Here is a 53,185-nt window from a genome sequence, read left to right as displayed (position 1 = left end):
TTCCAAAGGCCACCTTCGAGTGGGCAACATCTGTGCGGGTAAATGTTCTGCAGGATGCCAGACAGAACCTGTATGACTGCATGCCCATGTCATATATTCTCATTATATTCTCACACACAGTTTGTCAATTTTAACAATTCCTTCATACACACACACACACACACACACATAGTACATGTATGTAATGCAATATGTATGATATATAACCCTTTTCCTATGACATATTGTTCAATATACTGTATGTTATGTTTGTATATATTGATCTATAACTAAAATATGTGCCATATTTGAAAATTGCTTATTTCAAATAATTTGGCATATATATGCCTATACTAAATGTATGCTGGATGTAAGTGAATTCCATCAGATGTGTATGGGAGGTGTGAACCCTCAGTGCTCAGAACAGTAGAATACTGTTAACAGTCTGTATGAGGACCAGAGCAAAACTCTGGGGTTGGTAACTTTTCCCCACTGGTCTGAAAAAACTTTTCACAATGCAGAGATCTGCTCGAACCTTTATGTCTATAATATTTTTTATTTCTGATGCAATAATCTTTGTGTTCCCTTTGGTGTTTTTATATACAAGATTTAGTCAAACAAATGTGTCAATTTATTTATTTGAATACAAAAGTTACAGGTTGGCGTGTTGTATATCTGAATGAGCCACTGTTGGGTTTAGATTTTATTGCAGCACACAAGTGAACACTACGGTGGTTTGCATTGCATACATACAATACAAGAGACAGCAAGATCACACACATTGCACAAAAGACCAGGAGAACATCATTCACGAACTTTGCTCTTAAATAAACACAGAGATTTGGAGCACACGCTTCAAACTGGATCGAGACCAGATTTTTCCATACAGGAGCCTTAAGAGAAACTCCAAAGAGCATAATCCCCCATACATTTCCTCTGCATGACTTGGGTTCAGTCTCTCCGTGCTCGCTCTGCTGGAGCAGGCTTTGGAGGTGGTTGTTTATCTGGGTGGGTAAATGGATTCTGGCTGGATATATAGTTCGTAGATGGATAGAGAAGTCCATCACAGCTTTAAGATCAGGCTAGGGCCAAAATGTCAAGTTTATGTCCGTTAACAGTGAACGTAGCTTATGATGGTCACGACACATCAGAAATAAATAGGGGAATGTTGTTCAGTAGCAGAGGGTCTGTCAGGGTTGCTCAGCAGACTAGTGACACACCAGACAGGAAGATTTATCACAGGTATTCAGAACAGATTAACAAAGCCCTGCACCCACAGGTTACTTCAAGCCTATGCCCGTCACGTGACCACCTGGGGTCGATTATTGGGAGTGATTCAGCAGTAATGATGCCATGTTAAAAGTCAGCAGCTGTGTTTGCTCTGTGCAGCTTCCGGCGGCCTTTTGTGCTTATCCAAATGTGCTGCTGTGAACGGCCTCGGCCTGTGTGTGGGTCTGGACTTTGATGATAATAATACAACTGAGCATGATATACAGTGAAAGGCCGACACGCAAGCTTAATGTAATGCTCTGAAACCGACCACACGCTTTCCCCATATATGGTTAAATATGACTGAACAGAAATCCGATTTTTTTTCCTGTAGTGGGAAAATACTGGGGAAATTGTCTCAATTCAGGGCCTGATGGGCAGAAACAAAAGTGTCTTGTGCAACATCTGCATCATTTTGTGGTTCGATGGAATGGTTTGATGATTTCCAGCAGTGATGAGGTCCTGCTTGTAATGTAGAAAAAATAATTCATCTCTAATAAATCCTAAAAATACAAAATAAAAATAAGATCCTCTACAATCCTAAATCCCAATACTCAGTGGTTTTGTTCTGTTCTCTTTTCACCCATAGTAGCATTCGCATCGCTGCTGTTTTACAATGTTTTTATTTGAAATAAAATACTCAGAATAGGTTAAAAGTAAAATACAGAGTAAGTAAGGTGACCTTGACTATGCACATTGTTAGTTTACATAATAAAAGACTATTAAGAGAGAGTTGTGTGTATTCCAGAATTGGTAAGTCTATCATTAATTGGTCAGTATTGTCCATGGAAATCCCACTCTGCTTATGTTTCACTGGATTTTATTCCTTGCCTTGTTTAACAAAGGAACGATTAGGGCCTTCATCCAAACAGTACACGTCTAAACTCTTGACTAGAAGGCATACTTGATCTTACAACCTATTTTCGTGATGTTGCTGGTTAAAAGAACCCCCCTATTTCATAAAAAGTGTAAGATTCCTTTGAAACCACTGAATGTCACTACAACAACAGTGAGGCCTGAGCTGGAATTTCAGCATTACAGGTGTTTTGGACTGAAACGCAGCCGTGCTATGGCAGTGTAACTACAGCTGGACACACAGTGTTTCATTGCTCCAGTCTTACTGTTATGTGCTGGTTTTAACGGACATTTTAATGAAGCAGAATGCTCAATCAATCATAATTATCCCTGTCCCATGGGTGAAAAGAGGTTTGATGCTCTTGGGCTAAACGGATCTATAATGTTTAATAAAAACTAATGCAACCAATCTTTCAGGAATAAAATACACAACCACAAGGATTTTTATTGTAAAAACAGTTCTAGGGAATTTTAGAATAAATAATTGGTCATAAATCCAACCTCTTAGTCCACTCAGCACCCCCCCCCCCTCCCCCTCCCCCCAACCCCCACCATGTCCGTTGCCTTTTCCAGTGTATATCTTTGCCTCAATGCTGGAATGTATGTTGTGTACACTTTACACACAAGAAAGGTGTTGGTGTTTGCACTGGGGTAAGACGGCCACCTGTAACCCCCTGAATCTGTTCTGAACTGTGAACCTAAAATGAAAGAAAATCTAATAAAATAACACACAGTAAAAATTAGAGCCATCCTTGCAATTAAAAATGGACATTTCAGGCTAAGGTGAGGTGAACTGTGGTCACTGTAATGAAGAGAACCTGGGACCTGTGAGAAGTCCTGAGTGGTTTGTAATTGAGTCCTGTGGCCAGCAGAGGGCCAGTGGGGAACACTTGGGGAGACAGGTTTCCACCACCAGAAACCAAGGCCTACCATTTGGTGTACAAGCTGTAAAGTGAAACTGCTCGAGTTTGCATTGCATTTCCAGAAGCACAAGAGGAGAAATGGATACATCATCTGTAACATGTGCATCAGAAACTCTGCAGAAGGTTACAGTTTTACATGTCACTGGCAATGATAAGCTAGTTTGATAGATACTGCAGGAAGATCACTGGACTGCGTTTGATGGCTTTGATGGAAACCACACCCCACTCTCCTGACTGAGTATTTGGTGTTTGTTGGCAATGAGGTGTACACGGCTCTCACTGGGAGGAGGGGGCAGGGATCAGAGGCAGACTCTTCTGTGCATCTCTATTTGCGTCTTCCGTGATGGTGATGGTGGTTGTGCATGTCCTCCATGGTTACCCTGCCCCACACGCCAATCACGAAGGCCTCGATCTCGCATTCGTTTTCTCCTCGTGCGATGCGGAAGTAACCGTCCTCTCCCCAGTTCTTGCCCCATGAGTTGGCAGCGATCTGCAAGAAGAGCAGTGGAGTGTTTGTCAGACATGGTTTGACCGTGATTGACTGGCAAATATGATTTCAGAGGGCATGAGGTTTCTTACCCAGTACTTCTGTGTTCTCCCGCTGTAATCTCTTTCTTCTCCCCATCTGAAGAAGGTCAAAGCCGTGTATCAGTATTTGAATACCGCTGACATGGCATTATTAAACCAATCGAGCACAATGTTATTTCAGCACAACATTCACCATGTACATGAAAGATTTATCCAAATGTTTCCATTTTATGTTTGTGGACACAAATGCACCATATAATCCCTCTAATAAAAGCATTCAGCTACTTTAAGTTACTCCCATTGCTGACACAGATGTTCAAATGCACACATATACACACGCACACGGCTTGTCTTGTCCCTGTAGAGAAGTACTGCCATAAGAATAAGACTCATTGGAGCAGATATCCATGAACCTATTGGCAGAATTCCTAATGCCAGGAAAGGGCTAGAGGGGTACTGGGGTATTGAGCTGTGGAGCAGTGGAACTGCGTTCTCTGGAATGATGGACACAAAGAATGGGCAGGTGTCCCAATACTTTTGTCCATATAGTGTAGATTGTTGCTGTCACAAAAAATGTGAATCTGCCAGTTGTTCTTTACATTGTGTCAATATTTCATGATGAATGGATCAATAGAAATGGTATTGAATATTTGACAACAATTTCCATTTCCTTCCTCTGTAAAGTTTTTTTGTGTGACAGTGATGAAATATATATGTTGTCCCTGCCTGACCAGAACCTCGTGTTTCAAAATCTTGAAGGGAACGGCAGTTAATAAAGTTGATCCCAAAATTTAAATATTGATCCCAACACACAATGTAAAGGTGGCCAGAGCTTTTAATTAAGTAATAAAAATGCACTGTAAGCTATATTGTATTTTCTGAAATTTACAGAAGAAATTTACAGAACTGATTTAGGGCCTTTGTACCCAACTGACCCGGTATCGGACCTAGAGAAAAAGAAAGACTCGCTTAAATCTATCATGCGATGGCACCACATGCACGTCTATATTGACTAGTGCTTTTTTCCCTACAGATTGTAAGCGGTCCTGTGTTTTCTATGACTACATAACAGATAAAGCAGGATAACTCATATGTTTGCTGAGTGCGGATTCTGTATGAGAGCTTATTATTGATATTATTTAAGTAATAATGCAGCACCACTGATGTGTAAAGCACATTTCTGGCCATGTGTTTTATAGCAGCTGTTCGTGAAACAATCACTATAACAATCACTGAATTTTGGGCTTTGTTTGATTCTATTCATAACATTTCAAAATAATAAGAACCACAGCACTATAAAATAAGCTTATTAATGGTATTAATGGCAACGCAATGCCATTTACTTCAATCTCACATCATTGTGCGATTATCTGTGTAAACCGTTCATAACTCCAGTATTGCTTTACGCTTGTTTAGCATTATTTGTTATTCAGTGCTTATGCATGGGTTATAAAGTCCTAAAGTAGGAAGCCTTCAAATGAAGTGCTAACAGACATTGCAACGGAACGCCGCTAATGATAATATCTACACCCTTTGAGTGCCCTTGACCTTTCTGTTTGCAAATATAAAAAGCCCCCGACGAACAAAACCTTTCAGCCGATGAAAGACGCCAACATTCCAGGAGGAGCAAGCTAGCACTGCTTCGGATGAGGTGGAATTCCCCGCATGCCAACCTGAGAAGGAGGAAGGATGCGAGCGCCGGGAAGCAGCACACGCCTGCCTCATGCCTTCTCCTGAGTACGTCAACAACAACATTTCTGAGTAGTGAGTTTGGCCAGGCCTATGACCCAGCTGAGGGTACCCTCTGTTCTGGTGCAGCGCCAGGCCTTGTTCCATTCCTTAAATGTTCAAGTATGACTGCTGCCCCGCGTGTCTCTGAGTGTTCTCAAAGATCAGACTAAAATGTCCCTCACTTTATTTCCATTCCTGGATCAGAACATTCAGTCAGTCTGTTACGATGTGCCTCTATGGAACAACTGCATTATCTTTGTGTGAGAGCAGAACGCTGGGGAAGAGGCAGAAGCAGGGCTTCAGATTAACATATAAAAACATCTAAAAGCAAAACATTCTAAAACGTTAGGGACTTTAGGGACTTATGGCTCTGTTTTTGGCAACAGTGGGAGCACTGCCATGGACTTCTCACCCAGTTTGGTGGCCTTGGCTTTGGACAATGACAGACATACCATGGCTCCTGGTCCACCCCTGAACTGCTGTGGGTTTAGGCCCACTGTCCGCCCAGTGGAGTCAGGATCAGCCTATCAGACAATGCCTTTCCACTACAGTGGACACCAATGAGCTTTCCATAAACTTTCCCAGGCCCTTGGCTTAACGGAATACACTGTGGTGGATTTTCTCCATAAAAACACTGTTGCTGCCCCCCCTATCCCAAATCCATAGCCCCAGCGCTCCCCCCTGGGTCTCCAGAGCTGCGAAAGAACCGCAGCGTCAGCGAGGGACACAGGCAGGAGAAAAGCCAGGGTTCAGACAGCCACTCACCCACCATCATCATCACCACTGAAGCATGTCACACACATACAGACACCGGGAGCAAGTCAGTCCTTACACACACACACACACACACAAAACACAAAACACAGATACCACCAGCCCAGGTTATCAAGGACCAGTGCCCATGCCATCAACCTGAGTGACTTGGTTTGACTGATGAAAACTTGCCATAGCTGTGTACTCTGTGTACTCACATTCTGGCGATCAGCTATTTCTGACATTTTAAAATGATATTTTTAACTGATATTTTTTTGATGATGTACACTATATGGACAAAAATATTGGGACACATTCTCATTCATTGTTTCTTCTGAAATCTTCTATCTTGTGAATGCTTTCTACTAGACTTTGGAGCTGTGAGGATTTGATTGCATTCTGCAACAAAAACATTAGTCAGGTCAGAATGTTAGATGATTACTACCCCACCTCATCCCAAACATACTGGATGAAGCACCATTCCAGAGAACCCAGTTTTACTGCTCTGCAGTTAAATGCTGAGGGGCTTCATACCCCTCTATCCCATGCCTGGCATTAGGCACGGTGCTAATTGGTTTGTGTTCATCTGCTCCAGAGAGTCCTTATTTTTTTGGCAGTATTTCTTTACAGGGACTAGATAAGCTGTACTTAAGTTGCACCACATTCATTAGAAGGGGTTTCCACAAATATTTGCACATATAGTGTATTTAATAAGTGAACAGCAGAAGGTTTAGCTGATGTTGGTCTGCTGCTCTAAATATTAGAATATTCACTGCATTTGTAAACCAACACAAATATCTCCATAACTCCATTTCTCTAAAACACAGATCAGATTTTGTCTCAATTTCTACATTTAATAAATGTTTGACCAGCAGATATGTGCATAATGCTGGATATTTATCATCAGCCCAAATCAGTGCATCTCTGCTTGAAAAGCTGCACATTCACTGGCCATCGGCTATTTTAGGTTTGAAATCAGCACAGAAACCAAATCGGGTTTCTCCGCTCAGATACTGACGGTGCTGAAAACTGGGTGATGATGGGATGATGGGTGTTGCAGAGTAAGTGTGTTAATTACCAAGCTAAAGAGAAAACAGCAAATTAAAGGTATTTTCAAATCCACTTGGATAGAGCTCATGACTGTTTTCAGTTGCTTAAGAAAGCGGCCATAATGGCATGTTATCATATAATGGAATTAAAGTAATCTGAACTCTCCCAGTCTGGGTGAAGTCGGTTCCACCTGCTAAGGCCAATCAGTTCTCCAGGCAGCCCTCAGTCTCTAGTCTGTTCCAGTAACTCAACAAAAGACTGCTGCAGTATCTGCTCTTTGCTGAATTCTAGCGAGGCAGACAGAGGGCAGAGTGCTATGTGAAGGTGGTGCAGGCAGTCAGAGGGGGCAGGGACATGGCTGGAAGGGCGGGGCTGACCAGCCAGACATCCAGGTGTTGTGTCTGCATATTTGTGGTGGTCATGGTAACAAGGAGCTTTTCTGGAAGTTGTACAGAGGTGTACTCTGAAGGCCCAATGTTAGTCTTTGCCTTGTATGAGCACTCAAAGGGTCTCATGATCACTTCATATCAATACATGATCAGGACAAAAGTATTGGGACACCTGCTCATTTATGGTTTCTTCTTAATTCAAAAAAAGTTTATCCTGCTTTTGTAAGAGTAACTGTCTCTACTGTCCAGGGAAGGCTTTCTACTGGATTTTGGAGCACTGCTGTGAGGAATCAAATCCCCAAAATTCAGGATGGATGGATGGAGCATCAACCATAATTCCAGAGAGCACAGTTTCACTGCTGAACAACTCAATCCTGGGGGGCTTTCTACTACTCTGACCCATGCCTGGCATTAGGCATGGTGCCAAAAGGTTCATGTTTATCTGCTCCAGAGAGTCCTATTCTACTGGCAATATTTCTTTGCAGGACCTAGACAAGCTGTATGTGTGCATTTGCACATCTGTGTCAGCAATGGATGCAACTTAAAGTAGCTGAATGCATTCATTAGAAGGGGTTTCTACAAACATTTGGACATAACATGTATATATAATGAATATAAAATAATCTGCATTATTTTATAGCTAACTCAGAGAACTCTTTCTTAACTGGTTTGTGCTTCTATGAGTGAACGGCTACAAGCCTTGCTATCTCCTTTTCTAGCGAGAACATGGCTATCTACTGTATCTACTGTAACAACTGTTCAAAGTTCAAAGTCTTTGCTGCTAATATATGGATTGAGGACTAGGTTGGCATTTTCAATTTTACATGAACAAAAACATATATATATATATATATATATATATATATATATATATATATATATATATATATATATATATACACTATAACATATTTATCGTTTTTGCACCCTGGCCAGCTGTACACATGAAAACAGACTCATTAATCCCTGTGCTGGGCATTTCTTCAAAGCAAGAGTCCACTAGAAGCAGCTAGACATCAAAATAGATACTTTGATCCAAACTTGGTGAAACTCGTGAGACCTTTGTTTTCGCTTCACTTCAGTCCATTCACATCCTCCTGACCACTTCCACTGCAGGAGGGAAAAGGTTACCCTGCTGGTTAGTGCTGTGGGAAAGAGCAGCTCTTACCCTGTGATCCTCACTGAGTGGGTCCCATGCTTGCGGTACTGCGGCGCTTTGTTGAAGTTGACATTTGTGTATCGATAGATTCCACTCTTGTACGTAAAGAAGTCCTCGTGGACATTCAGGATGGCTAAAGAGGGGACACGAACAATCAGACACACCCATTACATACAGCTCAGTCACATCCTTGTTTGTTCTTTAAGAACAAAGCTTTTGAAGGCAAGGCTATTCATAGCATTCTACCAGTGTGTTGCTAAAATGCCAATAGTCCACCTACAGTTGACCTTTGAGGCTAGAAGCAAAATGTTCTGGTCCAGGTACACACTACACACGGTTCAGGAGCTTTGTAACTAACTTTATAACTCTGAACTTTCCAACCTCTCTCACATATTCACCACTTACATAAAACCTGGCAGTGTCCAGCTCTTATCAGTGTGCAGTACACAGCACTGAAAGTATGGCTGCTTTAAAAGCTTGATTATTTAACATCCAGCAAAGCCCACCCAGGCATCTCTTTCCCCTGCCTGATCACAAACAGATGAAAGTGATAGCAGACTGAGGGCAGACTGATGGAGGTCCTAAACTTTGTTGTTGTGATTGTTTAAGAGTTCAATCAAGCTGCAGCTATTGTGACAGTCCTAAACTTTGTTGTTGTGATTGTTTAAGATTTCAATCAAGCTGTAGCCATTGTGACATTCAAAGTGAAGCCGGTTAGAAGAGCTTCCCGGAAATCGCACACACTATCAAAACTCTGTCAGGGAACCTTTTAGCCTCTGTTCGGCCAACGACAACAAAACACAGACGCACCAGTCCGTGCAGCGCTGAACAAAAATCATCTTACTCAAATACTCAGATGTTATTTTTTTAATGTTTTTTCCTAATTTATCACCAATTTAGAAAGTTTCTATTTAGTTAGGACCTACTCACACAACTACAACTACATTACATCAAAAAAGCATTTTTGTCTTTACCTATAAAAGTTTTACTTTTACTTATTAGTATTATCTCTTTCTTTCTTTCTTTCCTTCTTTATATAATATGAAATAATAATAATTTATATTGTATTATATTGTATATTAATTTATAATATATATTATTAGAAATTATTTCTTTCACCTCTTGTTTGTTGTTTCTTTGAGGAAAAGTACACAATTCAAGCACTTCTGGCCTTTTTTTTAATTTTGAACATTCTTTTCTATTATACTATTACACTATTACACTACTATGCTGTAGGGTTACAGCGGTATACCGGTTTTAGGTTTACCTTGGTATGAACATACCATTTCCTTAATACTGCTGTTGGCTCTGGTGATCACCTTTTTAAAGTAGCCATTAGTTGGATTTTTCAAATATTTTGCCACTTATCAAGCTTAATAGAAATAATGTATAGTGATCTGTATTGTGCATTGATGAAATGTCATCAAATAATATATACATAATATTTAATTTATGCCTCATCACCCACCCCTACTGTACTGAATTTCTGACATTCTTACTCCCAGGTCAACTCAACGTTCAAACCCAGGAATCACTGCATCAGCACTGCATTAGCAGATAAACAGCTGAGCTCTAAATGCTACATGCTGTGTTCTCTGTTATATCATTCTCACACACCCTCTCAGCTCCACCCCATACCTTGCACAGGTCCATTATCCATGATCTCCTTCATTATCTCCTTCTCCTGTGAGGAAAATAGAGAACAGAGGTAAGAAATAATTGATGTGAGATGAATCTACACATTAAGATCATAAACCTCTTTTACTTTGACAGACGCTTGCGCTTGATGTGATAAACTGCATTCTGGTGTTAGTTCAATGAGCTGTGTTTGATTGTGCCCATAAACCTGAAGGCAAGCAGGTGATTGTGAATATGGCCTGGAGTGAAAGCACACAGTAATTATGAAACCATGTTTGGTTTCAAGGTTTCTAATGGAATTTTCACTTCCAAAATCCAAACTTTCACTTCCAAACTTTTGCATACTGCTGTAAGTTGACCTGTTGGCCTATTGAGAGAATGGGACTCTATGTTTCCACCGGTGTTCAATTCTCTCCTTTAGAAGACTAAACTCAGGGTAAAACAAATACAAAGACTAAACTCAATACATCATCAAAGTTCTTATCTGTGGACCAGAGTGTAAGCTTGCTAATTGTCAGTGCATTCCTGCTATTTCCACACGAAAACTCTGCAAGCTGTATTGAGAACCCTGAGCAGACTGAGGGAGATTAGGATGCCATTCAACTTGCAGTGAGGTATTTTGTCAAATGTGTACTAAAGCCGTGTAAGCAGCGTATTATGTAAGATTAGGGAGTGTGTTTGAGTGGGCTTGTCTGCAGTAGTGTTTGAAGTGCACTTGAAAGACTTGTGAGGGTATTGCCCTGACTGGGAGGATGTTGTTGTCCCTCGCTGAGGGTTTCTTACGTTGGAGGAGAGTCTGTAGGGTGGGGTGGACTGGTAGATGTTGTTGTGGTAGGTGTGGCTGTTGGGGCAGCGCGCCGTGGCCTGTCTCTTCCCTCGGCCCACCGAGCGGCTCTGCATCATACAGCGGCTGACCTCAGCAGGGGTCTGCTGGGGCGGCGCGAACGGATAGCAATCCTCTGTCACCACACTGAGAACAGGAGGAAGAGTGGAATGCTAATGAGACATTAGGCGGGAGGCCTGGCACAACAGGGGTATTGCGATGCCAGGCATGGAGGTTCAGGCTATTCCTGTGATAGTGATATGAAGTGGTAGTGTAAAGAGAACCCACCCTCTTCTCCTCAGGAACCACCAGGCCCCATCAATGCGCCCCCCAGCACAACCTCCTTGGTTCCGTGTATCACAGGAAATCAAATTCTGGGGCGACAACTGAGGAGTCATGTGACCCATAGACTGAATGGAAATTCGGTCTGATGCTACAGCTGGAGGGATGAAAGGAGATGAAGTGAAACAGCAGGAAAAATGGGGGAAGTTTATGGTTTAATAAACCATGGTTTAATAATCTGTATTCTTTTGTAATTGATATTCTTACACATTTTATTATCTGTCTTGTTGTGCAGTAATTAACATGGACTAAACTTAACTGCATTTTGTGCTTGGTTATGTCTTGGTCATTTGTATTGTGTGGCCCTTAAACACAGGCTGTGTGTGTGTGTGTGTGTGTACGCACAGAGGCCCTGGAAGAACTCTGTGCCATTCCACTGTCACTAGTACACAGTCTTCAGAATATCATTAGCACCCCTGCTTTGGAATGAACTCGGCACATGATATCAGCTCCACTTACCAAATACAAGCACTGTAGTCACTGATGAAGGACTAGAGGATGACCTACACAAACTGTACAGCAACAGATGAGCCTCTATCTCTGACTTGATGTCTACAAGGTGGATCGGCTAGGTAGGCATGTCTAATAGAGTGATCAGAGGACGTCACCACCCAAATAATAATAATACCTGCTCTGTGGTGGTCCTGTGGGGTCCCGACCACTGAAGATGAAGGTGAAGGGAGGCTAATAAAGTATGCAGAGAAACAGATGGATCTGTAATTATAGAACTACAGACTGCTCCTATATGGAGCTATAGTGTATATATGTATAGATGTATAGTAGCTCCTATCAGTGGAGCTGAGAACATGAGTTCATTCCAGACCAGGGTGGTCCTAATATTGTCATTTGACTGTAAATATGGATGGGTTTATCTCGAGTGTGTAAGCCAGGCAAGTAGCCACGGGTGTGCCTGGGTAGGACTAGGTCTACTCTGATTGATCACATGTTTACTTAATGAAACAGACATGATGTTTTTCTATTATGAACAATTCATGTTATTTTTCTATGTTGTTTGTCCTCAACTCTGTTGAATCCAATTAAAACACTGTTAGTCGTCCTCACTGGGCAAGAGTAGTGCATACGGTGATCTGATGCCTGCTTCTGGTGAAGGCTGTTGCTTGGATTTATACTAATGTACACAGCTCTTCACAGTCTTGCTGTTGTTTGGTGTCACCACAGGACGGAAGTGTTGGGTTTGGTGGGATGTGACATTGTGAGGCATATTGTGTATTTGAAAAATGCATCCCCACAAACAATCTACTCACCCACTTTTTGACAGGCCCATGTACGGTATGATGTACAGTATGTCCTCACCTGCTGTAGAGAAGGCCCAAGAGGCTGCACAGTTGCCCTGGTCAAGTGGCTCATGGATCTTTCCTGGCCATTTCTCAGCAGCATTGAAGTAACTGGGTAGATGCTCATTGCTATCCATATTCATCTATGAGTTAGGGAGGGGAATAATTAGTCATTTCTTCTCTCAGATAAACAGTCAGACACTTGAGCAATATATCAGTGAGTGTATAGTAGGTGTTGGAGGGTCTTATCTACTGCAGAAGAAAATACACATGTAGAAAAGTAAAGTGCAGGATAGTGCTTTAATATGAATCACTGGAGAGACGAAAACAGTCTGCCCTACTTGTGTGAAGACAATCATTTAATAAGCCAGAGTAAATCTCAACACTTCATTTTCAGTGAGTAGAGTAGAGTCAATCATTAAATGTGATCTTAGGCAATGCAGCGCTTCTCTAATCTGAAACAGGAAAGTCTGGACTACCTCAGCTGTCAAAGTTCACCTTACAGAAAGTTCAGGAGACTGGGATATGACACATCTGTGCGGTTCACCTTTGAGGCTTCTGTGCTGCCTTCCTTCTTGGGATACTTCCAGTTACACACACCACATTCCTACAGTTAATATCTTAATGATTTACATTGCTGACCAATAGATGCAAAACTCTGGAATGTGAGTGTAAACTCACACAGTAAACTGTAACAGTCTCAAGTCCAGGTCAGTAAGAGCTCATACTTCACTGCGGAAGGTGGGCACTCTTTTGCGATGAGAACTTAAAGTCTAAAAAACATCTAAATTTGCTGCTGAAAGCTACCTAAGAATAGTCTGGGAGTGGCCTATCACTGGAATGGTGTATGCTTCATTGACTTCATTCCCTCCTTTCATGACTCCCGGCCTGCTGTGTCACTCAAGCAGAACTACACACAGAGGTGTAAATTCACAGGATCAGAACTGTTCAGTCCTACGTGGATGAGCCTACTGATGATGATTTTGATAATCAGATAGACGCCCCACCACTAGAGGTGTTTTTTTTTTTTTTACCTGAACCTGCCAGTTGTTCTTAACTCTTAATGATGGACGCACCAATAGACATGCTCCAAATGACCTGGAATAAAAGACTGACGTCCATTGAAAGTTAAGATGTTTTTTCCTTGTCCTGTAAAGTTGCCATTTTGCAGATATGAGGTTTGCATAACAGTGACGATATATTGTACATGTCAATATCCGCTTGCAACTCTACGGGTGAAGTTAGTGGTGATGTACATTCATGTTCCCACAAAAAGCTATGTGAGTGACTTGTACAACATCTGCCTTGTATACTGAGCTTTACTCAAGGTTAGGACAGATGCCAATTCCCTTAGACAGTAGATACATTTTTGTAAAGTACATGAAGACCTTCACCAAAAATTCAGGACATACTTTTGTAGATGCATACTGTGGTCCCACTAGACCAACATTAAGCTAATTAGAAAGCAATGATGGATTCTGGTTCCCTACACTCTTGATGACATGAAGGCGCTTCTTCCATAAGGAACCATGTTTGTAATAGAGATGTGTGCGTGTGAAGAACCTTTACATCAAATAAGAGTTCTTCTATGGCATCACTCAAAGAACCATTTGAAGCACCTTAAGAGTTTCTTTTTAAGAGTGTGGAGCTTTAAGGGTTTATGAGTAACAAGCTTCCCCTGAAGTGGTAGAACTAGTCTGTTTGTTTGTGTGGTATTTGCTTAATTAGCCCATTGTGGCGTGAGTACTGAGTGTCTTTTCGCTGGGAGCAGATAAACAGACTCCGTTCTGGCCCCAGCAGCAGGTGGAGACATGTTGGAGGAGAATGTGGGGGGATACGGGCGTAGGGAAATACTTGTGGCATCTGGGCTAGATATCTCCCCTTCCCTCACATCTCTCTTCACTTCCCCCTCCTCTTCGCAGGACTGGAGGGCTCTCGGTTATGTGTGCTTTATGTAATATGCGCTCGTGAAGAATAAGCAGCCTGATGAAGAGGAAGACTAGGAAGGCCTCACTGAGTCTGATCAAAACAGTCAGAGGCAGCCGGATACGTACAGGATACAGGAGCACCCAACCACACCATTACAGCCCTTTCACCTTCTCTACCAGACCGGCTGACTCACTGTATCAGAGATCAAACAGCAGTCACGTTCAGACGGATGTTGTTTTTAGATGGATGAATTTAGAGGTTATGCTAGATTACACTGGCTGGGTGTAACAGCCTAAACTGTGATGTCTGAGGCTAATTCGGACTATGTGAAAAACTGTTGTGGAGCTGATAGAAGTAAGACCTGATCAAGAGAATGTCTCAGTCAACTGGGATTTAGCTAGGTCAGAGGCCCCACAATGCTTAGATCATTGTGAAATGGTAAAGAGGGTAAAGAGGTACTATTAATAATATGGTCCTAAAAGTATATGTGGTCAAAACTAATTATTTAGCCAAATTGGGCTACTTTAAAAAGCTGTCCTGGAATAAAATAATAAGATTTAAGTTTCTAATGAGTGGCTTTTAAGCAAACCTTGGGCTGGAGGTTTTTCCTGGACCTGGCAACCCTGCCAGCCCAATGATAAGGTAAGTGGGACATGTCAAAGGAACATGCATATAAACCATCACACTGCCTCTACTGTCTTGTCATCTTCCAAAATGCAAGTTCTAATGTTTACAGGTCCATTGTAGGTGCTTTCGGTTGTGGAGACGGGTCAGTTTGGGCACTCATATAGGTTTGCAGCTTCCCAGGCTCACGCACAGCAAGGTGTGATGAACTGTGTATTCTGACACCTCTCTGTCATAGGCAGCACCAACATTTTCAGCAATTTGTGCTATGTTAGCTCTCGTGTAGGCTAGCTTTCATTCCCCACATGCATTAATAAGACTTAGGTGCCCATGACTCTGTCACCAGTTCACCAGTTGCCCTTCCTCTGACCACTTTTGGTAGGTGCTAGCCACAAGATCTGTCTGATGTTTTGGAGATGTTCTGACCAAGTCATCTAGCCAGTCATAATGCCAATTTGGCTCTTGTCAAAGTGTCTCCGATTCCAATTTGGCCTGCTTTTAACACATCACCTTCAAGAACTGACCACTGTTCACCTGCTGACTAATAAATCCCACCCAAGAAAAAAACTAATATAGCCATTATCAGGCTCCGAACGGCTCAGTCATCAGGCGTCTGAGGCTGAGAGCAGCCTTGTAGCTTCAGTCTAAAGCTAAAGACGTAAAGACAAAGAGCAACCAGTTGACCAATCGTGTGACACAGTTGGAATTTGGCCTCTGCCTTTAACACATATGTGCAGTAAACACACACACACACACACACTAGTGAGCAAACACACTGAGTGACATAGTGAACACACGTGCCCGGAGTGGTGGCCTTACTCAAGAGCCCGACAGCAACAGCTTGCCGAACCCAGGTATCAAACCCACAACCCTGTCATCAATAACCTGGTGCTCCACCTAAAGCCATAGATGCCCATTCCTAAGCCACTGCTGCCGCTTGCTTGTCTAGGCCGTTTGAGTAGATTTTTCTATGATGAGGGGGCTGGTACAAAGCTCGGTATGTTCTGTCCTCAGCTACTCACCTGAATCTCGTTCATGCTCATGATGGCTCGAGAGGGCTTCTCAGTGCCGAGACGGTAGCGCAACCCCTCATCCAGAGTCATCCCCCAAAACTGACTGTAGTTACCTGCCCTCCACCTGAAAAGACAGACGATAAATAGAGATTTATTTTTTGTTCACACGTAGACTGCTTTTACAACCAGAATAAACCTTGGTCTTGACTTGAAAAAAGGCATGTGCATGGCTCTTACCCATAGTTTCCTCTGTTCACTGCCTGGATCATGTCAGGTTCCATTAAACAGACAAACTGCTCACAGTTCCACTGCCCATTTGGCCCGCACGTACTGCAGGAAAGAGGAATCAACAGTTAGCACTGCAGTTAGCGCCACAGATGTTAGCTGTACATGCTCTATTTACACTCTATTGCTCTACCAGTTAAGCTGCAGGAATACTGAATTAGATACTACCCAGACAGAATGACTTCATTACTCAGCATCCCTATAAAATAATCTGGGACAGGAAAACATACACCTACATATTTCATTTACACCAATCAGCCATAACATTAGTACCACTGACAGGTAAAGGAAAAACATTGTTCTTATCTATATCTACAGTGCAGCGGGATGTGTTAGGCAGCAAGTGTACAGCCAGGTTTTGAAGTTGATGTGTTAAAAGCAGGGGAAATGGGCAAGCGTAAGAATCTGAGCCACTTTGGTCAGGGCCATATTGTGATGGATAGATGATTGGGTTGGAATCTCTTCAAAAACGGCAGACGGGTCTTGTGGGGTTTTTCTGGTTTGCAGTGGTCAGTATCTACAAAATGTGGTCCAAGTAAGGACAAGCAGTGAACTGGGCACATAAGGTTATTTGATGCAATCCATGGAGGCCTCACCTCACAACTTACAGGACTTAAAGGATAAGGGATCTGCTGCTAACGCCTTGGTGTCAGATACTACAGGACACCTTTAGAGGTCTTGTGGAGATCATGCCTTGAATGGCCAGATCTGTTGCGATTTGTTGAGGGGGGGACCTACTCAATATATTAGGTTGATTGGTATATGTTATGGTTGATTGCTGAATACTATTCAATATTTCAGGTTTGGTATTGTAGTCCCCAGAACTGCTCAGACATAGAAGTCTGGCAACATGTCGGCAAACAGTAGAAAAAAAAAAATCCTAATAAAAGCCACTCTGTGGAATTCCCCAGAGAGACACCAGTAAGAAGGAAGGAGAGCACTTGGCTGTGTCTGAAAGAGGGAGGAGAAAAGACTGGGATTGTCAACCTTTTATGGCTTTTATGGCTGCAGTGCTCAAAGAAATAACCATTTTTAGGCAGCATGTGTGAGAGGAGGGGGGCATGTCTGCTACTTGAAGGGATTTTTAAATGTGAGAGGATTCGAGGAGGAATACTCGGAATGTCCAGCATGTTTTCATCTGTTAGAGTCTCTACTGTGTGATGAGTCATGAGGAGACTGTACTCTCAAATAATGAAAATGAAAAGTAAATAGAGGCTTGAAGAGAAGACTTGGACTCTCGTGCTTAAATGATTCATGGTTCTACTCAAATCTGAGACATAAGACTCTGGAAATGTCAGCCAATAAATGGCCTAAACAACAAATTTAATATGTCAAATCATAATGCAGTACAGGGGTGGAATATTGGTGAAATATTATATCATGACAGATTCTTAAAAACGACTACTGTCTTCTACCAGTTTGGAAGGCCAATTAAGGCCACCACCTCTTTTCCAACTGCCGCCGATGCAGCATCGCTAGGTAGCCAATGCGCTTGGAAGAAAAGCACTGCTCCCCAGCTCCGATACAGCAGCTGACAGATGCCTGTGATGACCAACAGCACACTTGTCATATGCACAGTATCTTGCATTATGGGAACCTATGGTTGTCCTGCATACTGCTGTGCTGGTTGTGCAAATGTTTTGTACTCAGATGTGCAAATGCACACGCACAGCTTGTCTAGTCTCTGTAGAGAAGTATTGCCAAAAGAATAGGACTCTCTGGAGCAGATAAACATGAACGTTTTGACATCATGCCGAATGCCAGACATGGGCTAGAGGTGGATGAAGCCCCTAGCACTGAGCTGTTGAGCAGTGGAATTGTGCTCTCTGGAATGATGGTTGGTGCTTCATCCAAAATGTTGGGGATGAGTTGGAGATTTGAGGATGAGGTGGGGTGGTCATCATCCAACATCCTGATCTCACTTACACTCTTGTTGCTGAATGCCATCAAATTCTCACAGAAAGCTTTCCCTGGACAGTTGAGATGGTTACTATATAAATTCTTTGTCAAAACCTTTGATTTCAGAAGAAACAATGAATGAGGTAAAAACACGCTCAATAAAGGCAGTCTGAGACAATCTTGATCTGGGAGGAGGGGGACTTGGTCTCCTAAATAAGTAGACGAATCTGGCTCTGCCTATGATCTCTACTGTGCAGACTCCAGTGGCAAATTTGAGAACATGGCCGTTTCAGTAGAACGGAAGTGAATGGAACCACTGCGTCCATGCTTTCTTCAGCTATTAGGATACAGGTACATCAGTATTGGAGTTGAAGCTAAAGCCATGTCTACTCTCACACATAGAGGGGCCAGAACACTCACTCATAGAGGGGCCAGGTGTTTCTTTGGAGTAACAGAAACCACTTTTCCTTTCCGAATGAATATTTCAATAAATAGTTGTTTAGCAAGAGAAGTGCTTTCTAAAAGAGGTGTTAGAGGCTAACGACACCTTCTACATATATTCATATATATACACATGCACACACTTTTGCGACACCCCTTATGACTGTAGAAGGTATTTGTGTGTTCTCCTCGTGTTTACACACCACAGTAAGCTGGGAAGATGACAGCAGGATAGATGAAGGGGGCTCTAGATCTCAGACGGTGGGCCACTCCATCTCCCTCCCCCCACAAGGCTCACAGATAGGGGCCCATAGATTAGCAATGGAAAACAGATTTCTGTGGATAAGACTCATGCAGGCCTTGGCTTACATTCATAAAGCAGTTATTTAGTTGAGGCCAACTACATAACTGTTTTTCCTTCATGCCTGTCTAAATAAAGTGAATAGTGAGTGTACAAGTGACGAGAGGGGTACAAGGTTGGCGGGTGTCCAGCTGATTGTGGTGGGCAAGCTCATTTTTGATCCCGGACCATCTATAGCACACACTGTAAATGAACATTGTGCTTATAAGGAGTGCAGTGTTCTCAGATCTGTTGTTCTAGACTACCTAAAAATAAAAGCATGCTAAATTCTCAGCCCAAGCCTGATTATAGTGCAGTGTTCTTGCAGTCTTGCAGGACCACTCACTGACCCTTAGTCAGAGGGATCAATGTTTATTTGTTACACATTCAATTAGTACTATTTATTTAGTATTACTTTATATGCAGCTTAAATGATCCCTGCTAGACTGTTGTTATGTGGTTGCTATGGTATTCCAAGTGGTTTCTGTGGTGTTCTGGACCCCCTATCTAAAGAATGCATTCAGTTGCGCCCATTGCTAATGAATGTATTCTAAGGTGGCTATGTTGCTGGTAAGTAGTTGCTAGCTTGATGTTACTTTGGCGTTGGTTAGTGTTTGCTAGGTGGGTGCTACAGTCTTCCAAGATGATTGCAATGGTATTTCAGGCAGTTTCTATAGTGTTGTTTATCGGTTATTTAGTAGGGTATTGGTAGGCGGTTGCTAGGCAGTTGCTATGATATCCCGGATGGTTGATATGGTCTCAGGTGGATGTCATGTGGTTGGTTAGGTGTTACTAGTGTTTTTGTAACATTATGAAATGTACCAAAAGGGTTGCACCCCATTTTTTCCTATATGGGAAAATCTGTTGCTATGTGGAATAGAAAAGCTGTGTTCAACCCCACATCACACAATCAGACCAAACGATCTGGAGTTGGAACGATGTGAATATCTTGAAAACTACGGGGCGAGTTGAGCCATGAAATTCCGGCAGAAGAAGATGAAGAACTTTTTGTTTATGGAAATTTTTCTTCCATTAAATAAGAGCTTCCACTTAACATCAAATCACAACAAACGATCTCCCTTTCTAGCTATGAATGTGAATGAGGCAAGGATTCAACAGCATCTCTGCATTAAACTGAACATCAGAAGATATATTTTCTCTGTATACACTGTGGAGGACCTCAGAGGGATAATAACTCTAGATCCCCAGCTTTCGGCCTGGGGGAGAGGCTCTTCATGTCAACGCGTTTGGGCCATCCCACACAGCCCAGCCAGGCTTGAGCTCAGGAAATCTCTGGATTACAGAGGTGAACAATATGCTCCACAGGAAACAATACCATTGGGATGAAGGCCAGTATTTTCGCAGCCTCCTTGGTCACAAACATCTGTGATGAACAGGCGAGCTTCCGGAGGAAATGTGCCAGATGAAGGGAGTGAAGATGGCCCTGAGTTGGTGGGATGCACTGATACAGATACAGAGAGCGGTATGATCCAGGAAAACACTGGATCATACAGCTCCAGCTCGTAATCTTCTTCCACCAGGTAGAAGATCTCCCTCACATAACAAGTGCTTATCACACACAAAACAACACATTTAGCACACAGGCAGTGAAAGTGGAAACACTATGCAAGCAATCAGCAAGCAAAAGCAATCAGGAAACAGAACAAATACAGGTAAACCCAGTTTGCATTTCAAGAATGTCATTTCCAGGCCTGTCTTAGAGGATGCCTATCTGGACCGCTTTTATCATATTCAACTCAATCAGCGTTTCACAACTTCCCACATAAAGATGTGATGATGTGATCTCCACATTTTCTCATGGAGATATTATCAATGTTGTAAGAGAACCCAGTGAGTACCTTTAAAAAACTGGATTCTTGACTTATTTTCTTACATTACTTGAAAACGTTACAATAAACATGTTCCCTGTGATAGCTTAGAGGGTTAAAGGCCTTGTTCAGCTGCCCAAAAATGTCAGCTTAGCAGATGGACATGGAACCTGCAACCCCATGATCAATAGCCCAGCTTTCTAATACTGGAACACTGGAGCATCTAAATCACCAGACCTCAATCCCATTTCTTATTCTGGAAATAGCCACTCTTGAACTCTTTGACATTTGTGCACACAGTTGGTAGAGAAGTGAGCTATAAGGACAGGATTGACTCTGTGGTTAAGGCAGGGGAATACATAACCAAGCACGTCAAAAGAAAAAAGCTCGAACACAGCTTATATCATATACATTCTTAAAAAATATTATAAGGTGTTATAAGTGGGGTATAAAGTGTTATAAGGGGTCTTTTAAGTGATGTCATAGACAAAAAATTTTTGGTTCCTTAAACAACTGTTTTGTTAAAGAGCTGTGAGTGGGAAAAACACCTGAAATTGGTCAGTAACCTTAATGACTTCTTTAGCCTTTAAAATGTTCTTCACACAGACATTATATGTCCAAATGTTTGTGGACACCCCTTCTAATGAATGCATTCAGCTACTTTAACTTGCACGCATTGCTGACACAGCATCGTCTAGTCCCCGCAGAGAAGTACTGCCAATAGAAATGGAGTCTCTGGAGCACATAAGCATGCTAAACACGTAAACTAGTGTGGGCTAGAGGGGTATAAAGCCCCCAGCATTGAGCTGTGGAGCAGTGGAACTGTGTTCTCTAGAACGAAGGAGCTCAATCCAACACTTTTGGGATACCTTTGATTTCGGAAGAAACTGTGAATGAGCACGTGTCCCAATACTTTTGTCCATAGAGTTGCTATTGTAGGTTCTTGCTATTTTCTTGCTATTGTAGGTTCTTGCTGTGTTCTTGCTATTGTAGGTTCTTGTCCAGGTTTGAAGGGTCACACTAGGCAAATGCATCATTAAAAGTGGCATTAAAAGGTCGGCAGCTACAAATACATCACATTAACCTGCCTTCTAAAAATAGACCTAGCTGCGATCAACAAGCCTGATTAGCTCTTGAAAGGATGCCATAGTCCAGGCCTCTGTGCCCGTAGGTCACTGTTTGCAGGCAGCTGCTGTTTGTAGGCCATGGTGTTAATAAGGAGGAGAAAGGAGTGAAATGAGAGCGGGAGTATGGACGGATGAGATAAGAACAGTGGAATAGAGTCATGGGCCAGCTTCTCTGAGTGAATGAAGAAGAGATAGAGCAGAGAGAGCAGGCCAAGCTTGGCCGGAAGTCCTGCCCTCCGCACGCAGCTCAGTGTTGGAGTGCAGGGGTGCTGGACAGAGGAGGATGTGTATACTGGAACAATGCAGTTTAAATAAACCCTGCTTATGGCTACGAGCAGAGTAATGGTTTACCATGTGATGAGGGTGTGCTGTGTATTGTACATGGGTGTGTGTGTGCGGGTGTACTGCATGTCCTAAGGCCATGTTGTTTATACTCAGAAAAGAAAATTAACTAAAGCAGAGTGTAAAACTTTTCGGGCTTCGTTACTTGTGTACATTTTGCTATGCTTAGTTTATAACACACAGTAACCACATCCTGACTGGCCACTCTTATCCCTCTTAGTGCCAGCTGACCTCACAGGCACCAGCATGCAAACAGCCCTGCTGTGCCCCTTCCGGCTGGAGAAACGGGCACATAAACTACAGGCAACAAACCTGTTGTTTTTAAAAAGGCTTTAATAGATGAGCATATGGGGAGTGTTTTCTTTGTCAGTTTGCCACAGCTCAACAGTCCAATATAATATAATTCAGCCTTGACTTGTTTTGCTTGAGGAAAGCTACAAAAACCGCTATTTACTCCGGTACTTTAGGGGAGCCAAGGCAAATCCTTCAGCTTGCACTTTTTGAGGAAGTCGGATATGTCGAATTTTAAGTGTGTTAACTTTTTTTTAGGGAATGGGATGCTTGTCTCCGGGATTTGCTGGAATTTTAACGCATCTGTTCTTCTCTCTACCAGCAAAATGTTCTCAGTGCCACTAGCTGCAACACAACCCTAAAGCATGATCGATCTAGCCACATGGTTAACAGCTGTAGAAGTGTTATTTTCATGAAAATCATGTACCTTTTTTCTCTAAATATACCTTACTGACCCAAAATGTTCTATTTTATCTTCATTAGTTGACAGGAGGTGTTTCCACAGTTTAGCTGTTTTATTATATTTTTGGTGGCAACATCCCAGCTACAGTCAGCAGAAACCTGTGTGCTTAACAGTTCTCCAAAGAGAGAGGCTGTTTTTGCCCTCAGTGGCACTGATTCTGTGGGTCTTTTCAGCATTATGTAGCAGTGTATAGGACCCTAATACAGCAAACTGTTACTTACATGTTTTTGCCTTTGCACCAAGCTAATGCCACCAGCATAGAGCTTCCTATAGCCTTCTCCTGTTTTGTGGGCATCGCTTATTTGCATTGTCAGAGTACTAGGCAGCTGCTTAGAAAAAAACATGGCATACTAATCGTTGGGATTTGAGGAAGGTTTGAGGAGCTTTGAAATGTGCATCACCTGGCCTTTACAATCCATGGCCCCAACAAGCTAATTAAGGTCTGAGACCTTGGTAAGGTGTATGCCTTTTGGAGATTGGCAAGGGTGACAAGGGTGCTCAAACTTTATGGATCTGAGTAGTGTAGGTGGTTAAAGAAGCTGTCCCCAATGTTTGTCTGCTCAAGCTCATTTAAGCACAAACAAGAGTTGTGTAAGAACACACATAACAACCCAGGCAGGCACAGACAGCCGCCACACTGGCCTGCTGGTTCCTGTTGGCTCCTGCCACTTAGGTGTGAAATAGCTCTGGCACATGAGAAAGGAATTCTGCCCAGGAACCCATCAGCTCTCCGCTCCCACTCCTTACATACATCCACTATACGTATTGCACATAAAGAGCAAAGATCGCGTTAAGGCAGATAAGACCGCCTACCCCACCCTGTACACTCGTCTGAAAAGAAACCGAGAATTATGGGTAATGACCACAGCAATAACACACCTCAGTGAGCGAGTGTGAGTCAGAAGACGAGAGGTTGATGGAGATGGAGAGTACTTCTTGCGAAGTGATGAGTAAGCTTGTGTGCAGTAAAGATCAAAGCACAGAGTTGAAAACAGTTTTGCTGGAAAGAGGTGAAGAACTCTGGACCAATTATCTTCCATTTACGCTCTGCTGCTCGGCGGGAGGCTTACAGAGGGAGCCGGGCATTTACCAGAGCTTCAGAATGTACACAGAACCAGCAGTAGCCCCTCATTCACACTCTACAACTGACCACACTGTCCAGTAAAAGATAAAGTGAAACATGGAAATTTCAAATAACTGAGAAATAAGACTCTTAGCTGCCTAAATCACAAAACAGGGCATTCATCACGGCCTTCAGATTATACCAGTAGCTTCACCTACTGCCTTTGTGAAGTTTTAAAAGGTAGCTGTGGCACAACTGTCAGGTCGTGTGGTGTGTTCTTTTCCTTTTTTTTTTAATGTCTTAAATTTCTATAAAATGAACCACATTAAGAGCGTACATTAATCCTGATGCGAGTAGCTGGAAACTTAAGGTCTTGGAGAGAGAGAGAGAGAGAGAGAGAGAGAGAGAGAGAGAGAGAGAGAAAGACAGAAGAGAGAGTGTATGTAGAACCAGTGAGCGAGCATGTACGAGAGAGAATGAGAATGAACTTTGAAGTAAACTTTAAAAATTAGTGTAGCAGAAGGGGATTAATTGAAACCTGTGTGTGTGTGTGTGGGGGGGGGGGAGCAGTGAGATGTAGGAGTGCAAAGAGCTTTTGTAAAGTTGAAAGAACATATTTGAAGTTTTTTTTTTTTCTCAAAAATAAATGCAGGCTATATTTCTTATCAGCCAAACTATGTAAAATACCACAGGTTCTACAGAAATAGGTGTTGTGCTACTGTTATGGCTATCGCTGGACTAGGATTAGACTGATTTTCGGCTTAGCGATTTAGCTCATAGCATAAGTGAGGGGCTCATGAAAGGCAGAGAGGAGAGTAGAAAGGATGATAAACATGCCGCATGTGTACTGTACGTGACTGACTGACGTGCAATGGGTTTGTACTGTCCACACAATTAATGAAGTGACGCAGAGAGAGAGCGAGAGAGAGAGAGAGAGAGAGAGAGAGAGAGAGAGAAGGAGGGACAGAGAGTTGAGGAATGCAAGCCTTTCCACTTTCAGTCTCAGTAAGCTTTTGTGGTCTGGGGATAAATCCTGCAAAATACACTATAAAGTACTTAACAATGCCCCCCGCTCCATGGTGGCATTATTAGATGCCAGAGCATGCAGTATGATTCACTGTTTGGAGGAAGAGAAAAGGTGTGATAGATAGACCCAATTATAGAAATAAAAAGTTCTAGAAAAAGTGATTGCAGTGCAGTAATTACATTAATATAATGTAATATACAGAATGAATTGTGTAATGGGAATGAATTGTGTAATGATATAATAATGTGTGTGTGTGTGTGTGTGTGTGTGTGTGTGTGTGTGTGCATACATAGTTTATTCTTACCATAAATTGCAGTTTTCTTTGTAGGTGGCACCTGAACGGAACCTGTGGCCGTTTCTTTCGCAAATACCTGAAACCAAGAGACGGCAATATACAGTAAGTCTGAGGTACACACACCAATTACCACCACACCTGTCAGATTCTCAGGAAACTGAGAGAGTGAGTCACACATTTATTTGCTATTTGTGTCGAAATATCCCCAGTTAATGTACATACTGGAATAGGTCACGTGACTCATTCTTACTAACAACTAGTGGAGTGGTCCTTTACTACTCAAGCGAAAAGTATTTTGTTAGAAGCCTGCTAATAGGGGCCAGCGACACATACATCCGGCTGTCGTAGTTCAGGTAGTCTTAACCTTGAGGCCCAGGTATACCTTCAGCAAAACCAAGCCTGTGAGGGATGTGTGAAGTAATACCCAACTTCACAAGCTTACAAGCTCACACACTCTCTGCTGTTACGCTTCGGCTGACGCGTAAAAGCCCTCCAGTGTGTAGGTGGTGCTATAACATTTTATGTTCAAGTTCATGACAACTGAAATAGGATTGCCATTAACGATTCTCCTGTACAGTTGCCATTTAAAAGATACAAGGCTTTGGCCTCACAGAGATGACATATTTGTGCAATAATAATAATAATAATAATAATAATAATAATAAACGTAGAAGAAGAACAGTGGTAATAATAATAGAGAATATTAATGGCTGCAGAAAAAAGGCTGTGCAAGAAATGTATATTTAAGGCCTTTGGCAGATGGTCTTATTCTGAGCAGTTTACCATCAGTAGTCATATTACAGAGGTGGGCAAATAGAGGTGGCCTAAGGGCTCTAATTTGTACAACATGATGCGCTTTCCTGGGTTAGCAATTGAACTTTGAATGCAGTGGAGTGCAGTTATCCACTATGCTGTCCCAACTAAAGTAGCAGGTATCTGTGGATTTAGTATCATTTGAGGTACTTCTACACTAATGAAGTACATTGTTGTTGGTGTTTAAAGGAACTGGATTCTTCACTATACCTGTTCATAAATTGCTCAATTAATACCAGTCGACCACTCTATGGCACCCCTGCATTCAGTGCTGATGGGGTTAACAGAAACACTTGCTTCACATCTAAAGGCTGAAACTCCCCTGAGCCTCAGTAATCTGGTGCTGGAATGTTGGCTTGGGTCTCCTTTAATTTTCCCCAGGGACCCTGCTCTCGTCATGCCTTAACAGGCTAGATTAGAACTACACTGAGCGGTAGAGCTACACTGGACGCGAGTGGGCAGTGCCATGAGCTGCCCACACACTACACGCCTCTCGTTTCTCACTGCATTCCCTCCCACAGGCAGTAATGAAGACTCCACTTTTCACTCCTCAACTGTCACTAATGACTGCCATCACTACTCCCACTAACACTGCAGTGAGTCTAATGAGGACTGTTGTTTGCTCTGCCTCTCACTTTCTGAGAAAACATCTGAACAAATAAAGATGCATTAAAGGGCCTGAGATAGTAGAGTCACTATGAGAGTGATGTACTGTACTATAAAGCTATAGATAAATATTAAAGATATATATATTAACAGATAATAGATCAATAACTAGAAAAGTGCATCTGCTAAAAAGGGAAATGTAGAATGGTTCCACCTTTCAGGCTATTGCTATGTGGTTGCTACATGTTGCTATGTGGTTGGTATGGTATTCCAGGTGGTTCCTACGGTGTCACTAGGTGGTTGTTAAGTGGTTGCCATGGTGTTGCTATGTGGTTGCCATGGTGTTGCTATGTGGTTGCTATGGTATCCAGTGGTTGCTATGGGGGCCAGTCCATCACAGGACACCTCACTGTACCATTTACTCACACACTCGCAGCTAAGGGCAATTTAGCCAAGCCAATTCGCCTACCATGTGTGGCACCTGGAGCTGTCACCATGCCTCCCTGTTATAATTATTATTATTAGTAGCAGTATTAGTAATTCTGTTAATAATATTAATATAAAATTTTAATTCATAAATAGTAAATAACTACCAATAAAAATAATTCAATAACAAATATAATCTCTATGAAAATATGCATACTAGAAAGTAATCCATGAAAATGACTAGATAATATATGGCTTAACAATATTAATATTACTAATACTGTAATCAATAATAGTATATGAGCAAATGTGTGGCACCTGCTGGATCACAGATTTTGGTTAATGCTTTGGTCATAGACTTAGGTGAGTGTGTATGTGTGTGTCCATGCAAGTAGTGTGAGGGAGCCGGGCGGCCGCAGGCTGCAGAACACCTGTGGACATGACTGCCCCTCCTTCAGCAAACACACGCCTGGTCCAGCACGTGCATGCATACCTGCTCTGATCCCTGTCGGCCCTTTCCTGCCCCATTCCCCCCTCCAACACTCTCTCGGTCACTCTCCCTCTCTCTCTCTCTGCATTACACACATTCTTTCTGCTGACCTCCATTCATCCCTCCCTCTATCCTGCCCCCGGCCAGCCTGTGTTCATAAAACGTCCACTGTTCTTTCCTCATTCTCAGGTAAAGCCCGGCACTTTTAACACCTCACAGCCACAGCACTCTGACTACAATAGAGGCCCTTCAGGAAAAGACACGGGCTAAAGTTTAACAGGGGCAGGAATGCGTGTTACTCTGATTTGCTACCAGATTACAGCTCAGCTGTTTCAGTGGAGAAAGCGACAAAGCAACGAAGCAACACAGCAATCGATTTGATTGCCTCTCTTTCCACGTGAATGACTGAAGGTACTTTCAGTAGGAGAGGAGATTCTGATCATATCTTGCTTTGGATCTGAGGTTGGGGATGTAAAAGTTTAACTCGGTTTCATTAGCGTAGTGGACACCACCACCTTCCATGTGGAAGACCACCACTCTATACCAGTGAGGATCCTAGGGTAAGACTGTTAATGCCACATTCACCTAACCTCTAATAAAGCCTATGGATCGCCAGTGGGGCTGAAAGTGTTATTACAAACTCCTATCACCAAAGAATGCCCCACCAGTTTATACAGAAGTTCCAGTAGTTACTGAGTAATACACCATAGTGTGTAATAAGCCTCGGAGTGTTATACAAGTAAGAGTCCTTGAGTAAGACTGTTAACGCCATATTCACCTCTGTAACCTGAAAACTGTAGGTCATTCTGGATAGGAGCTTAGTGTTGCGTGGTGGATAACAACTCTGCTAGCATAGATAAAATCTCTGGACCAAGGTTACAGCCCTATGATTCCACTGATATCCCCGCTCCCTTTGAGCTCCATGTTTCAATTTATGTTGACTTTCATGTCTTTCCAGGAAATCTAACAGCATTGACCAGTTATGTGTGCATGCTTTCTTTATGCAGCTCAACTCACAGAATGACTATAGGTTAAAATGAGGGCTCACGTCAGAGAACCTGCTTTGCAAGAATGTCTGTGGACATGGTGTTCAGAGCGATGAGAACACTGAAATAGGATAAGAGCGTAGTGCAGAGTAGTGGATAACAATACCACCTTTCTAATGGCAGGGCAGGGTCTAATTCCCTGGCCAGAAAATCACACCATGCTACACCAAAAAGAGTCCTACACTTACATTCACCAACCTGTGTAACATTAATCAATTGATTCTAATGAAGTCACTCTGGATAAGCACATCAGCCAAATGTCATAAATGTAAAAGTAAGGACACCTGCTAAACCCCAAGCAGAGGTTTAATTGACCTATCATGACCAAGTTAGACAAAATTCGAACCCCTAACAAAGTCTATGGCCCCACCAGTTTGTACAGAATCCCAGTAGTTCCAAAATGATGAATCATGTTGTATAATAAGCCTTGGAGTGTGATGGGGTTAAATGAAATGTATTTTGTATACAAGCGTTGGTGTAACATGGTGTGATTTCCTGGCCAGGGAATTTGCACCTACTCTGCCATTAGAAAGGTGGTATTGTTATCCACTACTCTGCACTACACTCTTATCCAGAGTAGTTTATGGTATAATTGTGTTACAGAGGTGAATGTAGTGTTAGCAGTTTTCCTCCTCATGTCTATGAGCAAATAAAACAATTAAAGTTTCTTGAGGGCTGGATGGACTGGGCGTAGTATCATGTAATCAAACTAAACTTAGCATATTTGTAGCCATATAGCCATATTTGTTGTGGTATCCAAGCCTATACCTTTAACTATACCGTTATCTATAGTCTGACCTGATAGCACAACATTATGAACTGATATCTCTCCATTATGTAATCCCAATCAATTGCAGTATGATGCAGTGAGATGTTCCAAAACCATGGAACCTTTTTTTTTTTTAAACTTTTTTTAAAAACAGGAGAACGTTTACCTCCACAAAGAACCATGTTAGTAATAGCAAGGAAGAACCTTTTAAGGTTAGCCAAAGCTATTCACTTTTCACCAGTAGTCATCTATGATACAGTGCTTTAGTGGCTATATATTGATTGCTTTTCCATGAATGAGCCCTTTTGCAGAGCTGCAGTAATTTCCATTTACCTGTGTGTGGAGGACGCACTCCCAGACAGTGGCCCCAGAAGTCCGGGCAGCAGTCAGAAATGGTACGGTTGCAAAAGAGGTCACAGTAGCAAATGGTGTCCAGGTAAGGCATGATGCACTGGTCATTCCGGCCCTCACAGCAGCCACCTCTCCGCTCGCAATAGGAGCCATACGGGTCCCTGATGCCCCCCACATGCAGCGGGCTGGCCAGCTCCCTTCGGGTGCGGGACAGTCTTCCCGCCGCCACACTTCCCTCCACCAGCAGGAGGAGCACTGCACTGACTGCCAGCATCAGCCTCATCATCGCTCGCCTGTCAGAGAGAAATCAATACACAAATATAATTAAGCACGGCCATTTTGGAAAATCATATTAGACCATTTATGCCTCGTCATGCTCAAACACAAAACATATAAGTGGATCAGATTTGAAGGGAATATGATTTGTAGAAGTGAAGGACAGAGGCAGGGTCAGTTACTGTGCTGACACGACTGGATTGACCTCATCAGCTGTGCGTGTGTATCATTTGCACAGGAATTAGCTATAGTACATTAACACAGTTGTTCCTATTAGTAAGTCATAATTGTGCTGATGTACTGGCTAGCTGTACGACTGGCTGGCCGTTGACAGAGTGATGCAGAGCTACAGGCCTCTTCATTCTGCACATTTATTTCTGTCCAGCTTCTGAAGTCAACTAAAACTCTAAGCTCTGCTCTCTCAGCCAAAAACCCATAACATAAACAGATGTAATAAACACAAGTTCATCATGGTCTTTTTTGCTGGCCATTCAGACTGGGTCTGAATGCACAAATGCCACAGAGACTGAAAAGAGTGACTAAGACTCTGCAGCACCAATAAACAATCATTAATCACATCCCTATTTTTATTTGTCAGGCTGCTCATCAGTTTATGTCTGTAGCCATTTACAGTTTACTGGCTAGCCTACGCTCTCGAAAATATAAGTGCTATAAATGGTTCGTTCATAGAAGAACCTCTTTTGGTTCCATAAAAGATCTGCCAGTAATAGAGACAAGTGAGTGCACAGAAGCTGACTTTATGGCTCATAGAATCGTTTGTAGCACCTTTATTTTCAAGAGTGTACATGACATAGTAAAAGTATTGGGACACCTGCTCATTCATTGTTTCTTCTGAAATCATATAAAATCAATAAAAAGACTGCATCCTGCTTTTGTTGGAGTAACTGTCTCTAGTGTCCAGGGAAGAAAGCTTTCTACTAGATTTTGAAACATTGCTTTGAGGATTTGATTGCATTCAGCAACAAGAGTGTTAATTATGTCAGGATGTTGGATGATCACCACCCCACCTCATTCCAAAAGTATTGGATGGAGCAGCAACTATCATTCCAGATGGTTCACAGCTCAATACTGGGGTGCTTTATACCCCTCTAGCCCACACCTGGCATTAGGCATGGTACCAACAGACTCATATTCTATTAGTAATACTTCCCTATAGGGACTAGGCAGACTGTGTGTGTGCATTTGCACATCTTTCAACTGACTCTGAATTTAGGTAAGACTGCTAACGCAACCTTCACCTCTGAAACATGATTTAATTGTAGATCACTCTGGATAAGAGCGTAGTGTTACCTATTGGATAACAACAATGTCTTGATTCCTGCTAGCCTAGATGATTTCTCTGGACCAAAGTCACGGCCCTATGACTCAACTAAAATCCCTGCCCACTCTGAGCTCCATCTTTCAATTCATGATGAATTGTTTTCCAGGAAATCTAACAATAATGACCAGTCATGTGTGCATGCTTTCTTCATGCTGCCCAACTCATAGAATTGCCATAGGTCAAAATGAGGGCTTACGTCAGAGAGAACCTGCTTTACAAGAATGTCTGTGGACATGGTGTTCAGAGCAGTGGAAACACTGAAGTAGTTTAGAATGGCCTCCAGTTTAGTGTTTCACATGGATTCTGCCAACCTTGAGCTTTCACCCTCCTTGAGAAACAGTGTGATTCTTTCATACACATGGAGAACGAAACTGCACCACCAATAGCATTACCAACTGTTTCCACAGTTACTCGCATACTTCCATTATTATGCTGACTCCTCTATTTTAATCCGTGATCATTAAACCCTTTTCGAGGAGCCAGGCCTAACCTGTACTATATCATAGTTTAAAATGACCACGGGTTCCTTCTCACAGTGCAGCGCTTTGACAGAAGCGACAAAACAAGATGGATTAGCCAACAAAACACTGCAGTAAAACAGCAAGTGGCCCAGAAAGGAGAAGGAGTGGTCATTGATCTAAATGGGGCATGAAAGTGCACAGTAGCTGACATAAGGAGGGGCAGCTTGCCATTATCAACATGATGTGGCCTAAAGTTATCAGTGTAGCGGAAGCAGTCCCTTCCTGCTGTCAAACCCAAACAGCAGCAAAATGTCACGAGACATGAGAAGTCTCAAACTGTCCTCAAAATTATTCAACATTACACAGGATGCAATATAATCATCCCTGCTCCGCCCGCAACCACCATCTTTTCTGGGCAGGTTGGACCACCATTTCAAAATGTTCCCAAACAATGTTCCAATGCTGCACTACTGAGCTCAACGCTAAACACTATAGCTGATCTGCCCAAACAGTATGATCTGTCACACACATACACTATTTGGACAAAAGTATTGGGACACTCATTCATTGTTTCTTCCAAAATCAAGGGTGTCAAAATCTAATTTTGCTTTTGTTGGAGTTTAATCTTTCTTTACAGTTGTCCATGGTAGGCTTTCTAATAGATGTTCAAGCATTGCTATAAGGATTTGGTTGCATTCAGCGACAAGAACGAATGCAGTGAGCTCAAGATGTTGGATGATCACCCCCCCTCACACACACATCTCATCCCCAACGCATCCCAAAAGAATTGGACGAAGCACCAACTATCATTCCAGAGAACACAGTTCCACTGCTCCACAGCTCAATGCTGGGGGGCTTTAAACCCCTCCAGCCCACGGTTGGCATTTGACATGATGCCAATAGGTTCACGTGAGACACACTCATTAAAATTCCCACTGAACAGGGAACGCTCAGGGTCCCTGCAGCATGGCCTTTGTGGTCTTTGGACTGTACGGGCTTCTGTGTGGGGTATTGTACAGTCTCCTCTTAACCTTTGCTTGTTAGGAGCATGAACTGCTGCTGCTCACTTTCCCTCTTTTCTTCTCGGTCTGGAAACAATGGCTAAGGGCCACACGTGATTGCTTTTCAAGCACCTGCTGTTCTCTCAGGTTACCAACAAAGACTCCTTACAAAGGCATGAGGGGCAGTGAGTGACTTACGTAAATAGTGTCATTAATTAACCAATCAATTCACCAGCCTGTCATCCACCAAACACAATAGCTCTTCAGCTTTTCTGCCCAGAACACTGGGAAAGCAGCTCTAGAGAAAAAGTCCATTGCTGTTCATTTTTCTGCATGACTGTGCCTTTAGTTGGCCGGCACAGTACTCTCGCACTCTCTCGTTCTCTTTCATGCATTCTTCTACTTCTCTCTCTCTCTCTCAATCTCTTGCTCTGTCTTACTCGTTTTCTACAATGTACAATGTGTCCAAATGTTTGTGGACACCCCTTCAAATGAATACACTCAGCTGCTCGAAGTTACACCCATTGCTGACACAGATGTGCAAATGCACACACACATACAGATTGTCTAGTTCCTGTAGAGAAGTACTGCCAACATGAACCTATTGGCATCATGTCTCATGCCAGGCGTTTGCTAGAGGGGTACAAAGCCCCCAGCGTTGAGCTGTGGAGCAGTGGAATTGTGTTGTCTGGAATGATGGTTGGTGCTCTATTCAATACTTTTTGGATTAGATGGAAAGTTGGGGATGAGGTGATGTGGGGTGATCTCACTAACTCTTGTTGCCAGATGCAATCAAATCCTCACAGCAATGCTCCAAAAACTAGTAAAACGTATTTCCTGGAGAGTAGAGACAGTTACTTTGAACAAAAGCAGGATCAACTCTTTTTTTTATTACCCTTGATTTCAGGAGAAACAATGAATGAGCAGGTGTCCCAATACTTTTGTCCATACAGACTATCTCTTTCCACTGTGTTTCTTTATTCTTTTCCCCCCTCTGTCTTTCCCCCCCACCCTTCTTTTTTTCTTTCTTTCAGGCATTATTCTCTCTCCCTCTCTCTCTCTCCCTCTCTCTCTCTCTCTCTCTCTCTCTCTCTCTCTCTCTCTCTCTCTGTGCAAGTGAAGTAAAGTCAATGAGGTGGAGAAGAGGGTCTAAAGGGAATAGACAGTTTGTCATCTTCACTCTGTGAACAGGATCATTAATCCTATCAGAAGCCAAAGACCTCAAAGGGTTGTGTTGATCCCACTGACACAATCTACTGGAACAGTTAACGCTGCCCCGAAAGCTGTCCACTGACATTTCTGGGCCTGTTTAGTGTGTCAGCAGCCATAAAGAACACACTGATCACTGGAAGTAAAGTGGGGCTTCCCCATATGTCATTTATTAATCATTATAGTGATGCTGGCAATCCCTAAATTGATAACAAAGAATACTGCATTAATCAATTAAGCCTTATAAATAATATCTGAAAATCTGCTCATTGAGCTCTGTGAGTGTATGTGAGTATTCAGATGGGTAAAGGTGTCCCATGATTCAACAAGCCCAGTTTGTTCTAATAGAACTGTGATGTGGTACTAAGAATGGCATAAATTACACATGGGCTTCAATGAAAGTCCATCGCAGGTGCAACATTCATCTGTGATTTGTGTCTTTTTTCATGAATTCATCCCAGTGCACCTCCATGTACAGTGTGGTGCATGCTTCAAGGAGCCTGTCCTACTTTTTAAGGCAGCAATCATTTGGCTAAAAGCCACATGTCTGACCCATTAGTGACCGGAGCACAGCTGCTCCCGGTCCAAAGTAAGCCACTGACCCATGCTCAAATCCCCTCACACCAGTGAGGCAGATGGGCTAGACACTGGCTGATATTATAGCCCCTAATCATCTCACGAGGGGCCTGTCTGCTGAGCACTCTGATCACTATACTGACACACCACATCAGGCTGAGAGCGCCACACTGCAAACAAACCAAAACAAGCACTGACTGACAATCAGAAGCTAAACACAACAGATCCTCACGCAGCACTGGCAAGATGTCAAACTATGCTGAAGGGAATGTAGCACTGAAACCCTGATATTGTATAACAGGCCACTGACTAACAGAAAAAGGAGTAACTAATGAAGAAATTGTTCTCAAGAAACTCAAGAAAGCACACAAACCCTTGAAAAAGTGATGGATGTTCGCTAAATGATGTTACACTCGTGCACAAATCTCTGTCAAATGAGGTACAACATCAGCACTGCACTTCTTACGCTGTTTCTAGAGAGTTCTCCTTATGTAATGATAAGACGGCACAACACAGTCTCCTTCCTACAGGCACTTCTAATAACACCCATGTCCACCAAGCTTAAGAAAAGGGAATTTAATGGACAACACCTGTAGACTGAAGTGGTGGCTATATCTCTATATGGTTTATGGTTGAATGGTCATTCAGAATGCCAATTCAGCCTCAGTCTCCACCTTATTATCCTCCAGACCTCACTACCACACACAGTCAGATGCCACCAGCTGTGCACATCAAACATTTCAGCTTGGAATTAGGAGCCGCTCATTTGGTTCGTTTGTACTCATTATATCACAAAAGCCAAAGGTCAGCACCGACTGAGCACAATACTGCAAATGACATGTCTCACTAAGAACAGTAAACATCCTTTGGATGTGTTCCAAGCAAGCCAGAGCTTTCCTTTCAGGCAAAACGGATGTGCTATACTCGTGCTTAGTAGTTCATTTACTCATATCCTCTTTATATATGGTGTCTTTTACAGCTAAAGGAAGGAACTACAACAGTTGTGGGTATCTAAGAAATGAATGTGTGTGTGCGAAACCCAATCCCAACAATGACATTCACCGGCAAATGCCACTTGCATTTTGGACCCAACCCTTCATTTATTGTAACAGTATATAGTGTTTTTACAGGTAGAACTGGCCAAATATAATGTTTTAACCAAATAAATAATTGTGTAAGGCTTTCGCAGGCCTGCAAAAACCATCAATCTCAATTTATATTTTTATATTTTTGTATATGTTTATATTTTTAACATAATTTAAACCTGGCATTATGAGTTTCATGACAAATGGGCCAATAAATATGCCAAAAATGTTTTTACACTAATATCTATTGAAAGTTAGGACGGCTTTTTTCCCCTTCTCCTGTACTGAGATTTTGGAGATACAGGGTTTTGATATACAGGCGATAATATACATAATGAGAATAATGTGAATCAGGCACTGGTATTTTACATTGTGTCATTACATTTCCTGATGCACCAACCAATAGAAATGCTCCAAAATGGCTTAAATATGAAATCAAATATTTCACATTGACTTCCATTGAAAGTTGGAAGGTTTCTTCCTTCTCCTGTTAACCTTTTCTGTAGATTTGAGGTTTTTGTGGGACAGCGGCGATATGTGTATTAAATTCTAAATTCATGGTCCTGTCAGTTATGGCAAGTCGTCCGGGCCACAAAGCAGCAAAGCACACCTACACCATCTGCTCTACCATCACCATGTTTGGCAGTTAATATGGTGCTTTTTTGTAAACTGCTGTGTTTGCTTTATGCCTCTCATTTTCTTTTTATCTGGTTGTTTTGTGGTGCCTACCAGACAGTCATCAAAGCATTTCACTGCTAGTTTATCGTGTATGACTGTGTGTGTGTGTGTGAGACAAATACACTGGAATTTGACACCATAATTTGACTTGATTACTGAGGATGGAAAGAGAAGTTTAGAAGATTAGAAAGATGAAGTTACCTGTCCTTACCTGTAGTTACCTGTGGAGCGCACCTGTGTGCAGCATTAGTTAGGGGAGGGGTTGGTGCACAAACTCAAACATAGCTCAAAAATGCTCCTACCTTACTGTAGTCTGGACAAAATCCTCCCTGCTGTTTTAATCCAAAGGTGAAATGCGTCCGCAGGTCAAAGCTCTGCACCCCAGCACTCGCAGACACAAGACTGTGTGAGTTTCCCTTCCTCTCCTTCTCTCTCACTCTCACTCTCACTCTCTCTCTATCACGCTTTCAGCCCGTCTCTGCCCTCTGCCTCTCACACTCACTGCCAGGCTCTTTATAAAGTCACGGTGAGAGGACAAGCCCTCCGCCCCAAACCCTCCTCCTTTCACTCACTCTCTCTCTCTCTCTCTCTCTCTCTCTCTCTTTCTCTATCTCTCTCTCTCTCACACACACACACACACACACACACACACACAAACTCACTGACCACTCCTGCCTCATATAATGTAACTTCAGAACTCTCATGCTGCCCTATTGCACTCTCTCTATGACTCACTCAGCTCCTGGTGGCCAGCCACATAACTGCACTGCAACCAGAGGGATAAACCAGTAGCTTGTAGCACATTTGGAACACAGGGGTAAGGCAGTCAGGCTGTAGTGTATGATGTAACACTACAGAGCAGTTGTAGAAAATCTGAGAGAACACACACTGAGAGACAGCTGTTCTTTGAGCTGGTCATGGTCAACAAATCAATGACAAAATCCTTATCCACCAATAGAGGAGTGAGCAGATGTGGGATGAAGCAAGATGAGCAAGTAATTACTCATATGTACACAGTAGCCGAATTCAAAATTCAAGGGGGGGATAGATTCAAAGGATGAGGGGAGGGGGGTGTGTGCCATTTTTCCTGTTTTTTTGTTTTTATAAATAGAACTTATGGTCAAAATAATTTATAAAAGAATTCTTAATGTCAAAGTGAAAGCAGATTTCTAGAAAGTAAAATTAAATAAATTTAAGCACCTGTTAAGTAAGGCATCAGAGATAATAAGTACAGAGTGAGTAAAGGGTATGACAGTAGTAGTTTGTGGGTATTACTGGGTATCTTGCAAATAGTCGCTGTCCAATGAAAAACATGTATCTCTAAATTGGTGACTTTACAGGAGAAGGAAAAATGTCCTTAACTTTGAATGGAAGACAATGGAAAATAAAGACTTAGAGCATTTCTATTGGTTCATTCATCCAGATCTATTCACAAAGTGTACAGAGCATCTACAGGCTTCAAACCATGGAGAAAACTCAAAACAGACAAAAATGGAGATACATGGTTTTCATGGACAGCAGTGAAATACAAATGAGGCACTATGATTTTCAATTCACTGTACTTCAAAGCATAATTACACATAACAAAAATGACTCAACTTCTATATATGATAGTAGTGATGAGTGGTAAGTGATTTTTACTGGGTAATTTAAAAATATATTAATAAATATGTTTTATAGAGTCTAGTCTGATGGCCAAAAAGCTCCATTAGACCAAAGAACCTTTTTCCAGTTGAAGTTGGACTGTCCCACATGCCTTTGGGTGACCTGTATTTGAGGTTTTGTTGTCTTTGCTGCTCTCCCATAAAGCTTTGACTGGTGAAGAACAGGGACAACAGCTGTCTTATGGAGAGTTTCAGCCAGAGTTTTTCTACCATCTCAGCTTCAGAAGCTTTTAACTCCTTCATATTGATCTTTTTTCTCCCAGATAGCTCACCTATTTCCAAACACCAAACTAATCAGCTCACTGCAGCCCTACTTTGACTTCTGCACGTCATAATCCAACATCTATATCACTCATGCAAAAAAAGACCACAAAGTAATCGGCAGACAGTCTCCTGGAGCAGAGTTCATGGTTCTATGAGTTGTGGCGCAGTTGGAGCAGCAACACAAACCCTCACCATCACACTACTACCACCATGTTTGACTGCTGGTTCAATTTCCTTGTTGTGGAATACTATGGTAGCTTTACATCATATGTAACATGACCTCTGTCTCTCACTTTAAACTCAGCAGTCCATAGACTATTATCATTATTTTATAAGACCAGGCGAACCTTTATGGTCCTTTTAGTTGGCAATGCTTTTGACCTCGCAACTCTCCCATTGATGCTAATTTTCCCTGATTTTTTCTTCCTAATGGTGGAATCATGAACACTGACCTTATCTGGGATGTGTAAGGCTGGACACTTCTGGAAAGATTCAGAACTGTTCCAAGTTTTCTCCATTTGGAGACAATGGATCTCACTGTGGTTCGCTGGAAACTCAGAGCCATGTAATGCTTTTCCTAGCTGAAATAATTCAAACCGCATAGCTTGCTGAGAACTTTTAGCTAGAAAGGTCTTTGCCATATTCAGCTTTGGCTGACCTGAAACAATAAAATGTATTTTTGAAAAATGTAATATGTAAAATAATGTAAAATGCACATTTTAGGCATAATTTAAACGCAAAGCATTAACTAAATGACTCTCAGCCCTCACATTATTCACTTCATTTTCTGATTCATACATTTAACTTGAATTTTACATTTTTTTTGTGCTCACTATATTAACAGTTAACAGTCACCTGGATAGAATATCTTCTGTCTGTAGAATATGTAATTGTAGCAATTAATAAATATAGTTTATGTCTGTGTGTGTTCTGGTCAACTCTAACATATAAAACTGTATAAAATCTGCAAACATAAAAAACAACAACATGTGACTTGAAACTGAACCCAGTGATTACCCAGTGAGTATATTAATTATTGGTTACTGTAATAACTCTCCCATTTATTTTTTAATAAACAATCGTCCATAACATTCTATGTGTAGATGTGCTATGTGGAATCTAGTTTGAGGTTAGCACATGGAGTTGAGGCACAAAAAGGTGGAAAATGTCAACTATGTTAGTGTCAGGACAGAGTGGACTGACGAGTCAAATCATTTTATACTTGAAAAGCACCCACACATCTACAATGGGCCCTATATATATATATATATTCTTCATAGATGAATTATGGGTGGTCCCTTCCCTAAAAAAAGAAAAAGAAACTCCCAGGAAGAGAAGTAAACACCTGCTAATGCACCATAAACATGAAGATAAAGGAGTGCCATAATAGTGAACATGTTCATTATGAGAGTAAGTACATTACAGCATTGACCAATCCTCTCTTTCCATGTTGCAATGATCATTCCAACACGAATCGACTTGCTCTGCAAAGCTTTTTCAAACACTTGTCTATTGTATAAAGAATAATCTTTCCATTACTTCATCATATCCACTCTATAGGTAGTTGGGTTTCTGTTCTCTTCTCTGTTTTGGTTTTGGCTCGGCACTCCAGTGCTCAGAGCTCTAACTTATCATACCTAATGAGAAGCTTAAAGCATTTCACCCTCTGCTTTCAAAGCTGAAAAACTGTCATCTACGTGTATTCCTCTGTAGCAGGCTCCACAGCCCGAACCTTCAGCAAAATCAGAAAAACATAATGGACAAAAGTATTGGGACACACCTCTTAATCATTACATTTAGGTGTTTCATTCACTCCCATTGCCACAGTTGTTTCAAATCAAGCACCTAGCATTGCAATCTGTCTTTTCCCGCCATCAGTCAAAGAATGGGTGGTTCTGAAGAGCTCACTGAATTCCAGTGTGGTACTGTAATAGGAGCCACTGTTGCAACAACATGTTGGTGAAATTTCCCCCCTCCTAGATATTTCACCAGCGGTGATGGTATTTTGGAATTATTGAAAAGTGGAAATATTTAGGAACTACAGCAACTCAAAGTCACTCAGAAAATAACTGCAGAGCTCCAAACCTGCTGTTTCAGGGGCAACTCCACATTAATGCCTATAGATTTAAGACGTAATGTCACAAAAATCTCCTGTAGGTGTCCCAATACTGCAGCCCATTTAGTGTAGTACAGATGTGTATGAGTTATTTTGTTTATTTTTGATTAGATGGCTGGCTGGCTGGCTGGCTGGCTGGCTGGCAGGCTGGCTGGCTGGCTGGATGGATGGATGGATGAATGGATGGATGAATGGATGAATGGATGGATGGATGGATGGATGGATGGATGAATGGATGGATGAATGGATGAATAGATGGATGGATGGATGGATGGATGGATGGATGGATGGATGGATGGATGAATGGATGGATGAATGGATGAATAGATGGATGAATGGATGGATGGATGGATGGATGGATGAATGGATGAATGGATGAATGGATGGATGAATGGATGAATGGATGAATGGATGGATGAATGGATGAATAGATGGATGGATGGATGGATGGATGGATGGATGGATGAATGAATGAATGGATGGATGGATAGATCATTTTATTGATCCCAAAAGAAATGTAGCAGCCAGTTGCAGTGGCACAATACAGCACAGTAATATAATACAATAATAACAAGAAATATAATAAAATATGTATTTGAACCTAATGAAAAGCAGTGCAGTCATGAAGAGTGGCAGTATATATTGATATTTAAGAAATGCTGTTAGCAGAAATTGAGATATTTATTCCCCAATTGGAGAGCCTGGAATCGAGGCATGGATCTTTTGGAAATTGACTCCCAAGTCAGTTCACTATTAGTGACGAGAAAGAAAACAGTGGTAGTGTGTCATTCCCACATACTATTGATTCCATTAATCATTTTTCTATGGTACTCAGTAACTGAGAGGCCTCTCTGTCATGACGGATCTTCAGTGGCAGCACGGGAGTGGTTTCCAGTTGTTGCTCAACAGCTGCACTGAGTCATATATAGTAAATATACTGTTAGCAGCTACAGTACCTACAGTATGTATCACTCATTGTCCGGTAAAGCAGCAGCTGTGACGCGGCTGTGAGCATGAGTGTGTGTGTGGGCTGAGGTTAACCTTGGGGGTCTTCTTCCAACCCCCGCCCATTATCAGACCCTGCTCATCACAAAGATGTGATTCAGATTAGGCAACCTCACATGTGCCATGCATAAGACAATACTATTGTACTGTACATATTTCACAAGTGTGTGTGTGCAGTGATCCAGGCTAGAAATGAGTCAGGAGGGGGTGACAGTCTAGTTCCTGACCAGTACAGGGTCAATTTCCTCTAAAAATGAGAAGAATGAGAACTAGATAGATCTGGTTATGATAAGCGGTCATTAACGGTCATTAACCAAAGGGATGAGACACACATGACAGCTAGAGGACTCGTTAGAGAGAGAAAGAGGGGCAGACAGAGAGAAGCAGATATAGCCTGACAAGGAGGGGGCGAGAAAGAGAGATAGAGGTTTAATAGAGAGATACACTATTTGGACAAAAGTATTGGGACACTTGCTTGTTCATGGTTTCTTCTGAAATAAAAGGTATTAAGAAAGATTTTTTTGTGCTGTGTGGATTTGATTGCATTCAGCAACATGAGCGTTAGTGATGTCAGGATGTTGGATGATCACTACCCCACCTCTTCCCCAACTTCCCAACTCATCCTAACAGTATTAAATAGAGCACCACACCACCATTTCAGAGACCACAATCCCTGTGCTCCACAGCTCAGTGCTGGGGGCCTTTATGCCCATTTAACCTACGCCTGGTTCTATTCTTTTGGCAATCCTTCTTTACAGGGACTAGACACAAGCTGTGTGTCTGGATTTGCACATCTGTATGCATTCTTAAAGTTGAACGCATTCTCTAGAAGGAGTGTCAAACATTTGGACATAGAAATAGTACAGAGAGAGAGAGACAAATAGAAATAGTGGTAGGCTGACAGAGAGAGACTGATAGACAGAAACAGAGAAAGAGAGAGAGAGAGAGAGAGAGAGAGAGAGAGAGAGAGAGAGAGCTTGAGATATAGCTGTGATTAGAAACAATACACCATCATCAGCTTCATTCTAGAACAATCCTCTCTTTCTCCCTCAGCAGAGCAGAGCAGATGCAGTGTGTCAGCATGGAGTCACTCTCCTCTTCCATAGCAACTCTGTTTGTGTGGGAATGAGCAGAATGAACTCTTCACATTGATCGCTGCCTCTTGGTAAGTCAGAAATGACGAGAGCATGGTGCAGTGTTTCAGATAAACGCTGCTTCTGAAATGATCACATGAACCCAACAGCCAGAGTCCTTGCTCTGATAGCATTCAAGAACTTGCCTTGGCCAGATGTGCTTCTTTACAAAACACTGCGCTCATTCCTTCGCTGATAACAGCACTCCCAATCTGGCCTTCATTGCTGTGCTTCTGGAAAACAACACAAGGCTGTTTTTAAACAGGTGCCTGCAATTTCAACCATGAGGAACATCTCAGATCATTAAACAGCAGCAAGTATCAGTGCTTTTATTCTCCTGCCAACCCAAACGGTTTGCACTTCTGGTTATCTGCTGTTTTTTATATTTTAAATCTAAACTGAAGCCTTTAGGAACCAAATAAAAGTATTTGTTTGTTTTTGGCTAAAATGCAATGCAGACCAATATTTGATGCAGATTAATATAAATATAAACAGGTGAGATAAAATTTTAGAAGAAGTAGAATTTGTTTAAAAAGTAATAGGAAATTGGCTAAGGTCAGGGCGGGGGACTGCACAGATTCTCTCTGCACAGATACTCTGTATCGGGCCCTCTCCCGGGGCGATTCCGAGCCACCACCCACAGGCCCAAATAAGGACTTCTGCCTCGTTTGTGTTCATGTATGAGTCGATTCATGTTCATTTGGTTCATATGTTTCGCCTGGGACTGGGGGTACTTAAGGAGCCTCGACACCACCATTCGGTGCCGAGAATTTAACTGATTGGAGCCTTTGGGACGCCCCGTGTTGCCTCTTAGCTCTTAGGTGTGTCTATGTCAGCTCAGGCGATTCTCCCTCGTTCGGGAGTAGATCTTCCCAGCTACTCACATGTCCAGCGAGGCTCGCTCGCTTCAGGTCTGGATACTCAGGTCACACACGTCCCAGCAAGGTGACCCATGCTCGCAGCAGCGTGCTGCCATTTCAGGTTAGGTTGGCCTTGCTATTTGGTCTAGCTGCTGGTTCCCCAGCTCTCCTTGTCTATGTATTGAGCGCTGCTCTAGTGCCCACTCAGCTCCCAACTCCTCCCAGTCCCAGGTTTGTTATGTTATATGTGTTGTCATGTTCTGGTTGTGTTCACGGTTTTGCCCTCTCATTGCTGCTCATGTTCTTTGTGCTCTTGGTGTTTATGTTCGTTTTGTTGAATAAACCCTCTTGCTTAGATCTCCATCTCTGCGAGTGTTCATCCCATCTTGGTCTGGCCTAACACGCCATGACATCCTGCACGTTTTTTTGTGATTTTCCTGCTCAAGAATACCTGATTTAACACACCTGTCAATTGCCAGATTTGGAGGTATTAGAGCAAGGAAATCCGCAAACAGTGTTGGACACCTGCCTTAGTTTCCCGACCCCTGCTGTACATGTTTCCAGATGTGATTGAGTTCAGGCAGCCTCACTGTACATATTTCACAAGTGTGTGTGCAGCGATCCAGGCCGAAAATGAGTCAGGAGGGGGTGACCTTCTATTTCCTGACCAGAACAGGGTCAATTTCCTCTGCAAAACAAGAATAAAAACTAGATAGATCTGGTTCTAGATAGTGGTCATTAACGGTCACCAAAGGGGTTAGGCATCCGTGACAGAACTGATTTAATGAACTGATCACTTAATAATTTTATATTTATTAGATCTCTCACAAGCACAGGGCTCTGTTTGTTTTTGTCATTCCTAGCCCCGCCTGTTCCTTAGTGTTCCCATCTGTGTCTCTGTCTTAGCCACGCCCCCTTGTTAGCTCCAAGCGTGCCTCGTTTGTCCTTGTTTTAAGTACCCCTTTGTTTTAGCCTTCCTTTGTCTGGTCTTGTGCATGTTCGTGTTTTCATGTCAGTTTGCGGTTTGTTGGCTTGGCCTGTCTGTTTGGTTTCTGTTTGTTTTGTTCGTTAATCGTAGTACTGGTTGTTTTTGCTTGTTTCTTTAGTTAGTCTCAGTGTTTGATTTGTTTTAATAAAACTCCTGTATGTATGTCCGCCTCCGTCTACAAGCTCCACCATACCGTGACAAGGGGACAAGGCCAAAGAAGCAAAGTACTGATGTTTCAAACTGTTCTAAAAAGTTTTTTTTAATGAAAATAATAACTAAAAATAATCTATCAAAAATCTAATCTATGTATTTGGTAGGAACGTATTTGTAATCTTAATGTAAAACCTGGAGACCTGAATAAAAATCACACAGACTGAAAGTACTGCTTCCTCACTCAGCTGAACTCTCCTCTCTTCTACATCTCATGTCTATATATATATAACTGTATGTAAAATCTACACACCCAGAGCTGAGTAAGAGCAGAACAGTGATGACGTACAGCTGTATCTAGGCAAAAGAGGACAGAGAAGCATCACATGCACTACGCTGAGCTTTATATCCTCATTAACTCATCACATCACACAGCCTATTCTCATTCTCATAAATATATATAAATGAATTCATATAATTAATGATTATATATAAGAATTCTGTTGTTATTTATTGCCGGTGCCTCTGGAGTCCCGCAAACCTCAAAGTGTTGTGCAGAGTCATGTTTTGGGCCGGAATCATGGGTAAAGTATTTGGAGTTTCTGACTGACCACTTTCTTCCATGGTACAAAAGGAAGAACTGTTCCTTCTGTAGCAAAGTCATCTTCATGCATGACAATGCATCATCTCATGCTGTAAAGAATACCTCTGTGCCACTGACTGAGAGAAACTCAGTGTGGCCACCATCCTCCCCTGACCTCAACCCTGTTGAGAACCTTTGGAGGATCCTCAAGCAAAAGATCTATGAGGATGGGAGGCAGTTCACATCGAAACAGCCACTCTGGGAGGCTATTCTGATATCCTGCAAAAACAAAAGAAAATCAAGCAGAAACTCTTCAAAAAAGTTTAATGGATGTAAGAATTGTGAAGGTGATCAAAGAAGATCCTAACTACTATGTAACTTGGCCTGTTAAGATGTTCCTGAATGCAAAAGCTTTTCAATTCAACCTGCTGGTTGTGTTTGGGTCTGCGGTTTGTGCCCTAATCGAGCCTGTATTGTTCCCATAAACACTTGCTGCAAGCCTATTCTTGTCATAGTGCCCTTCTTTATCGCTCGTTCAGCCGAAGTGTGTGAGACACATACTCAGCTGCAGTGTTTTGCAATTGAGTCAATAGCAATGATAGCGCTGATGTTCATTTACAGTGAGCGGCAGTGTATACAGCAGTTACAGTCCATTGAAATCCCATCTCTTCTGCTATTTTCCATCTGCGTGTTCCATCTCAACCCCCTTTAAGCCACTAATGTACAAACCCATCAAAGAGCCACCAGGTAGTATTGTAGTGAGAGCAGTAAAACAGTCTTGCAGGGGCTTGTTGCAGTGGTTTATGTCACTTTTTATATCAATAAGATCTCTTTTTTTGGACTCGCTCGCCCATGCAGGCCCATTTCATCAGGCTCAGCAGTTTCATCTTCACTACTCAGCATTTAAGCAAATTTAAGAAGTTCAGATCAGATCAGAAGATGAGGAGCCACTCTGAGGAAGAGAACTGCAAACACAGTTGGTGGAGATGGAGGAGGGTGTCTGACTAAGTCTTCCACTTAAAGCTGAAGCAGATACAAAGCAAAAGAGGCCCTTTCTTTGTATTGTGTTTGAGAGTGGGTCTCAGGTGGTCCTCGGTGCCCCCCGCCGTGCAGCCAATGGACACTACTCCTGAGGGATTGGGGCCAAGCACTCAATATCTGTCAGCACTCACTGCAATCAGAACAAGCTCCATCACTTTAAACACTCACGCATGCACTATATATATATATATATATATATACACACACACTGCCTTCCAAAAGTATTCAACCACCTTAAAAGTCAGCAGATTCGCCTGGATTATGAATGACATAAAAAACAAACCATCAGAATGTAACCATCTTGCAAAGGCTGTTACTCTGTAGGAAAACAAACACACTGATAATTGATTTATACAAAGAGGATCAGATTGTTTAGACAGGACACAACACTGTTGATCTCAGCATCAACAGCCCAGTAGAACGGTGTGGTATTTGATTTTAGGGCTGAACTATTCCAGATCCTTGCCAGAATCTCATTTCAGTTGTGTCTAAAGGACGGTTTATTTTTTTGGAGTGCTGTTGTGGTAATGAGAGACAGCATGAGGAATATCTCCAGCTACATCTTCAGCAACAAAAACAGACGCTTTTAGGAGCCCCAGAGGCAGAACAGCAGGGGACAGCAGCACGGCCAGCAGTCCACAACATTAACTCCCTCACTGCTATTCAGACGTCTCTACATATTAGCATGTATTCAATACTGACTAGGGGTGGAGGGAAAAACTCAATTCTTCGATTTCACTAAACAATTTTCTAGGGGGACTTTTCGAGGGGTCCGTTGGACTAAAGCGCTGCCATTATGATCCGAGCATCGCTGGTTTGACTCCCGGGTCATCAGCAGCATGACCCAGCCCTTGCTTTCTCAGGGGTGGGTTGATAGCACTATACTTCACAATACTTCTAGTGTGATGTTGGTCAGCACGGGTGCCTGTAAGCTGTTGTATCGGAGCTGCACTTTCCTCTAAGCGTGCTGGTTGTCCGGCTGTGGCTGGCTTCACATGTTGGATGAGATATGTGCTAGTCTTCACCCTCCTAGTGCTGGGGGCATTGCTAGTGGTAGGGGGAGTTCAAATGAACGAAGATTGGGTAATTGGTTTTCCAAATTGGGCAGAAAACAAATGAAAAATTAGAAAGGAATAATTTTCTAAATGTTAATCGATAAAGTAATGTTGACGGAATACAAAAGGTGGAACTCGAGCAAAGAATCTGACTGGCACCCTCTGCATTATGAGCTAGCATATAGAAACAGCTTGGCTCTGGTTGACAAGAGCATTGAATGAGAGCCAGATTCAGCTTTAGTCACTGATAATGATCCAACATGGCTGCTGCTGCTGCTGAACTGGGTAAACTCCTACATGTGAAATGCAATGCCCACACGCTAAACCTGGCATTCTCAGCGAGCACTTAACTGGCCCACTGTATCGAGGCTACTAGGGGGGTAGAGCAGTATTACTATGTGTTTCCATCAGCAGCCTCACTGCAGAATCTTCCATTTTATTAATAAAAGATTTTGGAAGTGAATTATAATATGTCTTAACAGTATATAATAAATTCACACTGTGAAAAAAACAAAACCCTGGATAATTGGTTTATAATTGCATCAAAGACTCTTGAAGAAGAATCATTCAGCCCTTGCACAGATATCTGAACCACAATATCTGAACCACATTTTTAAAAATTAAGGTGCTAAAGGTTCCTTGAGCAATTCCATAGAAGAACAAATATTGATTTCATAAAGAACCACTTTTGTAAAATACATCTCTGAGATGAAAGAACATTTAAAAGGTTTTAATAACATTCAACTGATTTAAAACGTTATTTACCTGCTTCACATTTACAAAAAATGGTTCTTTATGGCATTGCTCTAAAAACCCTTTGTAGCTCCTTTATTTTTAAAAAGTGTGGTTCATGATCTAGGCTTTCAAATTATTCCAAACACTTGAACTGTATTGTTTTCATACAAATAATGAATTATTAATATAGCAAACAGTATAATCATGGACTCATGCTGACACACACAGGGAAACAGGAAATGGTTTATCAGCATAATCTTCTTCTTCTTTTTCTCCAGTCTTCTACTAGGTCACGTCTCATGTCTGTAAATAACTCTGAAAATCGACACACTCAGAGCTGACTAAGGACAAAACAGTGATGACATGCAGTGATATCTAGACAAAAGAAGCCTGATAAGCATCACATGCACCATGCTGAGCTTTATGTCCTCATTAACTACGAGCAAGGAGGGAGAGCAGCAAGGCCTGCAGTCTACAACATTTTCAGATATATCTACATACAACCCTGCAGTCAATACTGGCCAACGGTGTAGTCAGTCTTAAAGAAAGAAGAATAAAGTGTACAGGTTAGATCAGGGCACCACTAGACATGTATGGATGGTGAGACAAAGCTTATAGTTTGTATTTAGACTCAGAACTAATGAGACTGATGGGCTCTTTATCAACGTCTAACAGAAACAGATCAACCTATGGAACTGAAGTCAAGCAATGCTCCGTCCTTTCTTAGATAGCTTCTACAAGGTCATTCAAATTCAGACTGTAGGCTGGGACCTAATCAGACCTGCACCTTCAGCCCTGTCAGTCTCCTTCAGCTGTTTAGAAACACGTTTATATACAATAAGATTTTTAAGAATTTTAAGAATTTGGTTTGAGCTCTCAAAATCTTCTCACCTGACTCTTCCTGGCTTTCGGCTGAGCTGCAGGCTCTGGTAAAGAAATTGAGACAGCGTGTTCATCTGCCAGGTGTGGAGCTGAGAGATACAAGGTAATGTTATAATCCACACTGTGACATTTTCACTGTCAGTGACTTACTATACCTAGATACTACCCTGCTGAAAATCCAGCTCCAGTTCTGGAAGCTGGTCTGAGCTAATCTTTGATGGTCAGGACAGTCAGAAAGCTTGGCCAGGTTGTTCTTGCTAATAGACCAGCTCGCCCATACAACCTAAAATCCTATACTGGGCAAGATCTAAGCTACTCAACCAGCTTACTCACTTTTTGAGCTGGTCAGGCGTTTTTTTTTTAAGAAGGGTACTGAAGCTTGAAAATATTGGAGAAATACTAAAGCAGAAATACAGCTGTCTATTATTTTCATCTATTCTCATTAACTGCAGAACTTTGGCTCATCACGTAAAACTGAAATCTAGCTAACAAGCTAGCTAGCTGTCCTGTTTCAGGGATGTAAATAAGCGTCTAAGTTCTGTAAAATGTCTGTGATTTCATCTTGATTTTACCTGTCCTTCTGCAGTGGATTTTACAGCTTTAAACGTCTCAGCTTAAGTCCCGCCTTCGCACCGCTACTATTGGTCTACATATACTTACATCTACATCAATCATTGGTCAAACGCCTACACTAAAAATATCTGTTTGATTTTATGATTTTATGATTTTTAAAATGATTTATTTATGTATGTTTTAATATGCTGCATACAAACATAAAAACATAATTTGAAAGGTGGCCAAAGTAAAAACTTTATTAAATTATTATTTTTACACTGTAACAAGCTGGAAGAAAATGATTTAGCAATATCAGCTAAGGCTATCTCAAATGTCCCCAGTGTGGTCACCATAAGATAAATAAATACTAATAAATACAAACTAATGATAAGAAGAATACCTAACAGCTAGCTATATTGTCTGTATTTTGCATTTTTACAAATTCATAGTGTAGATAATTCCCCTCACTCTGTAACTACTTACTATTGCCCTCTGTGATGTTTTCAAAAGCTTCGTTCATTTCAGTAAGCTTTAAGACATCTCATCACAGCTTAATCCCTTCCAGTGAATGCATTCAGCTACTTTAAGTTGCAACCTAGTGCTGACACAAATCTGCACACTCACAGTGTGTCTAGTCCCTGTAGAGAAGTATTGCCAATAGAATAGGACTAGACATGAACCTACTGGCACCAAGCCTAATGCCAGGCACAGGCCAGGGGTGCATAAATGCCCCTAGTATTGAGCTATGAAGCAGTGGAACTAACTGTGTTCTCTGGAATGATGGTTGGTGCTCCGTCCAATACTTTTGGGATGAGTTGCAAAGATGATAATGGTAATTATTCAACATCCTGACCTCACTAATGCTTTTGTCACTAAATGCAATCAAATCCTCACAGCAATGCTCCAAGACCTACTCCAACAAAAGCAGCATAAACTCAATCTGAAAAAAAACCCCAAAACAACAGCAGGTTCTGTAGCTTCGCCTCTTCTGCTCAGCATGAGAGCAAATCTAATCATATGCACTGGAAACTGTGCCACTAAATGCAAATGAATGTGGACATGGATTCTGTGCAGGCAAACGAAGAAAGAGGTTAGATCAGATAATGAGGATCCACTCTGAAGAAGAGAACTGCAGACACTACAAGGTCAGGGTCTTTTTTAAGATGCTGGAATGACTAAAACACGTCTTCACTTTGAAGCAGATTCAATTGCGGCCGATCTTCCATTTGAAGCAGATCTTCTTATCAGATGTTATTTAGCAAGCAGCAGAATGATGTTGGGAAAATAAAAATACATTGTTCTCAGATACAATAATACCTGCAGAGCGCTTTCCATCCAATCAGATAATGCGGTCAGAACAAACTGTTGTATAAAAAGAAGTGTTCTCTGGCCTGGTCCCTGGTGGGTGTTTGGAGCACAGTGCAGCAGAGAACATTCTGATTTTGTTGTTTGACAGGAAATGATGCTTGCCCCCCTGTGTTGGGCCTGCTGGTGGGCTGGCTGGCTGGTGGAAGGCTCTGTGGAAAGCTATTGTTCTGAGTCCAGGCCTCAGAGCAGCAGGCCTGGGTCAGCCTGGGACTCCTACGGAAAAAACTGCTCAGCGTCATGTTTCGTCTTGGGCTAGTACACGGTCACTATGGTGATGGAAGAGACAGAAAGAACATGGCAGACGCTTCCTCTTGAGGCACAACAGTAATGCATTTAAGCAAGTGAGATAAACCCCGGATCAATGGGCCAGAGTTTATTTTCCATAATCAACAGCACAGGTGCTTTCAAGGCTTTATGGTTCTGCTCGTCCTTTGCACCTTTACAGGATGAGCAGGAATGTACAGGAGGAACCTGAGAATCTGAAAAGAAAGAATGAAATGGATTCAACTTTAACAGTATATAACCCACTGTAGAATTACATAGAATTACAGAATTTCAAGCATTTTAAATATCGAAAGTTTGAATTATTCACTCAACTCTGTCATTGTTATTGTATAAACCACTGATCGAGACGACAGATACAGAGTTGACATTTACCACCATTGTGTGACATTTTGTTGAATTTTCATCATGTGAATTTGAACACATTATAAGTCATTAATAATAATGGGAGAGTCACTCAGTATCACAATACAATATTTGACAAATAATAATCAAAAATCAAATAAAATGAATTCATGTTTATTGTCACATTAATGTGTAAAAGTGTGTGAAAAACCTGTCTAGTCCCACACTGTAGTAAACACACAAACATATCTACACACTATACATACACTATACATATACTATACATTCACTATACACACACTATACACACAATATACACACACTATACATATACTATACACACTATACACAGAATATTCACAATATACATATACTACACACACTTTACAAACTATACATGCAATATACTCCCTATACACACTATACAGACTATACATACACTATACACACTATACACACTATACATACACTATACACACTATACACACACTATATACAGTACACATACACTATACACGCACTATACACTATACATACAGTATACACCTTTAGATACACTATACACATGAAACATATACTATACACACACACTATACACACTATACATACACTATACACACTATACATGTACTATACACACATTATACACACTTTACATGCACTTTACACATTATACATATACTATACACACACTATACACACTATACATACACTATACACACACTGTACATACACTATACACACACTGTACATAGACTATACACACACTATACATCATACATATACTATACATACAGTATACACCCTATACATATACTATACAATCACTATACACACATTATACACACTTTGCATACACTGCACACACACTATACACTATGCATACACTATACACACACCATACATATACTGTACACACACTACACAGACACTATACATATCATATACACACACTATACAAGGGAAGAAGAAGAGTAAATTAAAAGGCAGAAAGTGTTGCTTGGTTACCTCAGCATTAAAAATGTATGAATACTGAATTTAGCTGAAGGCGTTAACTCGGGCCTCAGAGGCAGAACTGTGTTGTCTGTAACATTCTTCATCAGTGCCAAGGTATGCGATAACCAATATAGTTTATAAGTGCTGTACTTGTTTTCTGAAACCATTTAAGTTGCCAAAAATGTCAGACATCCTCAGTGTCTGGAGTGTCTGCAAAATGGGGGAGAAATTCTCTACATAATTCTAAACGTTAACTAAGCTTAAAAAAAAACAGCAGAGGTCTTGAAAACCACTTCAGATATCCAAGATGTTAGAGTAAACTAGTGTCACAG

The 53,185-nt window shown here is 41.8% G+C and overlaps 1 protein-coding gene across 1 annotated transcript; it reads right to left on the bottom strand.

The window, feature by feature from the left end:
- Positions 1–601: 601 nt before the first annotated feature.
- Positions 602–37,387, bottom strand: tinagl1 (tubulointerstitial nephritis antigen-like 1). The gene is made up of 12 exons (XM_072676136.1): positions 37,134–37,387; positions 30,186–30,496; positions 25,712–25,778; positions 16,538–16,630; positions 16,310–16,424; positions 12,754–12,877; positions 11,386–11,536; positions 11,058–11,244; positions 10,275–10,320; positions 8,646–8,769; positions 3,606–3,651; positions 602–3,516 (listed from the first exon to the last, which is right to left on the bottom strand). The coding sequence occupies exons 2-12, from the start codon at positions 30,487–30,489 to the stop codon at positions 3,352–3,354; spliced, it is 1,422 nt and encodes a 473-aa protein (XP_072532237.1). The 5' UTR covers positions 30,490–30,496; positions 37,134–37,387; the 3' UTR covers positions 602–3,351.
- Between the last annotated feature and the right edge of the window lie 15,798 nt (positions 37,388–53,185).

This window comes from Salminus brasiliensis, chromosome 3 (assembly GCF_030463535.1).
Source record: "Salminus brasiliensis chromosome 3, fSalBra1.hap2, whole genome shotgun sequence".
Lineage (NCBI taxonomy): Eukaryota > Metazoa > Chordata > Actinopteri > Characiformes > Bryconidae > Salminus > Salminus brasiliensis.
This window is presented reverse-complemented; position numbering and strand designations above follow the sequence as displayed.

What these genes read in the sequence shown, in the direction of transcription:
- tinagl1 (XM_072676136.1), bottom strand. Translation starts at nt 30,489, where the DNA reads ATGATGAGGCTGATGCTGGCAGTCAGTGCAGTGCTCCTCCTGCTGGTG. An exon ending in AAAGAAAACTGCAATTTATG is followed by an intron (nt 16,631 to 25,711) that starts GTAAGAATAAAC and finishes TCTTTCCTGCAG; the next exon opens with TACGTGCGGGCCAAATGGGC. An exon ending in TGAGCATGAACGAGATTCAG is followed by an intron (nt 12,878 to 16,309) that starts GTGAGTAGCTGA and finishes CCTAACTCATAG; the next exon opens with ATGAATATGGATAGCAATGA.